The sequence below is a fragment of the Prunus dulcis genome, chromosome 1 (assembly GCF_902201215.1).
Source record: "Prunus dulcis chromosome 1, ALMONDv2, whole genome shotgun sequence".
NCBI classification, from domain to species: Eukaryota; Viridiplantae; Streptophyta; class Magnoliopsida; order Rosales; family Rosaceae; genus Prunus; species Prunus dulcis.
Window position 1 is genome coordinate 19,020,541 of NC_047650.1, and position 72,089 is coordinate 19,092,629.

The 72,089-nt window shown below is 36.9% G+C and overlaps 5 protein-coding genes across 9 annotated transcripts in view; 3 read left to right on the forward strand and 2 right to left on the reverse strand.

Moving 5' to 3' along the window:
• The first annotated feature begins 70 nt into the window (after positions 1 to 70).
• Positions 71 to 3,224, forward strand: LOC117632688 (adenylate kinase isoenzyme 6 homolog). 2 transcript variants are annotated; one of them, XM_034366617.1, is made up of 3 exons: positions 71 to 214; positions 2,237 to 2,650; positions 2,752 to 3,224. In XM_034366617.1, exons 2-3 carry the CDS (start codon positions 2,319 to 2,321, stop codon positions 2,936 to 2,938), a joined length of 519 nt encoding a protein of 172 aa, XP_034222508.1. In that variant the 5' UTR covers positions 71 to 214; positions 2,237 to 2,318; the 3' UTR covers positions 2,939 to 3,224. The 2 variants fall into 2 exon arrangements, with proteins under 2 accessions (XP_034222508.1, XP_034223157.1); XM_034367266.1 differs by having other exon boundaries at positions 2,291 to 2,650.
• Positions 3,225 to 12,454: 9,230 nt separating this feature from the next.
• LOC117614216 lies at positions 12,455 to 15,491 on the forward strand. Of its 2 annotated transcripts, none has more exons than XM_034342943.1 (4): positions 12,455 to 12,631; positions 12,890 to 13,198; positions 13,523 to 13,780; positions 15,100 to 15,491. In XM_034342943.1, the coding sequence occupies exons 2-4, from the start codon at positions 12,956 to 12,958 to the stop codon at positions 15,358 to 15,360; spliced, it is 762 nt and encodes a 253-aa protein (XP_034198834.1). In that variant the 5' UTR covers positions 12,455 to 12,631; positions 12,890 to 12,955; the 3' UTR covers positions 15,361 to 15,491. The 2 variants fall into 2 exon arrangements, with proteins under 2 accessions (XP_034198834.1, XP_034198833.1); XM_034342942.1 differs by having other exon boundaries at positions 12,915 to 13,198.
• A 15,964-nt stretch (positions 15,492 to 31,455) lies between these two features.
• Positions 31,456 to 36,491, reverse strand: LOC117616770 (trigger factor-like). Of its 2 annotated transcripts, XM_034346191.1 has the most exons (9): positions 36,333 to 36,491; positions 35,580 to 35,686; positions 34,780 to 34,823; positions 34,576 to 34,667; positions 34,173 to 34,281; positions 33,238 to 33,251; positions 32,474 to 32,575; positions 31,712 to 31,784; positions 31,456 to 31,604 (listed from the first exon to the last, which is right to left on the reverse strand). In XM_034346191.1, the coding sequence occupies exons 1-9, from the start codon at positions 36,378 to 36,380 to the stop codon at positions 31,573 to 31,575; spliced, it is 621 nt and encodes a 206-aa protein (XP_034202082.1). In that variant the 5' UTR covers positions 36,381 to 36,491; the 3' UTR covers positions 31,456 to 31,572. The 2 variants fall into 2 exon arrangements, with proteins under 2 accessions (XP_034202082.1, XP_034202074.1); XM_034346183.1 differs by having other exon boundaries at positions 31,499 to 31,784.
• A 9,527-nt stretch (positions 36,492 to 46,018) lies between these two features.
• On the forward strand, positions 46,019 to 46,852 carry LOC117615925 (protein FAR1-RELATED SEQUENCE 5-like). The gene has a single exon (XM_034345110.1). The coding sequence runs from the start codon at positions 46,019 to 46,021 to the stop codon at positions 46,850 to 46,852; it is 834 nt and encodes a 277-aa protein (XP_034201001.1).
• Positions 46,853 to 71,653: 24,801 nt separating this feature from the next.
• Positions 71,654 to 72,089, reverse strand: part of LOC117615915 (DNA polymerase I) — a 12,979-nt gene continuing 12,543 nt past the window's right edge. For both annotated transcript variants that reach the window (XM_034345093.1, XM_034345092.1), the window contains one exon: positions 71,654 to 71,991. In XM_034345093.1, coding sequence (XP_034200984.1) covers positions 71,872 to 71,991 — 120 coding nt within the window. In that variant the 3' untranslated portion in view covers positions 71,654 to 71,871. The remainder of the gene's footprint in view (positions 71,992 to 72,089) is intronic.

A 72,089-nucleotide genomic window follows, 5' to 3' on the forward strand; every position in this document is an offset into this window, starting at 1 on the left:
TGGTTTTTCTTGAAAATTATAGAAAAATCGGGGTTAAAATGTAAATTTGGAAAGTCGATTTAATGACCCAGCCTCTTCTTCTCGACAGACACGTCTGTAATCAAACGGCGGCAGCAAAACACAGGGAAGAAGGAAGAAGGAAGAAGTGGAAAGAAGAAGAAAGAAGAGCGAAGAAGAAGAAAAGGAGGAACCGTCTGCATCTGCTGCTCGCCAGGTTTTTATTTTAAATATTAATTTTTTCTCTTTTAATGTTTTAGCTGCATGAGTCCAATCAAATTCTGAAAGTCTTCAAAATCTATTGCTCGGTGATGAAAATGAAAACTGCACAACTATTATATACTGAATTTGATAAAAACAAAAAATTCCTTGAATGGTGTCCTCAGAAATGTCAATGGTTACAAAAGAATTTTAACCAAAAATAAACAGTTTAAGCACATCATTGCAATCTTGTTAGACATCTCATGAAATCACTAATTCTTTCTGAAACATTAGAAGAAATGACAATTAGACAAATGAAGAATACCATTGCTTACCATAGTTCTGGGGTACAATAGTGAACTTTTAGGTGGCTTTAATTAGGGAACCCTATCTAATGAAGAGTAGCAGACGTGGGTTAGGCAATTTGGCCAGGGCAATGGGCTCACCCCTTGCACCCAAGTTCAAATCCCCCTTCCCGTAGATTAGATTAATTAGACTATTGCTTGTATTAAAAATAAAAATAAAAAAATAAGGGAATATCTCATAGACTTCAATTTTCCCATGTGTCTGAAATGCAAATGTTGGACACAATCAATTCAGGGAGAAGCTTCTGTTGCCCAAAAGTTCCCAACACATGCACTGTAGAAGAACAAATCTGCATGAGATAAATTTTTTAGTCTACCTTCTGCTTGAAAGACACAATAAAAGACCAAGTCTGATATAAGCTATTATGTATTTTGTAATAATAATTGGTATTGTATTTTAGACAATAGCAGTCATTTTCTTATCTAGAAGAAAATGTCTGGTTTTCATCTGGATGCTTACTCGGTTTCCAACACTATAGGCCGGTAGATGCATTTGGATGAAATTTGGAGATTAACTTCCGGATAAGAGAATCATTGTGGATAATATATATTGTATGTTTTATAGGTTTTTTTTGTTTTTGTTTGCCAAAGTAATGTTTTATTATAGATTGAATCTGAAAACTCAACTTGTGAGTCGGTTATTTAATTTCGAACCTGATCAATCTAGAGATGAGTTCTCACCCACTGTAGTCCTTCATTGTTGTCCTAGTTTTGGCCCAAAAGCTCTTTCTTCCGGAGCGTCCTTTGTGCTCAGTTTTGAAGATAAACCCATAATAGGCCAATCATAGCTCAACCAGCACAACATTTACCTTGTGCTCGTCACTAAAGCTTTCCTCCTCTTCTTATTCTTCTTCCACTCTGTTCTTAGGGTTTAATCCTTGTTGTCCTTTCTCTTGTACCAAGTGATTTCAATTCTTTCAATTTCATAGTTTAATGTTTAATTTCTGCCTGAGGTACTACAATTATATACCACTAACTTATATTTTCTTATTGTGGGTTTGGTAATGTTTATTTCTGGGGCACCCAAATACAGGCACAGCTGCATAATAGACTCTGTGTGTTAAGAGCTTCCTAGTTTAGTTTATAATCTGCCCTATTTTTTTTTTTAAATTTTTGTTTAGGTTTTAAGTTCTTACTGATTTAGCTTCTTTTTTATTCACAAATGAGTTTGTTGAGTTGGTGTGTTGAGTTATTCAGAGTCACTGGTAAGCTAGCCATGTTACTGACTTGTTGGTCTGTTCTTTTTATTTTTACTTTGCTTCAAGCTCTGAATCCGAATGGAGTAATTTGGTTCTGTTGAGAAATGTTGGTATAATTTCTGGTTGAGTTGCTGGTTAGTTTAACATTGAATGAAATTTGGTTAATTAAGTTTTGTGTTGCTTAGATGCCGGTTAGTAAAGTGACTAGTCTGATAAGATTGCTTGTGGTGTTGGTTTGTTTGTAATCTGGTTGTGTTGTAGCTGTATGATTGAAAATCTGAATGTTCAGTTACAAATTGCATATAGCTCTTAGATTTGGTCAACTGAAAGTTGTGTTGCTGCAAAAAAAAAAAAAAATTTCTGGTTATTACATTTATCTGTAGAACTTAAGGTGTGAAAGTGTTATTGTTAATTATATATTCATTAAAGGTTAGTTAATGAATAAAGGTTTTTTTTTTTTTTTTCCTGGTACAGAAATAAAAATTTATATTTGTTTGGGACACGTGGCCCACCTTAAATTTCATCCAGGCTTTGCTCTGAAGCAGAATAGAGGGCCATGGTGAGGAAGAGGCCAAACATATTGGTGACAGGAACACCAGGAACGGGGAAGACAACAACTTCGTCCGCCTTAGCAGAGGCGACACAGCTCCGCCACATCAACGTGGGTGATTTGGTGAAGGCCAAGAATCTCCATGATGGCTGGGATGATGAGCTAGACTGTTACATCATCAACGAAGACCTGGTATGCGATGAGCTTGAGGATACAATGGAAGAAGGAGGTAACATAGTGGACTACCATGGTTGCGATTTCTTCCCTGAAAGATGGTTTGATCTTGTGGTTGTTCTCCAAACTGACAACACTGTCTTGTATGATCGCTTGACTCGAAGGTAATTTTTCTCAGCACTGCTTTTTCTCAAGTGTTGCTTCCTTGAGAGTCAAAAAATGAAAACCTATGTTTATGGGTTTGTGTGTTTTTTGAATGTGGCAGAGGGTATTCAGAGTCAAAGCTCTCCAACAATATTGAATGTGAAATATTTCAAACTCTGCTTGAGGAGGCAAAGGAGAGCTACCCGCAAGATATCGTTCTTCCCTTAAAGAGTGATAGCATTCAAGACATTTCGACTAATCTTTCTACTTTGACAGAATGGATCAGGAGGTGGCAACCATCAACTTAGTTTCCCATGATTCAGTTTTGCTTGTTGAAGGTGCTTGTTGGTTAAGTTGGGTCACGCTTTTGAGATGAATTTTTCATGTATCATTATAACATTTGTATTCACTCTCATCAGTTTTACCATTATGTGATTTGAATCTCTCTTGAATTGAAATTGTTCATTCAAGGGGATTTGATTAAATGAATTTGTATTGAGGGGCATTCATAATGACTATGCAGCATGCAAATTGGCGTGACTTTTAGTTTTGTTGGACTCTGGAGGAGAATGAAATCCATATATAATTGTCCTCGATGCTTTTTCATACTCTATTTATGAACAGGAAGTACCGTCTGCCAGATACATTGGAGAAACCACGTTAGCACACACGTTAGAATTCAGAGTATATGCCACTATATACTGTTTTACAAATCCATAATTCTAGCCAAATAAGCAATTAGTATGTCAATAATTTAGAATTTACAATATATACCACTATCATTTATATATATATATATATATATATATATATATATAACCATTATGTTATTCTGTTATTACATTACGTGGATATACATTTTTATGGGAAACAATATAGACATTGTTGTTGTCCAACAAGATACTGCAAAACCTAGTTAGAACCTTCAAACTAACAACTATTCTAGAGACTTTTGGCTCTAATACCAGGTACTGGCCCGGCCTCTTAAGAGCAAAAATTTTTTAATCAATTTTTAGCTTTTGTGTACGTGCGGAAGGTAGTGTAGAGATGTAGAGGATGAACAAAATAATTGTAAGAAACTCAAACATACAAAGCCAAAACCAAGGATAAGAATATAACGAAATTAAAAATGATATCATTAATATTTAGCAAACTTACATAGAAGCAGAAGTGCAGTAGTCCCTAACAGAAGCTTCGCAGAAGCAACACTTTTGAAAATAAAACACTCACATCACTCAAACACTCAAAAGTACAAAGTTTATTTCTTAGGCGAGACTTTTTCGATGATCTGCAACTGAGGAGAGGTCCTCCTTTTAAAGCCTCGGGGCTATTGACGTGTCATATAGAGACAAGAAGTCACAAAGCAGCCTACAGTAAAGCAGCATCTTCACTTTGATGATTCTTGCTGAACTTTCCCGCAAATAGCCAAAAAGAAAAAAGCAAACTTTTACAAAAGTGAAAGCAAAGTTAAAGCAGGAGCATCTTGCTTTAACCAGAGGAAAAGTAAAGCTAAAGCGACACAGGAAAGCATAAAATTACAACATTTACAAATTGTCTTCTTATCAGACAGAATATCACTGAGGCCCACCATAAAGATTCGGATGATAATTGTCTAGCATGTCTTCATTAGCAAAAGGGTCAACCTCATCTTCAAGCTGAGTGACAGATGCTGATGCCATGGATTCGTCATCCAGATCAAGAATCTCAAGGACTTTCTTTTTCAAGTCTTCTTTGGAAGATGATGAGCCTAGTTGGTCTATCAACAGTTGTAACCTTTGGGAGACACTTGAATTAGTAGAAGAAGTGGCCAAAAGTTGAGCAGCAGCAGGGTCGAAGGAAGGGATAAGCGTCGGGGTGATCTTAAGAGGAGCCAAGTGATCTCTAGTGAATTTATCCCACCATTTGATTAAGATACTTCGGACTAAATTCGGGATATAAGTCCATTCCTCATCAACATCCTCCAAAATAACATATTCCCATTTTAATATCCATGGTAGTTCATACATTATCATGAACCACATGAATAAGGTCCTTTGATCAGGATGGTTTTTATTCCATTTACAAAATTTCATTTGAAAAAATTCCTTAATTTTAGGAGGAAGGTATTCCAAAGTAGGACCCCAAATAAGAAAAAAGCTCTTGAACCAATTTGGGAGTTCTTTCAGAGTTCGAAGCTTAAACTAGATAAACTAAGTATGAGAATAGTTTTGATTTTGAAAACATAAAACATATTCCCATGCTTTTTTATAATCCCAGAAATTATAGGAATATGGCCTAATTTCACGATGGATAAATCTTTTGGCCCTTTCAGGGCTAGGACCCCACTCTTCCAGGGAAATAACATTTAGAATTTGGATTTAGAGAATTCTATTGTGTTGGTATTTTCACCTCTATGATGATGAACAATATTAAAAGACTTAGTTTCAATTAGAAGAGTTTCATAGAAAATATGAGGCTTATTCAAGGGAGGAAGATTATCCCTTAATCAGCCCGAAAATTTGGGTGTTTATCTAGATCATTCATTTCAATGATTGCTACAGACACATTCATATATTCACGGAATGGATTTTTAGCAATCTGCTTCTCCTTACCCTTATTATGTGGAGAAGAAGACATTAGTGGCTTTGGATCAAGAGGGGATGACTTAGTAAGAGCAGAGGAACTCTTATTGGGAGTCATCTGTCTGGAGTTTCTAGTTCGCACCCTGCAAAATTCCCGAGTTAAAAAGTCCTGGAGTGCGTTAGTTTCACCTTTTAATAAATTCAATATCAAAATCGAAAGCAAAAAGAATTCTTTGCCATCTTGCAAAAATCAGTTTTGATGCTAAATTTTTTACATATTTAAAACAAAATGTCTTTTGCAGCCTTGCAATCCACTCTTATCAAAAATCTTTTATTTAAAAGATCACTTTCGAATTTAGAAAAAGCATGAACAATGGCTAGCATTTCTTTCTTAGCAGTGGAATAATTCTTTTGAGCTGGTTTCCAAATTCCCCAGGTGAACCTAACTAGTTGTTCTGAGTTATCAACTTTCTGTTTTAGGATTCCCCCGTACCCAATTTATGAAGCATCAGTTTCTACGATTTTAAAGGCTTTTGGGTTGGCTAGAGCTAGACAAGGAAGTTCTTTGACCTTAACTTTTAGTCTCCTAACAGCTTTAGTGTGTTCATCAGACCAAGGAGTTGGGTTCTTTTTCAACCTTTGGTATAATAATTTTGAGTCTTGGGCTAAATCCTTATAAAAATATTTTGTGTAATTGAGACTTCCTAAGAACCTTTGTAATTGTTGCTTGTCCCTAATTTCATCAGGGAACTTATCAACAAAGGATATTGCTTGATTAATCGGAACTATTAGTCCCTTATTAATATTATGTCCCAAAAAGTGAACTTTTGAAGAAAATAATTTCATTTTCTTTGCTGATACTACTAATCCTGCATGCTTTACAACTTTCAAGAAAATATTTAGATGTTCAAAGTGTTGTTCTAAAGAATTAGAATAAACTAAAACATCATCAATATAAACAATAGTAAAAGCAGTGTAAGGATTAAATATATCATTCATAATGTTTTGAAATTCATAAGGGGCATTTTTCAATCCAAAAGGTAGAACATTCCATTCGTAATGTCCAAAGGGAACATTAAAGGTTGTTTTGTACCTATCCTTTTTGGCGATCTGCATTTGCCAATATCCTAATTTCATATCAAATTTAGAAAAAATGACTGCCTTATTTAGTCTATCCAAAGGATCCTTTTTATTAGAAATCAGATATTTGACCCATTTTAAGGCTTTATTTAGAGGTTTATAGTTTATCACCAATTTGGGTACTCCTCTTTCTAATTCAGATGTGTTTTCAACATAAAAGGCAGAACATATCCAAGGAGAAGAGATTTTCCTAATTAACCTTTTGTTCAATAAATCTTGTATTTCAGCTTTACAAATTTCCATTAACCTAGCATTCATTTGAATTGGCTTGACTTTGGTTGAGATTTTCTTTTCATCAAAATCAGGCTTATATGGCAATTCAACTATGTGCCTCTTTCTATTCCAAAAGGCGTTGGGTATTTCAGCACAAACTTGATTTTCGAACATCTTTTTAATTTCATCAATTCTTTCTTTTATCTCATTATTTTGCAGTTGCACCTCTATTCTTTTGTGCAGCATTTCTTCTATCAAATGATATAGATAGTATTCTTCCCTTTTTATTTTTTCTTGAATTTCATTAATATACTTATGTTTTTGTGGTTGAGAAAACCTAAAGATTATAGGTTAACCTTCTACCTCAGTTCTAATTACTTCTTCAGAAACAGAAAAAGGATAAAGCATATTAATGAATGGTGTGCCCAATATTAGAGACTGGTTTAAACCTTTCACCAGAACAAAAGGAGTTTCAAAATAAATACCCTGATTAAGTACAACAATGTTTGATAATTTGAATTGAATTTCCATTTTCTGGCTATTAACGGTTGTATGTAGAACCTGGGTAGTTTTTTGAAAATACCTAGTGGGTACTACTCCTTCATTTATACAGTTAAGACCGGCTCCTGTGTCTATCAGCCCTTCAACTGTAAACTTATTGGTTTTATTAATCACAATAGTTATCATCGCATACCATTTCTGAGCTATTACTCTATCTATGCTATTAAAGAATTTCATGGTACTAACCTGCTCTTCTTGTAGGGCTTCTCTTCTCACAGGTTCTATTTTCTCTTGAAATTCTCCCATCAGATTTTCAAACTCTAATTGCTCAGATTTTTCTTCTGTATCCTTTTCCAAAAAAGGGCGATAGAGTTCTAGAACTCTAACCCTAATTTTCAATTTCCGAAGTTCTTCTTTCACATTATGAACTTCGCACTGAAGGTCATTGAGAGTAGGTTCTTTCTTATGATTTTCATCATTCATTCTGTTTACTATAGTTTTAAAGCTATAGTTTTCAACTGGTTGTCTCACATTAGTTATAACTGGTTGTGGGTTACTTGGTCCTGCTTTAGCTACAGAGATATAACTTTCTAACACTTCTCTCTTTTTCTCTGGATCCTCTATCTTGACAATTAAGTCTATTATCAGACTTTCTTCTTTTGTTAAGACACATATTCTAAGATCATTGAATTGACAGGCGCACTCGTCTTCACTATCTGAGCTAGTTTCAGTATCAGATTCAAATAATTCTTCATTTTCAAGCTGAGCTAGTTTGTCATCACTGTCTTGCTCATAATCAGAGGAATTAAGCATTATTTGGCAAAGTTGTTGCTTAAGTTCTTCGCTAATGCTTAAGTTACTGATTTTATCTTTCATCTTACATTTGGATTTATAGTGTCCAACTTTTCTACACTTATAGCATGTTGAGACCGCACCTTTCTTTCCTTTACTAGCCCTTTTACTAGTTCTCCTGCGTATTTCCTTTTTCTAAAGGTTCTATACGGTTTCTTAGGCTCAAACTTAGACTCGTATTTCTCATATTTCCTAGTCTTACACCCCCCAAATTTTTTTCCCTTTTTATGTGGTTTATGTGAATATGATTTTACTGGTGCAATACTAAATTGTTCACAAAAGTCTCATAATTCTTTTCTTCTTTAGGTCTTTTGCTTATCAAGCTGTTTCTTTAATTTCATGTCTGTGCAAAGGGCTAATCCTTCTGCACAAATTTCAGAGGATAATTCCCCATAGGTATAAGACCCATAAGGAATGACACCACCATTTTTATCTTTAATTATATTCCTACCCTTTTCAGTGAATAGAATTGGTAATCCCGAAAGAAATTTCTCTTTCCAAAAATCAACATTACAGTCTTGTCTCGTAAATACCTTAGAGTAGAACACATCCTTATACCATCTAAAATGGGACAAGGTTGGACACTTAAGGTTCATTAAGAGTTCTCTAGACCTGTCGTGCTGCAACTCTGTAGTTCCTACAAAATATAGAGTGATTGTATGGATTAGTGAATTTACCGCATCTTCCTGGTAAACGTTTTCACTTGTGATCACTCCAATTACTGGATCCTGTACACTATGCTGGCCAATGGCCACTTGAGCATTTAAGATTTGAGTCCTTGCTAGGTCGCTTAGGTGGAAATCCCACCATCCTTTTAATTGACCGACAAAGCCTGCGATAATAGCTTTAGCCACCCTTCCATCTCCATTTCCTTTAATCTTAGAGGCTGTAGAACACATCATCATATGTTTCATGGTATTAATGATATGATATTCTGTTAGACCATCAATACTCCATTCCACTATGGAGCTTCTATCATACTGAGTGGAATTCCACATTTCATCTTCCTCAAACTAAATCTACTGGCGTGGGTCTAGGGTAGTAGTTTTTAGTCTTAGCAGTTTGAGTAAATCTCTTCTCAGTTGTTAACCTATTAATTTCATATTGTTCTTCTTTAAACATTGTTTCAAGGTTATCTATTTTCCCTTCGGTGAGAACCGACACTTGTTTATCCTACAGATTCAATCTTGTTAATTTCTTTGCTAGGACGTCAACATAGTTTTCATCTTCAGATAATGTCCTTCCCATCATAAAGTTTTTATTATCTAAGGTGGGAGGTGGTTTAAAGAATGCTCGACTCATTTCCTTATTCTTTTTGGTTTCTGAGGGACCTGGTTCAGATTTATGTTCCTTTTATGGAAACAGATGTTTCAATCGTGGTAACTTGCTTTCCTAGAGATTGCAATAACTTGTAGATATTCTGCTAAATGACTGCACCTATATCTTCTTTACTAGTTGTGCGAAAACTATTGGCACTATCTTCAAGGAAAGTCGTTTCTTTGTAGGGAGCTGCTATCACATCCTTTTGTTTAATCACCATCTTGGGTGGATATATGGCTTTGACTGACTTCCCATCTTTTGAAGTATAAGTCAAGAACGGGCTTCCTATCATTTATATATGACTCCTATATTTAGGAATGTTAGGCCATCTCCAGCCATGGGCTATATCCCAAATATAGCCCTAAATTAATGCAAAACTCATCTCCAGCCACGGGCTAAATAAAATTTTGGCTAAATTTGGAGGGCCACATTTAGCCCTTTAGCCCTCCAACCGGGCCAAATGTGGGCCAGCTTTGGCCTAGGCCAAATTTATAATGGGCCCCATACATGTGCTTTTCAACAACCAATCATTAAAGCACTCCCCACTCCCCTTTTTAAAAGCTGGATATATATATATACAGTCCCGATCTCTTGGACCACAGGAGTCCAAGAGATTGTGGTTACCCACCGTTGGATATTAATCCAATGGTTCAAAATGATATATATAAATGCAATATGACATAAATGATTATTACCTGATTCAAGTCATAAATGAGTGAACCGTTGAATTTACATCCAACGGTGAGTGACCATAAATTTCTTAGACTACAGGGGTCCAAGAGATCAGGACTGTATATATATATATATATATTTTAAAAAGCTTTTTCAATGTTTCTTGTTGGCAATGACCGTTGGAATCCATACCTATTCTTCCCCCCTCCTTCACCCCCCCCGCCCCCTTTCTTTTTTTCTTTTTTTTTTTAAAATAATAATAAATGTGGTAAGCTTTTGCCATATTTTCAAGTGTTGTTTAAAAAAAAAAGTCTTGTTCATAACCGTTGAGCTCAGACCCTTGAACCATTCTAGTTTTTTAATTTTTTTAATTGCCTCTGTTGGCTTTATTATTATTTCTTTTAAAAATTTAAAAACCTAAAATTTGTCTATAAATACCTCTCCCACTCATTTCAGAAATCTTGTTCTTATTACGTGTCATATATGGAATATTGTCTCTAAATAGTAGTTTAATTAAATTAAACAATATATAGTTGTGGAATATATGAGTGTTGTACTATAGTTTTTCTCAAAATAATAAAATATGAAGGATCCTAAAATATAGCCTTGCATGGCTAAAGATGCAAAAATTTAGCCCTACACTATTCTTTAAAAAAGTAATATTTAGGGGGGCTAAATTTTTAGTCATAGACTACATTTAGCCCTATGGCTGGAGATGGCCTTATATCTCTTAGCACACTGATCTAACCACGCAAAGAAAAAATAGTTGAATTTCTTTTCTTTCGTGAAAGTAGTGTGAGCTTTCCATATATAGTCTTGCTTATCCTTCTAAAAGGCTGTTTCAAACCAAATTCTTCTATCAGCATTTTCAATACTCAAATAATATCTTTTTATCTTTTCATGTTCGATTTCAAAAGATTTTATCATATTTATTTCAAATTCTACATTTGAAAATGTTGGTTTAGGTTGAGGCGGATTCCTTCTGAAACCTATGTCTGGAATGGTTTATTTGAACAAATAGGCTGGCCTCTGTATTTGTTCTTTAGTTCTCCTAAGTCCTGCTAGAACCATTCTTTCATGGTCTAGATCATAAGCTCTATCAGAGGAGGTACTCAATCTGTGTGGTTCTAGGTTAGATCTAGAGGGTGCCCGATCAATCCTAGTTTTTCTAGCATTGGAGAATTGTATCTCTACCTCTCCATCAGCGAATTGTGAGATTCGCTTAGGCTCTTGATTTTCAAGGGGCTTTTTTGGGACTACTTCATCCAAAATCCATTTTTTTGGTAGAGTTATATCACTCCACTTTATCATTTTTGGGATTGCTACGTTTGACTTTTCAAGGTTAGTTTGGCATAAGGTAGTTTCACCTTTACTGTGTAAATCTTTAGCTTTGGGACAAACAGTGTTCATAACCTTATATGAAACCCTGTAAATGATTGCTAGATTTTGGGATCCTGGGTCCATATCATAACCCTGAGTTTGAATATTCAACGTTAAAGCTTTTAAGCCATTTATATCAGAAAGTGCAACATAAAAGTTTGGAAAGCAGTTAAAATATATCAGGCCTTCCCCTAAGGTTGACTCGACTATTCCTAACCTAACAAAGAATCTGTGAACTTTCTATGTCTTCCATCTCTTACGCATAACAAGATTGAACTGGGCAATTCGGTAAGTGGTTTCACCGCTACTTGCACAAAGCCTATGTGCAAATAGTTATATTTTCTATCTAGATGCTGGTCGATTTGATGTTGAGTAAATAGCTAGAAACTATCATTTTTATCAATGAAAGATATCGTTTTTTCAACAGTTTTTATTGCATGATCAGATCTAAACTTGAAAGATCCTTTATAGTATATATCAGTGATGGGTACTCTGGGTATATCCCAGTTGCATAACTCATTTTCTACGTCCCGCATGGTTATTTCTTGTGAGTTTTTCACCCTTAGGGTTCTATGGCTAGAACTGCTACTAGAGCTTGCTTCTCCAGAAGAACGGGTTCTCCTAAAATAAAATAATTTGAGGGATCCCTCAATGAAAGGGGGCAATATAATACATACCTGCAGGTAATAGTTTTTTTCTTAGGTTTTCCAAAGCAATTTTTATGGAGTTTTATCTCAATATACTAAAGTGTGAGTATATCTGTTGTGGAGGTGTGCCTTTTTTTTCTTCCTATTTTTGTAACCTTTTAGATAGTTACTTTTTTACTTTAAATATGAGTTTAAAGATCCGTACCAAATGTATTATATGAGTTTAATTACCAAGACTAGAGGCAATTTATGGGTATAACTATGTGAACAAGAGCTGACTTTTGGGTTTAATTACCTACACAAGAGGTGTATGCATAGGTTCCAATTCTGTTAGGGTAAGAGGCAAGGAGCTTGTAACTCAAGTGATTAACAACATTTATCTATGTTCCTTTTATTTTATTTTTGTCATGAGATAGGCCTCATCAACTGTATAACTTTGGGCCTCATCATATGAAAGCCCTAAACCCTAAACCCCAGCCGAACCGACTTAAATTTTTTTTTTTTCACACTTTGCACTCTTCCGGAGTCCATATTAGAACCCAAGCAATTGTTCAGTTGTTCCTACTCAATTCAATCCTTGTTCCTCCTCTTCCAGTTTTTCTTGTTCGCTCTCCCTCTTTCACAGTGAAACATTTAATCCCGCACTTTCCAGTTGTCACCAAAATCCCAAAAACTCTTACTTTACTCGGTGGATTGCTCTCAAAGGGCCAAAAAGGTACCTCTTCTTTGTTCTTTCACATTTGAATTTGGTTGGTTTTCTTTTTCATTTCTTCTCTCCCAGCTTGAAGCTTTGTTTATTGCCTTTGTTATCTGGTTGTGTAAATAGTATAGGACAGTTGCAATGGTTATTTATTTGGTTGTGTAAATAATAATATTAGTAATGGTGTCTATTAAATTATATGGCTCTGTAATTCGTATATTTAGACCGATTTTAATGCATTTTGATGAATTTATTTACATGGGTGATATTCAGTGACATTTGGAAGATGATAATTTAGGATTTTGGAGCTTCATGTGAGATTTTACAGAGCAACGGAGGATGAGTACCTTTCAGATTACTTCCTCCCAACCTAGCATCTGTTTCAGAAACACGTCTCAAGCTCTTCGTCCATCTCCAAAGCTTCTTGTTCCAACTTGTTTGCAGCCAACCTATAATGCATCCATTCGGCAACAACGGATGCCGGTTTTGAAGGCTCAGCAATGCAGGGTTTTATCCAAGTACCATCAATCTGCACCTGTCTGCGTGTTAGGTGGCAAGGGAAAGAGTGAAAGTGGTGATGAGGTGAGAGGCCTTTGTTGGGCTATGGGAACTCAAAGAGTTTAAATTGAAGGTTTCAAGAAATCCCTACATGGTTGTATGTGTAATGACAACAAAAGAGTCCTACATTTTTCTCTCATGTTTTCCTTGTCATAATTGCAATCTTTCTTCCTGGCATGTGAGATGATGCTTTATATGCTTACGATTATTTATTATGTAATGAAGGGCATTGAGGGGATGAATATTTTGTTTATGAGATATATGTATGCTCATTAATTACTGCAAGTTTCTTTGTAATCATGCAATGCATGCCTTGTATATTATCACTACACTTCTTAATGCAACCAGGGTTCCCCTTGGAAAGCCCTTGAGAAAGCAATGGGTAATTTGAAGAAGGACCAGTCGATAGAGGATGTATTACGTCAGCAGATTGAAAAGAATGAATTTTATGAAGAGAGAGGAGGAGGTGGTGGTGGTGGTGGTGGCAGTGGCAGAGGCAGTGGCGGTGATGGTGCAGGTGGTTCTGGATCAGAGGATGAAGGCCTTGCTGGAATCATGGATGAAACACTGCAAGTGATTCTCGCAACCGTTGGATTTATTTTTCTGGTAATAATCCTAAATTCTCTTACAGAAGTGATTATCATGTCTTTTCTTGATCACTCCTTATTGTTATTGAGTCTTTGTATGAAAATTCTGTATCCACTATCTGTTAAGCGTGTTGTTTATTTGGAAGTGAGAGATGAAAGACAAGAAACACACAATGCACATAAGTGAAGCATCACAATTAACAATCAATGGCTCTTAGGTAAAGTATCACTTATTGCTACTTGCTTGCTGCTGCCGAAATGAATACTAGCCCTTTGGCTCGTGCTTTTGCACGTGGCCAGAGGCTTTTTCACTAAGCATCCGCTGAAAGTATCGAATCACCTTCAGCCTTTGAGCTTCGGTAAAATGGTGGGCCGTAGTTTGGATTTTGCTTCCAGGTTGTTTTGAAATTTAGTATGCATCTTAAGTCCCATCAGCTTTTTTATTGCACCTTGCTAGTGTAAATTGATCTTCCGCTCATCCATTCTCCATGAACTTTCTGGTAAAATGGGGATGCCAAAAATATGCTGGAAACAGCTGAAGAAATACAACGTGGAGTTGGTTGTCTTGCTTTCCAATTTATCTGTTTTATATTTTATGTTATTTTAATTGATTGTCCTGTTTTATTACCATTTTATTCTCATTAATAAATCATGTTCTTCTAACTGTTTTCTTTAGCAAAGTGTATTATTAGGATTTTCAAGAAGCAATGATGTTATTTAATATTCTAGTAAAACAGTTACCACCTCTGTTGTAGTTTCGTCAACTGTTTAGGTAATCTAAAGTGAGCTTGGATACTCCAGTTTCATGTAATGCCTTATTGTATGAGAGGTATAAGTTCTTTGGAGGAAGGGAATATGTGCTGTGATGGAAAAAATTTGGTGGTTGTGGACCGGAAAGGAATAGGAGAATTTTTTAGGGAGCTAAGGGTGAGGTGGATCACTTGTGGCATACGATTAGATGTTGGGCATCCATTGAGTGTCAGTGTCTTAAGAGTTCAAAAAGATTTATTTTCAGGCTTTATTATTATTATTATTATTTTATGATTGGAGTGCTGATGTGCAAGACCTTTTAATTTTTAGTGTTTTGCGGTAATAGGTTTGGTGATTGTTGGTTGTAGATCAGACAGCTAGGTAGCTCAGCAGACGGCTTGGCCCCTGTTTTACTTTTCATCTTTGTAGTAATAAAAGTCTCTCTCTTATGAAAAACAGCATGTTTAGTGGAATGAGAATTTGCCCCCACTCTTTCTTGCTGTAAAATATGTTTTTAGAGAATCTGGATGTGTAATGTACCCTACCCAATATCTTTTTACATTTCAAACTCAAATGCTTTTCTTGCAGTATTTTTACATCATCAGCGGTGAGGAGTGGACTCGGCTAGCAAAGGACTATATCAAGTTTCTCTTATCGGGGTCCAAGAGTATTCGTTTACAGCGTTCCATGTACAAATGGGGAAGGTTCTACAAGAATCTGACTGAGAAGAAGTATTATGATAAGTTCTGGTTGGAGAAGGCCATATTCACTACCCCAACTTGGTGGGATAGCCCCGAAAAGTACCGGCACATCGTTAGATCTAATTTAGAATCAAATTCAGATGAATAACCCAGCCCAGGTCACATTGCATAACCCTTCCCTCTACGTTGTTTGTGTTGATTTTGGAGGATGGTATAAGTCTTCAGTTTAGCACCTATATTTTATTGTTTATTTTTTACAGTTGGGATTAAAGGATCAAATTCTTGTTTTTACAACAAAAAGGGCCCCCCTCGATGGGATCTCTGCAATTCTATCATAACAGGAATAGCAATTACAATAAAATCATGAGCAAGTTGTTTTTGTTTATTATTTTTTTATACAAGGGATATTGTGGGAAGGAGTCGTCGAACTTAGGACCTAGGATGTAGTGGTAAATGTTCACGAGCAAGTTTTTATTAGGTGCCATTTGAACCCCAAAATCAGTTGTATCTATCAAACATTTCTTGGGAAATTGCCAGTATTTTGACTTCAATTTTTTTTATGTTTGTTAGTTTCATTCCAAACTTAGCTTCGCATACTTTATTTGTCATCTCAACAAGCACGTAAAGTAGTCATCTCAACAAGCACATTCACGTACTGGTGCAATAGCAACTTTTACAATTGAGCAAGACGTGATCCAACTTCTTGGTCATAATAAATGTGTCACTATATGTCAAGTTGCCATTTGAAATCAGATGCTCAACAAATTTTATTTTCTTTAACGTCACAACTGAGAAGGGTTAAACTTTAATTTAGTTAGCAATAGGGTAGTGGTCTCATATTTAATATTGGTGGTGGATTAAATTATGCCCCCCCATGCATTAGAAGTCAATTGCTTGAGTTTTGTAAACATAGAAAGACTTTAAGAAGGTTTTTCTTAAGTTCTGGTTTTGTAAAAGGAAATTTAGTGAAAATCCTTAAAAAAAACAGGCAGCTTTCAAAAACACCCAATTTTTTTTTTCCCAAATGATGACAAAACCATTATCTTTAGCATCAAAGACATGCAAATTCTAGAGCTCTTTCCTCCACCGAAAACCACCATCAGCATGTGAAGAAACCAGACATGTATGTGAAGATTTTGTCTTCAAGCAACCAGACCATGTGAAGGCTTTGTCACTTTGCATCTGCCCAACAGTTATTACTGCGCAACGACAGTATCAGATATAGTGTTTTTGTTTCTTTGTACATATTTTTGAGCGCATTTTGTCTTAAAAGGCAGAAGAATCGTTTGTTTGCCATCAGTTGGCATGTGATGTATGTATGAAACTTCATAGAGAGATAGAGATGGTATCAGATAGAGAGGCTTCTCCTCTCATCCTTAGCCATCCTTAGCAAAAGAATAGAAGTTGGTGAAAATGGTGTATATGGTTTGTAACTCCGAAGAGAGAAGTACAACAACATTAGAGAAGAAAAAATCTTAGTACTTCCTTCTTCAGTTTTTAATCAATGAACTCCCTTTGTTCATATACTTTCTCTTATTTTCTTACTACTCTCTTATTCCGACCACCGTTAATACCGGGTCATAACAGTTCTAGCAACAAAAGCAATTAAGTAAGTCTTTTTCTCTTTTATTTTTGGTTTTCTTAGCAGACTTCTTGTCCAAAATAGGGAAATACTTTTCATAATTATGTTATTATCTTACTAAACTGACGATCGATACTTTGTTTGAGCACTTGGTCAGGTTTTGTATTTGCCATAACAATAATTGGATGTCTGTCAAGGAACCTCTGAGTTCGGCTCCATAGCCTTTTTAGTTTGCATCTTTGCAGTTCCATGTCCTAGGAAAGGTGTCTGGTTGTTATTTTAGCATTTAGAAACCTTGACCGAGACCCCGAGAAAAATAATGGTATCAAAACTTTAGTTTAGCACCCTAATAATATGATTATAACAGTAAAGTACCTTGAGGACATAAGTCAATCAACACAACTGATAAAAACCAACCTTTTATAACCTGTTAAAATTTTGATAATTACTAGAATCACTAGTTAAGAACAGTAAACCCTTTGCATGTTTGGCCCTTGGTGGACACCTATTAGAATAAAAGAAAGGTTACAAGAATTAAAGAGGCATAAAGTTGAATACCAAATAGAAATTAGAAATCTAGAAGAATTGATAAAATCACCAGAAGTAGGTAATTATCCTAGAAGAAAGTTAGAAGTACAAAATAGCATAATAAGAAACCAGCATCATTTACAAGTTTGTAAAGAATCCACAGAAGCATTTCAAGAGCATTTAGGCATCTTAAAAGAAAAAGGTAGACTTAGATAAACTGTAATTATATGATAGAGTATCTTAATTTAGTAATCAGTGAACAACAAAAGAAAAAATTAACCTTAGATAATAATACATTAGTTTGTTATTTCCCACAAAAAGAATACAAACATCTATTACATAGCAGTAACAGTCCATTAGAAAATAGTATTGTTGATATTTTAATTAGTCAAGCAGAAAGTGTAAAATTTGAACATAACAAACATAATAGAATAATTCAACAGTTATTAGAATATTTTTAGAAAAACTCCTTAAAAACAATTAGACAAAACTTAGACTATATAACATCTCAATTAGAAGATAATAATCAAAATATTCAAAGAGTTCCTAGTAAGAAAGAAATCAAAGACCTCATAGATCTTATAGATAGCAAGCCAAAACAAATAGAACTCCAATTACTAGAAATCATTGTGCAATTAAAAATAGAAGTGCAAAAAATTCAATTAGCACAAAAAACATTAACTGAACAAATAGAAAAGGTACATGATAGACTTTTAATTTAATGAAATATTCTAAAATTAATAATAAATATATCAAGGCACCAGAAGAAGTTGGTAAACTAGATAATGAACTAGTAGGTCTTACAAAATTTACAACATCTGTAGTAAGTAGTAATATCCTTATAAGACAAAATAATTTAATAATCCAATTAATCTTAAATATAACTGAAAAAGTAGATCAATTAGAAGAACAAATAACATAAATCAATCAAGTAGTGCACAATACCACTTCCACACTATCCAAAGATTTAGTTGATAAATTAGAAAATTTAACCTTAGGAAATAATTCTCATAAAAGAAAAAGTAGAATAAATCCATTTCATAATAGTAAATGAAACTCTTTAGAAGAAAAGGAAATGAAATAGTTATAACAGAAGATATATACCCTAGTGAACAAGAAGTACAAGAATTTCTTAGAAAAGATTTTGAAAAATCTCAGAAAAATAATTATAATTTATATCAATTAAGAATATTTGAAAATACACACAATATTGTAAGTAGCTTTAGTCAACATGAAGTTAGTTGTATAGATAAAGAAGTAATTCCTAATTTACTTAGTAACACAACAACAGAACATCTTAAAAAATCACACTATCAACAAATTCATATAGGAACAATTATGATAGGAATAGCTGGACTCACTAGAGCACAAGTAGGAACTAAATCATTAGTGTACATATATGATGACAGATGAGATAACCATCAGCAAGTAGCTATAGCCATAGCAGAAGTAGATCTTAGCACAAACCTAGCAGTCATATGATATATTCCTAATTATGTCATGAATATTAGAGAATTTAGTAAACATATTAAAATTAGTATAAGAACAAAAAGTTATAATATGAAATGAGAATACAAAAATTTAAGTATTAGTCTTATGTATGTAGGAAAATTTTCAGATAATTATATTATAAATTTAATGTACAATTTCAAAATTTAGTACAAACTTTTGGCAGTAAACATGTTAATATGATAGAGGCAAAACCAGTAGATAATAGCTTTTTAGAAGGAACATAATGAATTTTACCTAATTTACAAAAAATAGACAACCTGATAAAGCACAATTTTTTGAAAATCGCATAGGTGAAGCAATAGTAAGATTCACTAATTATAAATAAATAAATGATATAGAAGATTTGGAAAGTGAAGTAGAAGAAGAAATACACATGGCATTTGATAATTTAGAAATCAATATGATTGATCACAATTTTGATAATATAGTTGATAAACTCATAGATGACATTTATAATTTAAATGAAGAAGAATATATAGAAAAATATAAGACTTATGATTTAGGATTACATAGATTATCAGATAAAGAAATGAAAGATTTAATTTTAAATATAGGATTAGAACATATTTTAGGAGAAAAAGACTATCAAAATATGTTAATTGAAGGAGAATGCATGCCTGCAGAAGATCAGTATAGTTCAACTGGACCATTTGTAGCACCTGCAAGTAGAACACACTACCAAAATCTTAGGCAAACTAATGAACTATATAGAGAAAATAATGAAGAAACATTTAGGAATGCTTTTCAACAAGAAACATTTGGAACAAGAAAAAAAATAGAGGAATTGAACAAATTAGTTTGGCAGGAAACATATTAAACTTAGATCATGTAGACCCACAAGATTAGGAAAAGACTATAGAAATATGGGAAAAATGATGTGTACATGCAACATTAATGTTAGATTTTAGTAATAATAAAGATATGTTAGATTACTTTGAACATACTTTAGATGGAATGGTTTTTTATTACTTCCAAGCATGGAAAACTAAAAATCCAAGAGAACATGAAGCAGCAAAAGAAATGTTTAATATAGATGCATTTGTTAAATTAATTAAATATGAATTTTTAGATCATAATAGATTAGATGGTAGAAATGAATAAGAACAAATTAGAGCCATAAGAAATTTATACAAATTTGAGATTTACAATATATTCGTGAATATACTTCAAACTTTTTCAAGTATTTCAGAAGAACTGTCATAATTGATGATCTTAATTTATTAGATGCTTATATGACAAAAATTAAAGGCCCAATAGGAGAAAGAATTTGGAATGAAAGGCAAAAACACCCTAGGAAACTAGATGTATCCATAGGAGCAAGAATACAATATGTATATGATATATTACGATTAGAATGTAGTCAAATAAAAACAAAAATACAAATTAGAAAACAGTTTTACATGAGCTATAAAAATATAGATTTACCTAAACAATATGGATGTCATAGAAAATTTAAGCAGAAAAAGCCATATAAAAAGAGTTATAAAAAATATAGACCTTATAAACAACAATATAACATTTTTAGAATTCAACCTTAAAAAACTTTTGGAAGAAGAAAATATATCCACAAACAATTTAGGAAAAGAACAAATAAACCATGAATTAGAAAATATAAAGTACCTAATAAAAGTACATGTAAATGTGATCTTTGTTGTGAAGTAGGACATATTAGACCCAAGTGTCCCAAATTAGGAAAGCAACCTAGAGAAAAACTACAATTAATTGAACAATTTCAACTAGAAGATTATGAAGACTTAGAATCAATTTATAGTCTTGATGATGATTTAAGTGATAATGAAAGTATTTATAGTGTTAATGCCTTAGACTCAGAATCAGTATCAGATTACTTTAGTAATTCTGATAGTGAATTAGATGAATATATGTGTATGTTTGAAGAACAAAAAGAGCATGAGGAATTTAAATATGTTAATTTAGGATAGCCTCAAGAATGTAATCAATGTAAGAAAATAGTGGTAGAAAAATATTACACTAAAATAATAGTTTATTATACACTTTGTTTTAATAATAGATCAATATAAATAAATACAATTGAGGTAATAGATAACAATAATCAAAAGAATAATTGCCCTAGTATAGAGAAACAAAAGACTAGTTCATTAATGACAATTAATTGTGAGTTGGAATTGTTAAAAGAAAATAAAATTCAAACAACAGTTATGATAGATATAGGAAGCACAAAAAATGTAATAAAGGAAGAGTTAGTGCCAGAACAATTTACGCAAAAATTAGCTAGACCAGTAAGAATTATACATTTTGATACAAGGTCTGTATACTTAACACATTGTATTAATAATATACCAATTAAGATAGAAAGACAACAGTTTAATTTCCCATTAACCTTTATATCCCCAGTAGGATCATATCATTTTATCTTAGGATTAAATTTCTTAAAAAGTTTACAAGGAGGATTTTTATATACACCTCCAGATATTACATTTTTTAAGAAAGGTATAACCACAACAGATCAAAGTAATATATCAGAGTCTTACAGTAGTATTAACATAGAAGAACAAAATTTTAAATACTATAATATGGAAGAATTAGAAGAAATAAATGAACAAAAAATATATGAACAAAATAATCTAGGGTATGATGATATAATATTTGACCATGAGTATCCAATGATAGGAGAAATAGATCCTTTAGAGATTATGCAAATAGATAGACTAAAAAATTTAGAAGAATTGTTACAATTAGCTGAACAAACTAAAATTTTAGGAGATGATCCCCAACTACATTGGAATAAGAATAAGATATTAGCAAAATTAGACATTATTAATCCAGACTTAACAATTGGAAAAATAGATATGCCTTGTAATTTGTTAGATAAGCAAGAATTTGAACAATAAATAAAAGAAGTTTTAAACTTAAAAGTAATTAGACCTTCAAATTCTAGGCATAGATCAGCAGACTTCGTAGTTAGAAAACACTCAGAACTTAAAAGAGTTAAAGCTAGAATAGTGTATAATTATAGAAGATTAAATGATAATACTTATGAAGATGGTTATAAACTACCAAATAAAGATGAACTTATGAATAAAATTCAAGAAAGTAAGTATTTTAGTAAATTTGATTGTAAATCAGGATTTTGGCAAATTAGATTAGCAGAAGAATCAATCCAATAGACAGCATTTACTTGTCCAGAAGGACATTTTGAATGGCTTGTAATGCCATTTGGGCTAAGGAATGCACCATCGATCTTTCAAAGAAAGATGGACCAAATTTTTAAGAAGTATGATAATTTTTATATTGTATATGTAGATGATATCTTTGTTCATAGTAAAAATAAAAATGAACATAGAAAACATTTAGAAATTATTTTGAAAGAATTTATTGATAATGGTATAGTCATAAGTAGGAACAAAGTAGAGCTTGAAAACAAGATATAGAATTCTTAGGTATGTATATTAAGTCAGTAACTATACAATTACAAGAGCATATAACTAAAAAAATGTTAGAATTTCCAGATAAACTAGAGGATAAAAAGCAATTACAAGCATTTTTAGGTTTACTAAATTATGCTAGAAGTTTTATCCCTAATTTATGAAGAAAAATCATAGCATTGCATAGTAAAACTAGTAAAACAGGTCAAAAATATTTTAATAGTGAAGACATTAAATTAGTTCAAAGCATCAAACAAGATATAACTTAAACCTTTAGCATTACCATTATATAATAATTACAAAATAGTTGAGACAGATGCATCATCAATATGATGGGCATGAATTTTATATCAAAAGAAACACAAGAACCAAAATCTGAAGAAAAAGTTTGTACATATGCATCAGGAAAATTTAGTGATATATAGGCTAGACTTCCAACTACTGACTTAGAAATTTTAGGAGTCATTAACTCCCTTGAAGCATTTTCATTGTTTTTACATAATGAGATATTTACCATTAGAACAGATTGTCAGAATATTGTTTCACATTATAATAAAATTACTATTAATAAGCAAACACCCCGAAGATGGGCCGATTTTGTTGATTCTATTACAGGAAATGGATTTAGACCAATATTTGAGCATATTAAAGATATGGACAATACTTTAGCAAACATTTTATCTCGTATTATTCATTAACAAGTATGCAATATTTTGGACCATCATCATCTGGCAGCAAAAATTGTGGTATACCATCACAAGGTGGTAATTCATTAAGCATGATTAGTCAAGCGAGACCAATAGTGAATACTTATTTTTATAATGGAATTCTAGTACAAGAAGTTAGAAATCCTGCTTTAAAATATCGTACAAGCATCATTAGCAGATAAACAAAAAGTTATTTTAGACAACTTTTGGAACATTAGAACTAATACTGAAAGCATGAGAAGAGGGCATGAAAAACTTATTAAAGCCCTTGAACAAGAGTTTTTAGCATATAATTATGATTATAAAAGAGCAAAACAACAACTTTCTTTTTTCCAGGAAAAACATGAAGAGGGAAAGGAGTATGATACAATAGTAAGAAATTTTAGAATCATTAATTTAAGATGTCAAAACTTAAGTATGATTTTACAAGAAAAAGAGGCTAATGAGCTTAACTTACCTGAGCGTAATAAAGAATTTTCCCTAGAGCAAAAAATTAAAAATCTATATTTCCTTCAAACTCTAGCTAGAGAAAGGTATAGATTTTTACTAAAAGATGTTAAGAGTCATATGATTAGATTAGAGTATGAACAATGAACAAAATACATCTCTTCAGTTATACATTCAGGCTTTTCTTTTTAATTTAAAGAATAGTCCACATCATGGTATAAAAATTATTATCAAAAGCTGTTCTCATTATATTATTTACTTAGCTAATATTAACATGGTTGAATATAGAGAACTGCATTTAGAGCGTAAATAGAAAACTATCATAGTTACTCCAGCATTTTTAGCAGAGTATGGTTATTTAGGTCAACTTTATATTGAAAATAGTGATAATTTAGATTCATTTTCTCAAAATTAAAAGAAGTCATAAGTTTTTATATTCCTCTATGGAAGAGCATAAAATTAGATTTCACTAGCATATCCCTAGAGTGGTTTAAGGATAGTATTTACCTAGACATAGCACAACATAGTATTATTATTTCTTACAATGAACTGCTTAGTCCGGCAGAATGAACAAAGACAGAGATCCCTACCAAGCAAGCCATTCAAAACACAGAGGAGCCATAATAGTTAAGCAACAATTATTCAATGATGATCGTCTGAACCTCTTTCATCAATCCAACTTTATCTAGATTTATTCAGAGACTATATCCAGGAGACTAGATGACACATATGAATTCAAAATAAGCACAACAGGAGCAAACATTTTTTTATATGAAATCTATAACAAGATCGCATAACAAATTGCAGCAGAAGACAACGACAACGCATACTGGAATAGCTTAGGAGAAGAAGAGCTACACAATATAAATAACATGTTAGAAGCATAAACTCCATGTAAAGCCCTCATGATAAAAAAACATTAGCATCATCATCTTATGTGAAGAACCCATCTCAAGCAAAAAGATGCAACATTCGTCCAAAGCAAGAGAATCCAAACTCTTTGGCTCCATATGGCATCATATGAAAAGAAGAAATAGAAAAACTCCTTAGGCAATATAAAAATAAGTAAGGGCATTCTTGTTCAAACACTTTAATTTTTTAATTCTTTATAAATACTTCACCCATTTTGGGTTTATTTATAAGTTCCCATTTTGTAAACAAGAGGCTTTCATGAAGCATGCGGCTTATCAAATAGGAAAGCTTCACCTGAAAGAAGAAATGGAGATTGCCATTCATGAAGAGAGTAGCTCTACCTCCATTTACAAGGTTCCTTACACAATGCGCCAAGTGAGAAGGAAGGCTTATGAACCCTGCATTGTCTCCATTGGTCCTTACCATCATGGATTGCCAAGGTTACAAGAAATGGAGAAACTGAAGCGAATCTACTTTCAGTGCCTCTTTAAACCAAACCTGGAAGAATTAGACCGTGTGAAGAAGGAACTGCAGAAGTTGCGGGAGGCGCCTCGGAGCTGCTACTAAGAAGAATCCAAGCTATGCAGTGAGGAATTTGTCAAGATGATGCTTCTTGATTGCTTCGTCGTAGAGTTGCTCAGAGACTCAATGCAGCAAGATTTTGAACACACACCCTCCACCATTAAAAGGTGGATGTTGCCAACTCTCCGTTAGGATTTAATCAAGCTTGAAAACCAGCTCCCGCTCTTTTTTTTTTTACAAAAGTTATTTCAGCTGACAAGAAGCTCTTCTTGCTCTACCGAGCAACATGCATCTTTTGAATTGGAAGCGCTTGCCTTTAGCTTCTTCAACCCACTGCTCCAAGGACATCTACATCAAATGAAGGGAAGCACTTGTTGAAATGTAAGTGGTGAGCTGATAAGAAGGTAATTAGGCCTCTAAGCTAAATGGTGTATTCACTTGGTCACTAAGTTAGACAAGTGTTAGGCATTAGTCATGTTAAGTGGTTATAGACACGTGTAAAAATCCTAGAGAGCAGTTTTGGATGTAAGGCTGTGATTCTCAGTGATGTAAGAGAATCTAGCTATTCTTTCTAACGGTTATAGCTCACATTGAGCTTGCTCTATTTTGGACAGAGCATGCAATAGAAAAATACACACTCGTTTTGATTCAGTCTAGCTCTCTACTCTCTCTGCGTTTTTCTTCCTCCTTCAATCTATTCAAAACTCTAATATTGCCTCAGAGCCAGGTTGGGTCTTTTGATTTGGGCATAATCTGTGAGGTCACTGAGCTCAATCGAAGCTCAGCTAAGCATCTGAGAAGAGAAATTGTTTGATTCAGACCAAAAGATGGCTAGATCTGGAAGTTCAGAAGTAAGAACTCCAATCTTCTCCGGTGAGAACTACGAGTTCTGGAGTATTAAGATGGTGACGATCTTCAAATCTCTTGGGCTATGGAGTCTAGTAGAAAAGGGGATTTCAACCCCTGATTCGAAGAAGAAGACGACGAAAGTTGAAGAATCATCGGAAGAAGAAGCTGATGCAGAGATGTTTGCTGTGCTCATGAAGGACGCAAAGGCTCTGGGCATTATACAAAACGCAGTTTCTGACCAGATCTTCCCTCGGATTGCAAATGCCGACTCATCTCAAATGGCATGGAATCTACTCTACAGTGAGTACCACGGTGGTGATCAGGTCAGATCTGTAAAACTTCAGAATCTCAGACGGGAATTTGAGTATATGAGAATGCGTGAAGGTGAACAACTAACTGCATATCTTACTCGATTAAATGAATTGATAAATCAAATGAAAACGTTTGGAGAAGTGTTATCAAATGAGAGGCTGGTTCAAAATGTGTTAATCAGTCTTAGTAGAGTGTATGATCCCATCTGTTTGGTGATTGAAAATACAAAGAGTTTGGAGACTATTGAATTGCAGGAGGTTATTGCAATATTGAAGAGTCAAGAGCAACGTTTTGACATGCATAATGTGGACATAGCTGAGAAGGCATTTGGCTCTTTCTCAGTCGATACAAAAGGGCAGAACAAGAATAGTACTCAAACTGGTTCTACTAAGTCTCAGAAGAATTGGAAGTCTAACAACAAACCATGGGAGTCTAGACAGAAGCCACAGCAAGCTGGTGCTGCACAAACCTCAAATGGATCACAATATGTGCATCAAGATGGAGTGAAGCCTCAATGCAAAGTATGCTCTAAATTTCATTTTGGAGAATGTAGATATAAGGGCCAATCTAAGTGCTATAAGTGTGATAGATTTGGACATTGGGCTAGGGACTGTACTGCAAACAAAGGAGTGCAGAAAGCAAATAATGCAAGCCAAGTAGAAGTAACAGGGAATCTGTTTTTTGCAAACTGTGCAATTTCAGAGAAGAGTGCAAATGGAGAATGGTATGTAGACAGTGGTTGCAGTAACCATATGACTGGGAACAAGGCGCTGTTAATTGACATAAATTCAAGTGTCACAGGCAAGGTGCAAATGCCAACAGGGGAGCTTGTAAGTATAGCTGGCATGGGTACTTTAGTGCTTGACACAAGCTCTGGTACAAAGTATATCAGAGAAGTCATGTATCTACCTGGTTTGAAGGAAAATCTGTTGAGTGTAGGCCAAATGGATGAACATGGTTATCATTTGGTATTTGGAAGCAGCATGTGCAGTATCTATGATGGTTCTTCTCTCGAGAATCTCATCATGAAGGTGGAAATGAGGAAAAATAGGTGTTATCCATTGTCATTGCCCTCAAATGACTATGTTGCACTAAGAGCTGGTATATCCAATTCTACCTGGATTTGGCATAAAAGAATGGGCCATTTGCATCTGAAAGGTCTACATCAGCTTAAGGAGAAAGAGATGGTACATGGTTTGCCATACTTGGAGGATGTAAATGAAGTGTGTGGAGGCTGTCAACTGGGAAAGCAACACAGAGAGTGGTTCCCTAAGGATCAAGCATGGAGAGCAAGTACACCCCTTGAGCTTATACACATGGATTTGTGTGGACCAATGCAAAATGAGTCTCTAGCAGGTAATAAATATTTTATGCTGCTCATAGACGATTTTACAAGGATGATTTGGGTCTACTTCTTAAGATACAAGTCGGATGCACTACAACTGTTTTCAAAAATTCAAGTCTATGGTGGAGTTGCAGAGTGGATACAAAGTGAAATGTGTTCGAAGTGATAGAGGGGGTGAGTTCACATCTAGTGAATTCAATAAACTATGTGAAGATGCAGGAATTCAAAGACAGTTCTCCATGGCTTACACACCCCAGCAGAATGGAGTGGTAGAAAGGAAGAATAGGACAGTGGTAGAGATGGCTAAGGCTATGTTACATGAGAAGGAGTTGCCTTATTACTTATGGGCAGAAGCTGTACACACTGCGGTGTACATTTTAAACAGGTGTCCTACTAAGGCTCTTAGAAACAAGACCCCTTTTGAAGCGTATAGCACAAGAAAACCAGGTGTTGCTCATTTGAAGGTATTTGGCAGTGTGTGCTTTGTGCATAAACCAAAAGAAAGTAGAGAGAAATTGGATGCCAAAAGCACAAGGGGAGTGTTTGTTGGATATGCAACATGTGAGAAGGGTTATAGAGTGTTTGATCCTGTCACTAGAAAACTACTACTGTCAAGAGACATTGTATTTGATGAAGGAGCAATATGGAATTGGAAGGAAGCAACTGAAAATTCTGTGGTGATGGTGAATGATGAAGAGCAGCCTAGGAATTCTCAAGTGGAATTGTTTGAAACACCTGTAGGAAATCGAAATTCTGGTTTCATATCTATAGACTCAGTCTCCTATGAAGAATCAAGCAAGGCAAGCAGTAGATTGGAAGACACTCAGAACTTCGATCATACTCCATTGAAATGGAGGAAGTTGGATGATATCTTAGCACAATGCAATCTGTGCACAATGGAGCCTGAGAAGTTTGAAGAAGCTGTGAAGGATGAGTCATGGATGAAGGCAATGAAAGATGAGTTGAACATGATAGAAAAGAATGATACATGGGAACTTGTTGACAGATCTATGGATAAACCAGTGATTGGAGTTAAATGGGTGTTTAAAACTAAGCTAAATCTGGACGGTTCAGTGCAGAAGAATAAGGCAAGACTGGTGGCTAAGGGATACTCACAAAAACCAGGGGTGGACTACAATGAAACATTCGCACCAGTGGCTAGATTAGACACAATCCGGACTCTGATTGCACTTGCAGCTCAGAAGGGTTGGCAGCTGTATCAATTAGATGTTAAGTCAGCTTTTCTAAATGGCATCTTAGAGGAGGAAGTGTATGTAGATCAACTGGAGGGATTTGTAGTGAAGGGTTGTGAAAGCAAGGTTTACAAGCTGCACAAAGCTCTATATGGCTTGAAATAGGCGCCAAGAGCTTGGTATAGTGAAATTGATGGTTATTTTGCTGAGTGTGGTTTCACAAAGAGCCAAAGTGAGGCTACTCTTTATGTCAAAGCAAGAGGTGAAGCAAGCATCTTGATAGTATCCATTTATGTAGATGATATAGTCTACACTGGAAATGATCAAGAAATGATAGAAGACTTCAAGAAGGACATGAAGGAGAAATATGAAATGACTGATCTGGGGCTCTTGCATCATTTCTTGGGAATGGGTGTAATTCAAACACCAACAAGCATATTCATTCATCAGAAGAAATATGCAACAACTCTGTTAAGCAGATTTGGTTTGAATGAGTGTAAGCCGGTATCTATTCCACTAGTTACCTCAGAGAAACTAAGTAAGGATGATGGAAGTGGATTGGCAAGTGAAGAGCAATACAGAAGGATTGTTGGAAGTCTGCTATACCTCACAGCTACTAGACCTGACATTATGTTTGCAGCTAGTTTGCTTGCAAGGTTCATGCATTGTCCCACTAGCAAACATCTTGGAACAGCAAAACGTGTTCTTAGATATGTAAAAGGAACTCTAGATTATGGTCTGGAGTATGTGAAAGGAAAAGAGGCAGTCCTAATTGGCTATTGTGACAGTGATTGGAGTGGTTCTGTGGATGATAGTGAGAGCACCTCTGGATATGCTTTTTCTTTTGGTAGTGGAGTGTTTGCTTGGGCCTCAGTCAAGCAAAATTGTGTTGCACTCTCTACTGCTGAAGCAGAATACATCAGTGCCTCTGAAGCAACAACACAAGCTATTTGGTTGAGATTTGTCTTAGAAGATTTTGGAGAACTTCAAACCGAAGCTACACCTCTACATTGTGACAACATTTCAGCTATTGCCATTACAAGGAATCCTGTGTTTCATCAGAAAACCAAGCATATCGATCGAAGGTATCATTTTATTAAAGATGCTTTGCAAGAAGGAACTGTGGATCTGATTTATTGTCCGACAAATGAGCAGTTGGCAGATATCTTTACAAAGGCTGTGGCTAAGGATAGTTTCTGCTATCTTAGAGAGAAACTCGGTGTGAAATCAGCTCTCAATTTAAAGGGGAGTGTTGAAATGTAAGTGGTGAGCTGATAAGAATGTAATTAGGCCTCTAAGCTAAATGGTGTATTCACTTGGTCACTAAGATAGACAAGTGTTAGGCGTTAGTCATGTTAAGTGGTTATAGCCACGTGTAAAAATCCTAGAGAGCAGTTTTGGATGTAAGGCTGTGATTCTCAATGATGTAAGAGAATCTAGCTATTCTTTCTAACGGTTATAGCTCACACTGAGCTTGCTCTGTTTTGGACAGAGCATGCAATAGAAAAATACACACTCGTTTTGATTCAGTCTAGCTCTCTACTCTCTCTGCGTTTTTCTTCCTCCTTCAATCTATTCAAAACTCTAACAGCACTTTCTTGATCTTTTTCAACACAGTATCCGTCCTGATCATGAAAATTGCTTCTCTACTCTTCCATGGCAAGAGCCACGAGGTAAGCAAACCCAGCTGGTCCTGTCCATACAAGAACTAAAGCAGGCTGGTGTCAAGCTCAAGGCCGATACAAATTGTCAACCATTAGATATAAGTTTCAGTAGCACATTGAGGGGGAAGGTTCTGACAATCCCTCCAATACACATAGATGATCACAGAGGCACTTCGTTTCGCACTCTGCTAGCACTCAACATGTCACCAGCATTGCCACGAAGATGTTACAAGCTATTTGTCTTTCTAGACGATCTGATTAACTCATCCAAGGATGTAGGGCTTCTCTACTACCACAGGGTCCTCCAGCATTCTCTAGGGAGCAACAGAATGGTGGCTAAACTTGTCAACAAGAAGCAAGGAAGTTGGGCTGGACGCGTCCCTGTCATACTTGTACAGGGTGGTTGGCGATGCCAACTGTTAATATGCTTAAAAACATGCAAGATTAAGAGCAGTTTTGGTGCACCACTATTTAAGCAGCTGGGTGGTGGGCGTTTCATCTCTGGGAGCAATCTTAGCTCTTTACCTCGTCCTCATTCAGACCGGCTGTGGAGTTGCCGGTGCCAGAAGGGATCTGGGACACGAGTTCAGTTTCATATCATTTCTGAAGTATTCTTTGTTTATAACGTACATGCATGTGGAAAAGATTCTAGGCTCCAGTAAGGCCATGGGGAGTGAGGCCCTCCATGATATGGACTGCTCCCATGGCTTGAAAGAAATGATAGAATTTATGTTTTAAGTTAGCATTACCACATCAATATGTGTCTAATCATTGATGTGTCCGAGAAGGCTACACCACCAGTCTGAATGCTCTCAAATTTGGATAGTCGACATTCATGAAAATCGTTATAAGACCAACGCGGATATGCAAACTTTCATTCAAATCTATAAAAATTAGTAATTGTTGATCGTCATTGAAAAATAATGATCAACGTTCCGTCCTATAAGAAGAAAAACTCCATCAAAGAATTCCCAACTCCGGAGTAAAAGAAAAGGAGTAGGATCTGCTAATGTTGTGAACTTCCCCCTACATGGGAAATTAGACTTTTCCGAAAACAATTTTGGTCATTGGATATGGTAGATCAAATGTACCCACCTCCAATAAATTTGTGCCAAATCCATAACCAACACACGTTTTCCGTTAAGTTCGCTAATTGTCTTGATGTTAATAAATCTCAAAACTCATCAACCTCCTCGCCTTTCATTTTGGCTCAACACGTTTGTTGTAGATAGCAAATTTGTGGGTTTTTCAATATAAGCATGAGCATTGCATTTTAACGTTGAATATTATGTCTTTCTAAACAGACATACAAGTATTAAGACACTAAATTGGCAAATCAAATGCAAGTTGCTCTATCATAGGTTTTCCGGTCTGATCCCCTTGTCAGTTTAGGCATGGATATGTAATAACTTTGCCTGAGATTTAAACAAAGTATGTAAAAAAATTGAATGGAAAAGGAAAAATACATATTGTCTCGTTCACTAGGGAAGATGAATGACAGCATCAAAGCTGAAATCTTCACCTGGTTCAAAAGCAACTTCAAGATCTTCAAAGCTTTGCTCCACTCTCAAGTCCTTTCTAACTTTTAAACCTTCCTGCACCAATTAAAAAGTAAAAACAATACAACCTCAGGGCTTATCAAGATCCATTTTATTGGGGGAAAAACAAAAACATGCAGATCACGTACATGCCTTGAGAATAAAAGAATGAGACGAACAAATTTCCAAGGAGCAGCATTTTGAGATGCTTATTAAGAATACTTTCATACATTTATAAATAAGAAAACGTCAACCTTTTCATACAAAGGTACCTTCTTTCAACTAAGGTAACTAACTACTCAAAAACTATAATGCCCATCAAACAAAGGAAATAGGGATCGTCACTGAAATATGGTGCACAAAATTTCAATCCGATAAATTACTTATAAAGTGAGGTTTTAGTAAGTAAAACAAAGTAATGGATTATATAAAAAATTATAAACAAAGTGTCAAAACTATAGTTTTGCAGTTATTTTGAAAGAGCACACTTTGTGGTACAACTATAACCAGAAGATTCAACTCTATGCATACTAAATATGATGTCATGCACTGGTCAAATTGCAAAGACGTTTGGAGTTTCTGTTAGGCTGATAGTAATTGATCTTTGATACAAAGAACAGGACAAATTTAGTAAACATTAATCATTTTAAACAAGTATGCTTATTCATAGTTAACCTAACAACAAAATGCAAGCATGAAGCATTTAGAAGGAAAAATAAATAAATATCAGAATACCGAACAACTACCTTCTCTACATATTCAGCTATCGCAGAATTGATCACTTTCTTGATTACTTGCTTATAAACTTTAGAAGGTCCAAGGACTTCTAGCAAAATGTCTCTAGGTATCTGATAGACAGAAAATAAGACAAATTAAAAAAAAAATGTATCTACGTTCACAATTAACAAGATACAGAATTTATTGTGTGCCAGTGTACTCTCTCTCTCTCTCTCTCTGTGTGAAGGGCGCCAGTAGCTTTTCGTGTAGGTGTGTAATCAACAAAACAAAATCAAGTTGCTGATGCATATGAAATGGTCACATCCGCAGAGGGGAGACAACAGTCAGAGTTACATTTGCAGGGTTAATAACTTCCAAACAAAGAAAAGCACGTCTGGGATGGACAAGGTTAAAAACAAGTTCTTTTGGCAGACCAATTGGCCTTGATAGTGAAAGGAACTAATCTGTGCATGTGTTTGCATGTATGATATGTGGTAAATCCACCCAGCATGCTGAAGTTTTGCAGCTAAAGCCCTGAGAACATGGCTCAAGATAAGAAAATGAGATTGTATATGAAGACGCATATATACAATTTACGGAAGTAAGATAGAAATTGCAGGCGGGTGTCCCTCCCAGAAAAATCTCAAAGCCCTTTGAGCTAGGAGGTGCAAGCAATCATGTGGCAAAAAAAAAAAACTTTTGTTACGCTTGAAGTAACATTTTCCATTTAGAGATTAATCATATCCAACTCAGCATATCAACTCCATAACCATGCTTCGAGTTAAAAACTTACATTGGGTGTTTTCCCTGGTAATTGAGATTTGATTTGTCAGCGACATATAGCCAGGGGAAGAAATAAAGAAAGATAAGTTAGGAATGTGTAGAAGTAACAATGTACACAAGAGGTAATTCAGTCTAGAAGTCAAATTAGTTAGCTGTATTAAAGAAAAGCAAAAAGGAAGAACCTAGAAACTTTATTGTTGCTCTTCTTTTGTCTTGCTATATCTCGTTTCTGAGTTCAGTGTTTCTATAGCAGTTCTATTATATAAATTGATATCAAATTCGATAGAAAATCATGTCTTTAGTAATTCATTGCAAGAACCTTCATTACAAAATTTCAAAGTTACAACACAACAAAACATTTGTTCTCAATCTGATATTGTAATTTCCATACATACCTTTTAATATATGTGCTAAATTTTCTTTGTACTGCTAATAGAAGGATTACATAAATGATCCCCAGCATATCAACTTTATCATTCAGGGTGGCAACTGGAGTAACAAATTAATAGAATGGTTGAGGACTGGAAGAGGTCAGCAGTGTATTATAATTTTAATCCATAGAAGATGTTTATGAAATTTTCATTTGGTAACTATTATACCAGTTACACCCCTACCCTCACAAGATTGAACTACCGTACCATGTTTGTTAACAGTCAGAATGGAAATGTACGGCAGTGAGAGCAAAGATCCAACATCCTCATCGCCTATGGAAATTTGTTACAACAGAGCATGCACTCAATATATGCAAAGTCAAAATTTGAACTGGAGGCAAATACAGATCTCTTTAGGTTATGCAGAGATATTATTATTATCCATACTACCAAACCATAGCATACATCAGTCTAAAATATGATGAAAGCCACTCAATTGACTATGATGTCATCTGAAGAATGAAGATGACCCAAAAGTAATCTATTTGAACATAATAGACTTTTAAAATCTTACCTCCTTTCACTCTTCGAAATCCAGGTATTGGTTGGGCTGCAGTAACCATTTTGTCAAAAACATCGTCAAAAATTGCTCGAGTTTTAGCACCCGATACCTCTACGTTTATCTGATGAAAAAAAGCGTGAATGTATGTGGTCAAAATTGATGACAGGATAAAACAATTGCGACCATCTACCATAGAATTTTGTTTGTCATCAAACAAGAAGAGAGAGCAAAGGTCATCATGATCACTGTTTATGCCATTAAATATCTTTGCATTATCATATTTTTCACTTCGACGGTCCACTGCAGAATGTAAATTTTTTTTAAAGGGCACTGCAGAATGTCATGTTCTTACTAACCTTCCAGAAAATATTAAATATTAAAGCTTCCCAAAATATTTTTGTTTTTTTAAAAATACCTTTAGTTCACCGGCATCACTGGTACCTGAAGTAGTAACTGTAACAGGAACATCTTCAAACCCAGAAGAAGATACTCCAATGTCTTCTGTGCCTATGTTCAATAAAACCAAGAGTTTACAAAATACTTAGCAATTGAATAAGAAAGTAATAGCACAGGTTTGATTAGAAGTTAGAACTTGACAGAAAATACTTAACAACTGCACCTGATAACACAGCACAAATTGCAGGAACATACTTATTACTTTCCCTGTAAAATGAAATGGAAATTCAAAAAATCAAATATGGAATCAAGATCAATCAAGTTCACTCATTTATAAAACACTGTTACTCTTAGTCTGCCCCTAGAACCTAATCAAGCAAAAGAGATAGAAAGTACCCAGAAAAGCAAAAAAGCCTGAGCACAATGATTATAACAGCATATTATGTTAAACAAAAATCATAAGAAACTATACTATATGTAAGAGGCCCCTCCTTGTGCCCTTTTCATATTAATATTAAAGAATATGGGTAAATAGTAATTAGCCATTAGTTTTAAATTACCCACCTTCTCTCTCCACTCTTCTGCAAATTGAAATAACTACCTTCTCACTTCGCACATGCATAGCATGTGACTTTATATTACTAAAGACGGATAGATTAGGGTGAAACAAAGCAGCTAGAACTGAAAGATTAGTTAAGTCAATAGTAATCATACCAAAAGTAGGTTAACTCTTAACAATCAGAAGAATGCAAGGGTATATTGCAATTTAACTCTCCATTATTGAACAAGAATCTCAAAAGAAAAAGATGGCCCATTGATATTAAACCGAGTCTACTCAAGTGAAATAAAACAAAATGAGTCTATCACATTTTGCATTTTTGTTGAAAATATATAAATAAACTAGACAGGGATCTCCAATTGTTCTAACATTGCACTACAACATTGGTGAATACATGCAAACTGTGATGAGCCTTCAGATTTGCACTCAAAACTAAAGGGGTAAATAGTGAATATATTGATTACCTTCTGCAAAGTGCTAGAGCAGAATACGTGATTTGATGGGAGGATTTTGTTCTCCTGCAAGTAAGGCTTGGAATAGAGGCACTGATCCTCCGATTGTTACTAATTATCTGTACAAAACTTAGGTCAGTTCAAGGCTACATTTGTTTTGCCGGATAACATTTTCAGTGTAAAAAGTGACTTATAATTCTCCGGGTGTTCATTCCAAAATGTATATACTTACTCTCAGTTCCAGCAATCAAATGGGTTATTGTAGTAAACTATGAAACCACTAATAAAAATCAGAAGAGAATTGGTACAAGACATGAAGAAAGACCCAAGAAAAAGGTTTAGTAAAGCTAAAATTTGCTGTAGAGCAGAGCAAAAACCCTTTTTCTTTTCCTTTTAACATCACTGACAGAAACAACAATACACATTATTACACAAATAATTGGCTTTTGGGTTCGATAGGATCTGAACAGGATTACACCCAAGAACAGAGTTCTAAGGAAATCCAAACAACATACTATTAACACATCCAGAAAACCATGACGAAAAAAAAGTAAAAACCAACCCACTCACAAAAGTACACAGACAATTTCATAGTTCATGGGAACTAGAGTTACAAAAACAAAAAACAAAAAAGCCCACCAGCCAACAGTTGGGTACTGATGATATCTGAATTTTTCTTGTGCAATATTGAATCGACAATGTCATATATAATTGATATGTAGAACAAGAAAGAAAAAAAGAGAGGACGGGTTAGGGTTATGTTACCTTAGGATTTAAACCCGAGAAGAGGGAACAATTAACGGCTATTTCCATTATCTTCTTCGGTTCGAGATAGACGCCCAACAGCCGAAGCACGAAACGAGAAAAGGACCCTGAGTCTCAGCAGTGCGGGAGCCGAACTGCTGTCTCCAAGTTTACTGTCCGTGTGTGTTCCCCATCTAACTGTCTGCCACTTGTCCACCCACTTAACTCCAACAATAACACTGTTAACTCCCGATAAAATAAAAATTAAAGATAAAACAAAACAACAACAGCGGCTTTCAAACTTTAAGGTTAAGAGCACTTCCACTCATTTATCATGATAAAAGGTAAGGGCAAGATAAGAGCCGTTTCTATTCATGTGAATAGTAACGGCCCTTGCAAAAGACTTGTTGTGTTTCCACTCATTGTCATGGCAAAAGGCAAATACTATTTACTTTAACTTTTATTTATTATTATTATTATATATATATATTTTATACTTAAACAATTAATTTGAAGAAGATTTTCGAATAATATTTCTTGTTGCCACGTGTTATTTATTATAAAATTCATATCTCATAATTCAAATGAATTTTTTGGATGATAAGATTTTTACTTGCCACGTGTCCATATTTATTATTGAATTCACCTCTCAAATTTCAGATAATATTTTTGAATAAGATTCTCGTTGCCACGTGTCGATATTTATTATAAAATACAAATCTCAAATTTCAGATAAGATTTTCACCATATAAAATTGTGCAACGTGTCCTCTCTATCTTCTAAATCCCTTTTAAAACCAGGGGCTCAACTCAGACCTCTCACATCATATCCTCTCTATCATTTTATTTCTCAGATTTAAGATTTCATAGTCCACTCTCAATGTCGAACATGAGGAGATGCTTGGAGAGGGAAGAGCGAGAAATTAAAGAAAACATGCGCAGAAGAGCTGAAAAAGAAAGGGAGGAGGAAGAAGATGATGAATAAGTTGCCATGGCAGTGGGTATGCTCGATCTATCAAGGCAAGGCTGCCAATGTGGTTCACAAGTCGGCCATGGCCCAAATGTGAACAAACATAGGCTTTCTCGGAGTAAGAATCTTTTGGAAGATTACTATATCTCAAATTCGTTGTACTCTACTGTTGATTTTTTAGGGCGATATAAAATGCAGCCCCATTTGTTTAATAAAGTCATGCATGATGTTTGCAATTACGACACATACTTCGTTCAGAAGTGTGATGCAACTAGGGTTTTGGAGCTTCTTCAAGAGCAAAAGCTTTCAGCTTCTTTACATATGCTGGCGTTTGGTGCATCTGCAGACTAGGTGGATGAGATTGCTAGGATGGGGAAGTCCACTATCTTAAAAAGCTTGGTTAGATTCTGTGATGCAATCAAAACTCTCTACACGAGGGATTACCTCCGCAAACCTACGCCTAGGGACCTCCAAAGGCTTCTACAAAAAGCAGAAGCTCGAGTTTTTCCAAGCATGATTGGAAGCATCGACTGTATGCACTGGCAATGGAAGAATCACCCAATTTCTTGCCAAGGAGATTATGGGAATAAGAAAGGGAAAAAAAGTATCATTCTGGAAGCCGTTGCTTCATTCTTTACATGGGTTTTGACATGCCTTTTCAAAGTTGCAAAATCTTAAAACGACCTCAATGTGCTCGGTCAATCCCTAGTGTTCAAAGATGTGTTAATGCTTTCATCACCTCCGTTGCCCTTCTGAATTGAGGAACTGTGATTGCCTTTGCAACTGCCTAGAAGGCATCCTTCAACATTTTTTCCTTATACATGGTGTTGAAGTTAGCCACTACTTCAAAAGCTTCCAACAAAACGTTCTGCTTATGACTTATGAAAGTGAACCCAAAGTGGTTCTCCAAAACCATATATACATGAATCTTTATTTTCTACCTTAACTTGAGCATATGCAATAACCCAGGTCATATTATTGACATACAAACCAATAGCTGATAGCAATTGCCCTCCTTAAGGATTCTTCAAATGACACCCATCCAATTCTATAAGTGGTCTGCATCCTGCCTTGAATCCCTTCTTCACTAAACCCAAACAAATGTACATTCTTTGGAACACTGGTTGTTGTAACTCTTCACTGTGATCACACTTGATTTGCACTGTTGTTCCAGGGTTTATCTTTCTCAGTTCTGCTACATAATCCGATAGCCTAGCATATTGTTCCTTAATTATACCTTTAAGTAGTTTCAGGATTTTATTCTTTGCCCTCATTGCCTTTATATATTGGAGATCCCACTTTTGATAATTTTTTATATTGTTGCCCTGAGAGAAACCACAGGAACTATGGGGTTTGTCTTCACCTCATCTATAAATGTTTTAGCCAGCCAAGAAGACTTCACCCCTTTATTTTCCCAAGCCCTACTACAAGTATGCGTTGAATTGAGTCTCTTCATTTGTAGTGTGTCTTCATATTGGATCTTGGAGGCATAAATCTCAAATGGGCAGCTCTTTGCAGCGCAAGTTGTCTTATCCTAAACTTCTTAGACTTCATCCAACAAACTTCCCATCCTCCTTTGATTGAAGTGATCGTCAAAGCATTTCTGAAAATAATACTATTTGGAAATTTCATCCTAATATTGAACTCTATATCCACCATGTCTGTTGCACATTAAATTTTGGGAATGCATGTTCGGTGTTATCTTCATCGGAGTCATGAGGAAGTATAAGCTCCAATTGTTCGGAATCAATGACAGCAAACGTGTCTTCATTATCTTCAAAACCATATATATTCATCAATTCAGGCTTTGCACATGGTTCTTGACTTGGTCCAGCCCACTCACCATCTATATCAACCTCAACCTGAAAGCAAAGATCATCTTCATTATCATCAATTCCATACTCATCATCCACAAAATCAGAGTCGCTCTCATCATCACCCTCTGAAGAAGTATCATGAATAGGCTGTTGTTGAACTCATACTTTCTTATTTCTAAAAGATCTTCTTAATGCCATATTTTCCTTCCCTTTGGAACCACTTGGCTGAACTTCTTCCATGACTTCATTTTCAATCAAGCCATCAAGATCTTCCATGACTTCATCTTTTCCATCCTTGTCATTGGAACGACTTTCTTTTCCATCCTTGTCATTGGAACGACTTTCTTTTCTTGTGGTTGTTTCCACCTCGTTTTCAGCATCATCATCTAAAGACTCAATGAACACAAAAGATATTGACTTAGAATGTACTTTATGCCTTCCATCATGCATCACTAGTGCTTTATCATAGTCTAGAAGCTCTTCAATGACCACTGCAAGGAAATCCAACTCCAAGAGCAGTCAGAAGCCTACTCTAATTGGGAATTCGATATGCAAAAGAAGTCCAACTCACAGAAGAAAGCCCAGACACAGTTGGAGAGCCCGAAAAATAATTTCATCTCCTACATGCTACACAAGCGCCGTGCAGAAGCTGGGGGACATTTGTGAAAGCAAATATTTTCATTTCCAATCACAGCGCGCCACTTGGAAAAGAAGATTATCCCTTAAATTAATTAATTTAACCAATTTATTTGGACAATTAATTAATAGGGATAATATCTTAATTAATAGGACATTATCTTTATTTAATAAGATAATATCATTAATTCAGATCTTATCCTAATAAAGAGATATAATCAAGTCCAACTCAATCCCTACGAATTTGGGTAAAGAATAAACACCTCTTAATAAGAGTTTATTCTCTACGAAACTCTAGCCCCGAGGCTCCTATAAATAGATGACTTCATTCATCATTCAAGGTACTTCAAAAAAACAGACTCCTAATACCCGCGAAAAATACCCGAAGCTCTCTCCCTCTCCACTCTCCACTCTCCACTCTCCACTCTCCATATTTTCTCCACACGGCTCTGACCACTCGGTTCACACCATACATACATCTCCGTACCCTTTTGTTAGCTATTGTTTTCCCACAAACACTCAACTAACTTAGGGATTGGAGAGCCTTTGCCCAACACCCCGTGAGTGTGGTCTATTTACTCCCAGTCTTCTTTTACAGGAATCGAGGAAGAGAGAGAAGGAAGATTGAAGGTTGAAGGATCTAGAAGCGAATATTCTCCTGCGAGATTATTTGCACAAACAATGAGTTTGTTGTCAGATGCAAAGTTGCTCAACTTCAGTGAAGAAACGAGAAGAAGAAATTTGGGTTCAATATGCAAATTCGCTCAATTTTTTGATCAAAATATCCTTTTGCATTTCAAAATTGATTAATTAATTTTTTGTTAATTTTGATTTGTAATTTTTTTATTTCGGCCCATTTAAATGCAGCCACGTGTACGTCTTATTTTTTGGAACATCGAAAGCATCATACTCATGGGACCCACATATGACATCGAAAGCAACGCCGGAACTCAATTGGAACATATTGCAAAGATGAGGGTATGAAATCTTTAAAATTGAGAGTAGAGGGAGATGCCTTAACAGTAAGAGTTCATGGTACTAAATTGAAATTAACCCTAACAAAAAAAAACCTAAAAAGTAAACTTCTATAGAAGTCTTGGAAAAATCGGTCCAATTTGAACCGGACCGGTTGTGTTATTTTACTTATTTATTTATATACAAACAAGGGCGAATGCACAATGGGACAATTGGGGTTATGCAACCTTATGGCTGCTGGAAAAAATGGATGTGAGGTCCTCAAGCAACCCTAAGATGCACACAAGTTGCTCGACGAAAGGCATGCGCCTTATTATTATTATTTTTATAAATGCCTGGTCAACACGACGTTGTTTTGGTCCACGCGCATTCAAATTTTTTTTAATGACCTAGCATCAAAACGACGTCGTTTTGAGCCAAGTGTTTTTACCCAAATTAGATTCAAACTCTCCCTCTCTCAAACCTTAAGCCCCAACCCATCAATCCCCACCACCACTCTGTCGGCGCTAACCTCACCTCTTGTCGCTGCTTTCCTGAATATCAAGTGAATCCAATGTAATTTTTTTATTTTATGAAATTGATAGAAATGTGTAGTGGTTTTTTTATGGATTAGAATTAATTGATTGATATTTGAATTGGATTAGAGTTTATAATTGATTGACATTATTATGGTGTATTTTTTTATATTGATTTCATTATGTTGATAATGTGCTCGGAAATTATTAGTAGTGGGTTTTTGATATTTTCATATTAATGTGATAATTTGGATAAAAATTATTGATTGGTTGAATTAATTGATGTGTAGAAACATGGAACGATACTTTAGGAGTGTTGAGGCCCAAAAAAAAAATCCACACTTCAGCCCAAATAAATGCTCAGCCCAATGCAATACCTTACCCAGAAGAAACCCATTTGGGCACGCGAAAGCCATATGCGCTTGTACACATACCACGCCAAGCAAATAAACAACGCGCCATGCTACAAGCTTAAGTGGGCCCAAGCCACGCAAGATGCCCGGGGCTTGCTTGAGTGGGTTGTGGTAGGGATGGTAATAGGTCGTCATGAGGCCCATTGATGGGACGAGAAATGGAGGTTCCGGGTTGCTTGGGAGCCTCGGAACCCAAGCCCATTTCTTAAGCCCAAATATATGGGTGAGCAAAAAGGGAAAATAACCCAACCAAAATAACTCAACCAAAATTAGCCCAATCAAAGAATAGCCCAACCAAGAAGCCCATCATTCAACAAAATAGCCCATTTACTTAGTGAACCTTGGCCCATACAATTGCCATAGATGAACCACAAGCTCCAGCACCTAGCTGGAATAGAAGCCACGAAAAGGAAGTTTGAAAGTTCATTGAATAAGGCTGCAGGGAAGTGCCAGCACATGGGAATGGATCAAGTTCCAAGACAAAACACCAGAGAAACCAAGGGATGTTAACATGCAAGCTCCCAGGAAGAGAGACACTCTTTAAACCAACATACACATCCCAACTCATTCCCTATCAAAACTGGTTATAGGAAAGAGTGAGAAAGAAAGGAAGAAAATGGCTGGAAGTAGAAATCTTCTCCTGAAGCAGCCGCAGGAAAGGAGGCCTTGAGCTCCAAAATCCCTGATTTTGTGCAAATAGATAGAGAAAAATCTCACTAAAACAGGAAAAGTCAAGAGAGGAAAGGAAAAGGGAAGGAAAACCTTGCTAAGATGGGGAAGAGACCATTAGGGTTTCTTGGGGAATGAGGGTTTCCCGCAGCTATAAAAGGAGGTCCCCTCCACCTAGCAAAAACCAACCCAGGCTGAGAGAGCAAGCTTCCTCTCTTACTAGCAAAAATCCAGTAGCCCTATTCACTCTTCTTCTTCGTTCTTCTCTGTTAACAGACTATTTTCAGAGTCTGTCAAGCTGCCGGAAGAAGTAATGCCCTTCTTTTACCCCTTCTCAGCCAAGATCATCATGCAAACCTTGTCTCCCTCATCTTAAACACTCCCATTTCTCCATCGGAAGTCTTATTTTCCTCTTTGGTGCTCAACTCATGCTGACCTTGCTCCCATGCCACAAGCTCCTCATGCTAAGCTAGAATTTTATCTGTAAGCAAGCATAAAACACCTGTAAGCGGCCATCATTTTCGTTGGTGAAGGTAACCAGAACACTTCCTAAGGCTTTACTGCCCTTTCGAAGTGCTTTTGGGGCTTAATTTTCGAACTCAGGCACAAGGGGCAATTTCAGTAATTTCCCTTTTACGGCAGCCCAGCCCATTTGCTGCTGCCGGAAGAAAAAGACCCCCACAAGGAGAAAATTGTCTACGGTTAGTTTGTATTGTTAGGTTTGCCATGAATTATGAATGGAGTATCTTTTTGTTTTTTAGTGTTGTTTTCTTCTTAAAAAAATTTCAGATTTTTACACTGTAACCCTATGAGGTCACAATCAGAGTAAGCGGCATTATGTGGGTGTTTTTGGAGAAATTATAGAATAGTACGGTATTACCACGTTAGTTGGTAATACTTCCACTTAAATATTGCCATGTACCCTTTTAAAAATTTAAATTTAAATGTTTTTCCAGCTAGACATTAGGTCTCAATTTTACCTTTTAGAACAAAATATTAAGAAGAAAAAAAACCAAAAACGATGACTGCAACCAAGGCTTACAGTGAGTCTACCCGTTGTTGCCACCTCTCCCCCTCTTTTCCTTCATCCAACTATGTTTCTCTCTCTCTCTCTCTCTCTCTCTCTCTCTCAGAATCAATTTATTTAATAGTTTGCTTTTATCATCGCATTCCATGGGGCCAACCTTATCTCTGTATATCAAGAATTTCTAGGGCTTCTTAATTAAGTTTTCTTGATAGATCGTTTTGGATGTGTTTCTCGGATCTTCTTAAAATTGAATAAAGAGAACTTAGGATATGGAGGTTTTGAGGGAGATGATGGCAACCTAGATGAGGAGATTGAAGGATTTGGGGCCTTTGTTGGGGGGAGGGGGGAGGGAAGGGAATACAAACAGAGAGAGAGAGAGGGAGAAGTGGAGTGGGACTACAAAGTGGATAGAGGTGGGAGGGTAGGGCACGACGAAGGGAGACTGTGAACTGGATAGAAGTGGTTGTGGTATAATATTTTTTAAACATTTTATTTTTATTTTGAAGGGTAAAATAGAGACCCGATTTCTAGCTGGAAGAACATTTAAATTTTCTTTAGAAAAATACACATGTCAATATTTGAGTGGAAGTATTATCAGCTAACGTAGTGATACCATACCATTATATAATTTCTCATATTTTTGGTTGTGCGAATTGTCACAAATTTTCATTCCATCTTCAACGGTTCACTTTCTGTATTCTTGGAATTTCATTATTTGACATATATTGCCTCGTCTGATATTTCAGTCTCATATATCTGACATTGTTGTTAAAAGAATTTTTCAACACAAGTAAAGCATTCAAAGCAGCGAGGTTCTGAAATTTCTTAGGCGGAGGCTTGAGTTTGGTCTACGTCAGTCACAATGATAGCCATTGAAGAGACACATTGAAGTACAAAGTATATTTTGTTGGAGAACAATTAGGATAAAACCAAATAACGTAACAAAAACAATACGAAATATATTCTATATAAATAATCAAATCAATACATCAATAGAATAAAATACAAAATACTGACTTGGATGGATGATAGAGTCCTACAGAGTTACAGTGTCCTTTATGCAGTATTTCTCATCTACCGTTGTGTTTGTAGTTTGATAGGAGTCTGCCTAGGATTAAACTATCACAAATCAAAGCCAAGCCACTGCTGTGGCTTTGATTTCTATCGAACAATGATATGCTTTCTCTCAGGAAGTGTTTATATGTGGAGAATCATAATGCAATTCCAAAATTCTATGTTTTTCTAGTTTGGACGAATTGTTAATATACAGAGGTCTGATACCTCTTCATCCAACAGTTGCAATAACTGTTTAAATATATTTGAATTTCAAATATAAAAAAGAAATATTAATTTAATCAACAAGGCCAAGGCCCATCTTTTGACAGTATATATATATATATATATATATATATATATATATATATATATATATATATATATATATATATATATAGAGGGCGGATCCATGACACTATATTTTTGACACAAGTTTTGACACAATTTTTGGGCCATTAGATTACTCCACTTTCAATGGTTGAGATTAAATATTACATGGCAAGTAGTTTTAATTTTTTTAAATAGACAATCATTAATTTTATTCTCTCTCATAAAAATAAAAGGAAAATTTTCTCTCTCCAACCTTTTTGCTGGAAGATGTAATCTCTCCTGCCTCTTTAATCTCAAATATTTATTAGGATCTAATAAATAGAGAATCTTACCAAAAACTAAATACCCAAACCCCACATTCGCATGCCTCTCTCTCTCTCTCTCTCTCTCTCTCTCTCTCTCTCTCTCTCTCACATCTTTAATCTCAAATATTTATTAAGGTCTAATAAGGACTCTTTTCAGTTTATCCTTCTTCATCCTTCTTCATGCACAGCATATACGCAGCCATGAATTCATCTTCAGTATATCCTTCTTCATGCACAGCATATACGCAGCCATGAATTCATCTTCAGTATAGTTCTTTTATATCAAAGCAATTTCTCATATCTGAATACAATATTGCCTCATCAAAATGTTGGAGCGCACACAAGATATTTCCTCCAACTCTCAGTGCATATCTTTGGTATGTTACCTTCATCAGAGATTTTTTTTATCTTTTTGTTTTTTTATCTTTGTTGTAGCTCTTCCTGTAGACAATTAGGATTGCAGAATTTTTTATTTTTTTATAAATACGATGTTATATGAAAGTTTATACGATGTTAGGATTGCTGAATTACTGGGCCATTAAGAATTCTTATGTTAAAAAATAATTCATAGTGCCATTAATGATTGTCTTTTAACAATATAAGAATTATGGTTGAAAGTTTAGAAATAAACAGTATTTGATGAACAAGTATTATGGCAGGGATTCTGGTATAGAACTCGATCTTCCTCCAAGACAAGAAGGCGTTTAGATGAGGTAACGAGTAGACAATTTGTTTGTGCACATGAGGGAAAATACGTGCCTAAAAATACATCACAGAAGGCTTCAGAAGAGAATGATGAGAAAGACATAAGTGAGATTGAGAATATGAAGAGAACGGGTAAAAATTGTTCTACAGTGAAATGTGGATGCAAAGCAAGTATGAGAATTAAGCTTGATAGATAGTCAAACAAATGGAAAGTTTCAAGTTTCCAAGACTCTCACAATCACAGGCCAGTTACACCGGAAAGAAGAATGAAAATGAAGTTAAATAGGGTTATGCCGAAAGCAGCTAAAATTCTGACTGAAACATTTCATGAAGAAAATTTGCCAATTGCAAAAGTTCCTTCAATCCTTGGTGGCCCCCATATTGGTTTTAACAATAGAGATTGTTATAACCACTTGAGAAATGTCCGGCATAGACAACTGGATGGAGGTGATGCACAGTTAGTCCTTACTTACTTTAGGAAGAAGCAAACTGAGAATCCTCAATTTTTTTATGCCATTCAATGTGATGAAAACAGAAGGGCAGCTAATTTCTTTTGGGTGGATGCTCGATCACACATGGTGTACAACTACTTTGGAGATGTAGTCACATTTGACACAACCTATAGGACAAACAGGTATGATATGCCATTTGCACCATTCACAGGAGTAAACCACCATTTGCAATCAATACAATTTGGATGTGCACTTTTACAAGATGAGACAGAGGTGACATTTTTGTGGTTGTTTGAGACATGGCTTGAAGCAATGGGAGGACGTCATCCAGTTTCCATTATTACTGATCAAGACTTGGCAATGAAAGGAGCAATTGCCAAGATTTTTCCTAACACTCGCCATCGGTTATGCCTCTGGCATATTAAAAAGAAGTTTGCAGAAAAATTGTCACATGTGTACTTCAAGAAGTCCAAATTCAAAAGTCAAATGAAGAAATGTATTCGGTCAACATACAAGATAGAGGAATTTGAAGAAAAGTGGAAGGAATTGATGAAAGAATGTGAATTGGCTAATGATGACTGGTTGAATAGTTTATATGATATACGTTCTTCTTGGGTTCCTGTTTATAATCGTGGCATATTTTTTTGCGGGAATGAACACTACTGGACGTAGTGAGGGTATTAATTCTTTTTTTGATGGATTCGTCACACCGACAACAAATCTTAGATAGTTTGTTGTCAAATATGAGCAAGCACTAAAGAGGATCATGGATAGAGAAAGTGATGAAGACTTTGAATCATAACACAAGTATCGCATTGTGAATGAAGGAGAATTCCTTTTGAAACATGCAGCGAACTTTTACACTAGAAATGTTTTCAACAAGTTTAAGGATGAATGGAGTAAAGTTACTCTCTAAAAAGTTGAAGAAATTCCATGTGACGACGAATATCATGCATACCTAGTGAAAACAAAACTTGGAGAGCATGAAGAGTTTGTGGTGAAGTTAAATGTGGGGTTTGGGTATTTAGTTTTGAGTGCTGCTAAATGAACCCTAAAATTAACTGAGTACACCCTACTACCAAACTATTTATTGAATTACTAATTTACCCTAATATAAAATGACAAAAAATTAACGATGGAGAGGATTAATATGTTAGGATCAGCACCAATGAGGTGACTAGTAGTTTATTTACGCATCATTCTGTCTTCAATAACAATTCCATGCATGGAGTTTTAAGAGTGGAAATTCATGTCCCATGGACAATGGAGCTCGAAGGGTTCATCCCACGATGGAAACAACAATTTCACAAGAACTATCCAAACATCACTGGTGTTGAATTGGATTATTTTGGACTGTGAGCTTATGATGTTGTTTTGCCTTAGCCATAGCAATTGAAAAAAATTAGGTACACAAGCTTTGAACTACAAAAGAGGAATGCTACTTGTTCCTTCGACTCGACCGATCTTCATACCTTCATGGTTTATCAACATGGTCCAGAACTTTCCTATGCCTTATCTCTCACCAGATTCGAAGGCATTGTATAAATGGTAGAGGAGCAAGAACAATTGGAATGGATTTGGTGTTGTGCGATATATTTGGTAGTTAAATAGTGTGTACTAAGTTAATTTTACATTTTAATTAAAAAAATTAGGGTGTACTTAGATTAAGGGTGTACTCAATTAATTTTAGGGTTCGTTTAGCAGCACTCTTAGTTTTTGGTGAGATTCTTTATTTATTAGACCATAATAAATATTTGAGATTAAAGAGGCAGGAGAGAGAAAAATTTCCTTTTATTTTTATAAGAGAGAATAAAATTAATGATTATCTATTTAAAAAAATTAAAACTACTTACCATGTAATATTTAATCTCAACCATTGAAAGTGGAGTAATCTAATGGCCCAAAAATTGTGTCAAAACTTGTGTCAAAAACGTAGTGTCACGGATCCGCCCCCATATATATATATATATATAGAGAGAGAGAGAGAGAGAGAGAGAGAGCGAGAGAGAGAGCGAGAGAGAGAGCTTCCATTGAGGGATCCCTCAAATAAGCTTATTTGAGGGACACCCCTTATAGGCCCCTCTCTAGATTGTATTTCACTAATCCAAACCATCTATTTTGTAGATACTCATTCAAAGATCATTTCTACAAAAAATTACTTGAATCCGATATCATTTGATCACTTATTTGAGTTATTGAAATTTTAGTACTTTTTTAAAGCACTGTGTTCATTGATTTTGTAAGACACAATTGGATATCGAAACAGTAGTTTTCGATTTGTCTAATTTTTTGTAAGGATGATCTATGAATGAAGACCTAAAAAATAGATGTTTGGATCATTTGAAAAAAAATTGTAAAGTACCCTAAAGAGTGTCCCTCAAATAATTATTTGAGGGATCTCTCAATAGAAGGGGACTGTATATATATATATTTATTTATTTATTTATTTGAAACCCAAACAAAGATGATAACTTTACCTCCACTAGGCCCATATCCTATTTAGGAATTCTAAAGTGTTGGTGATTATAAACCATGACAGGAAACCACTCCCTTCCAACGTGGGACTAAGGCAAACTGTATTTTCCTATACAAACTCTAACATCTTCCAAACTAGGGAACACACAGATCATCTAAAGAAACTAAAATAAGATAAAACTATAAACAGATAGCTCCTCAACAGATTAATGTTGCGTCTACGTAAATACAAGTTGTCACATGTAGTAATAATCTTGGAAGTTCAAGTATCGTATCCTCAAGGCAAATGTCTGCACACAAAGAAATAATTAAACGTACCAAAATAAAAGTGACAAGAAAAATGGAAAATTAATTTGATTTGGGTGTTGTAGAGATTAAGTTTAAAAATGAAATATCAATAATGGAAATGCTAAGGCATCAAGTTTCAATTCTTTACAAAATATGTTTCATGCTCTGTAATCCAAATTATTACTCGATTAAAATTATTATTGAGAAATTTTAACCGAAAGATAAAGAAATTAAAACCAATTTAATTTTTCAATGTTATATTTTATTAATGATTTTTCAGAAAATGGAATTTCTTAATATCTAATCTTTTAATTTAAAAGCATACCGAGATATTTTTCTTGGGTCGTTCTCTCGTTTATACAAGGAGAGTCTTGATGGCTAGGGTTTCTTCCTTGTCCCCCACCAGAAGAGTATCGGTCCTCTACATTTTCTTGAAATAGTCTCTCCTAGTGCTCTCGGGATTGGTATCGGGTATCTGGATCTCGGCCTGTCCTCCTCTGATTTGGTTTTTATCGTTTCGATTTGGTGATGGTTCTCGATTTTGTATCGTGTCTAGCACGTTTTGTATTGAGACTTGGGATTTTTGGTTTTTGGCAACGTCTCTCTCCATGGTACAGTTTTTTTGCTCTCCATCTTTCTCCAAATCAGATGCATACTGTTTTTTTGATTTTCTGTCCTGCTTTGATAACAACTACTGCAGATTGTTCAAATCCTCTACAAATAACAACTACTGCATATTGTTCAAATCCTCTACAAAACCTCCAGAGAAGTAGAGTAACTTAGACTAGCAAAACTGAGTTAATGTGGTCTCTCTAGATATCATTCCATGATCCTTGCAAACCACCCTCTTACACATGACTAGCTTGTGCGTGCCATGACGTGTTGTAGTTTACTGGCCGTGCGTTGGAACTTCCACCGACCTTTTACTGCGTGCACTTGATCTACAGAAAACACATCCCCTATCCATAGAGAAGGCCGCAGTAAACTCTCCAAGTTACTCAATAAGGATTGTAGAACCACTAGCAGGCCAACCATTATATATGCCATCAAAAATTAAACTGTTGCATACCTTCCAGATCCTCCACCAACCACCTACACCTGTAACACTGGAGATATTCTACCAATGTCACGAAACTTTTTACACTCCTGATGACAAAATAATTCCCCCTTCAGTCCACACACTCGCAATTGTAATGGCTGCCAAACTAGAAAAGTGTAGCAAAATAAGAGGCTTCTTAACTTGAGAAAAGTGTAGCAAGTCTTGTTCGCCCGTTTTGATTTAGTCTTGCGATGGTAAGGTAAAGTTCCCCATTGGCTTGAAAACCATTTGAAAACCACTGCTAGCAGTTTAAAACCCTAGCAGACTGTAAAATAGATAACTTGCACCTCAAGTTATTGATGAGGACTTTCACAATTTTTCACAGTAGGAAACTGGTAGTTCTGGCCAGAATAGATGAAAAAAGACCAAAACTTTTTAAACCGAACTGCCTACTACAAGATTCAAAAGATAAATGCCAAACTCCGAAGAAGACAACAGAATATTGTACTTCGATTTCTGCCTGTCTAGCTGCCTCTGAACCGGACTAGACTGGACTGGATGTATTTGAGCTAAAAATCGATACCAACGTTTGAGTTTGGCAGAGCTTCAATTTATTTCGAGCCATGGAAGGGCTGTTGAACGGTAGAATTGAGGCCTCCTTAATCTGCAGGGGGCAAAAATTGTTGGATTGATGATCACTGAGCTGGAGTTGCACTATAGTGCTAGTTCTGCTTGATCAAGGCTTTCTGTAAATTTGTTGAGGTTTTCATATTGTAAAAACCTGGATTCTGCTTGACTTGGCTTGTGCTGAACCAAATTTGTAACGAGAGAAATCTCGCTTTGTAAAACTGTTTCTTTGAACTGAATTGAAATCAGAGATTTGAATTCTAGCTAGTTTGTCCCTTGCGGATCAAAGAGTTTTGGTTGCTTTAGTGCCTGAGAGCTTTTGAGATCAATTGATCTTTTTGAGCTTGTCAGTTATGACTTTGAGAGTTTTTTGTTTTGATTGATTTTTTGGCTGTCCTTTGATCTATTCACGCCCTCTCATATTTATAGGAAATGCTGGAGTGGGGTTTTTTTTATTTTCAAATAATAGGCAGCAAATCTTTTTAAAAGATCTTTCTTTTAAATGCCCCAAAAAAAAAAGAAGGAAGTTATTTTTCTGGTAGAGAAGAACCATCAATAGTCAATTCCCATGGTGGTCTTTTCCTTGCTTTCTCTGAAAGAAAAACCAACTCTTCTTGTTTTCTATTTGTTCCTTGTAAAAACACAATCAACTATGATGGTCAGTTTGCTTTTCCTGGTGAGCAATCTCCTTGCTCCCTACTTATCTCTTGGGAAGGTCACCTGCTTTGGTGCAAAGTTTCTCTGTATATAAAAGGGGATTTGATCTTTCCCTGGCTGCAGAAAATGGAGAAATCCTCCTGTAAGACCTGCCTTGTCACACCCCGGACCGGCTCCGCCGTAGCAGGATATTGTCCGCTTTGGGCCTGGCTACATTCTCACCAGCCCGCACGGTTTTGTTTCTGGGAGCTCACGAAGCAACTTCCCAGGGTGGTCACCCATCCTGGGATTGCTCCAGCCTCCAACTCGCTTAACTTCGGAGTTCCTACGAACCCGAAGCCAGTGAGCTCCCAAAAGGCCTCCACTATAGGATGCTAGGTGTGCCATATAAGGCACATCACCCCCTCTCCGTTTGGTCGATGTGGGATCTCACAATCCACCCCCCTTAAGGGATCCGACGCGTCCTCGCACTGCAGTGGCTCGATTCACACCGGGCCAGGGATATGTTTGGGCTGGCCACATTCTCACCCCCGACGGTTTTGTTTCTGGGATTTTAACTCCCTAAGGTGGTCACCATCCGGATTGCTCCAGCCTCCAACTGTGATTCGGAGAGTTTGGGAACCCTGCCAGTTCCCAAAAGGCCTCCCGCTATGAGGATGCGAGGTGTGCCATATAAGGCACATCACCCCCTCTCCGTTTGGTCGATGTGGGATCTCACATGCCTTCATTAACTCCCTATCACGTCCTCTGTGATAGTTGAAAATTTTGCCTTTTTCCAAGGTCAGAAAGTCACGTGGGATTTCTTGAGAGAAACCTATTTTTAGAAAGATCTACTAACTTTCTTTTTCCTTGGGTAGAGTGAGATTTTTCTTAAAATGCCCAATAATGGTTCCTTTATATTTTTAGACTAGGGTTGTATTCACAATCTGCCGAAAAGGCTTGGGCTTAATTTAGCTTTCTTGGTTTGATTTCTAATTCCCCTAGATAAAAAGCCTGACATGTTTCGTTCATGGGCTTTTAACCAAAAAATGGGCTGCCATGCATAATTTTGGCCAAAACAATGCCCCCTAAGTCTGAATCATTTAAAACGGTTCCAAACTTAATGATTGGCCAATAGATGACACGCGCCATTCCTTGCCGTTGCTCTAGCGCACATCTGTCTATTCAACTAGACTTTGTGGGGAAGTGGGTATTTGTAATGGCTCTTTAGAATATTTTTTAGAACCCTGTTCCTGGTCATCCAAAAACCTAACTCTGTTTCAGCTTCCATTTCCCTTCGAAATCCTCTGTTCTTTCGCTCATTCTTCAATTCTCCCCTGTTTTTGTTTGAACTTGAAGATGTCTTCCCCAAAAATTCGTGCCAAGGCCTCTTCTTCCATTGTTCCTCCTGCCTATATGTCTAGAGTAGGCATTGATCAACACACGATTGAAGTTTGCAGCAAGCACCACCCATTTACCCAGATGAATTTGGATGAAAATATTCTCAGCAAGCTCCATTTGTTTACTCCAAATGTGCATTTGCTTGGGTTCAACTTCATGTTGTGCTTTCGGAGCAGGCTGAATGCCTCGACAAGGTTTTTGATGTGGTCTGCTTGATGAGGAGCTTTTACTAGTATGTTGTCTACATAGACCTCTATAGTTTTGTCGATTTTCTCCTTGAAAATTTTGTTCACTAGCCCTTGGTAGGTTGCTACGACATTCTTCCGCCCAAATGGCATGATTTTGTAGCAATACGTCCTCCTTTCGATGATGAAGGAGGTCTTTGCTTTGTCGTCCTCGTGCATCAGGAATTGATTATAACCAGAGTTGGCGTCCATAAAGCTGAGCAGTTGATTACCAAAAGTTGAATCGACGAGTTGATATATTCTTGGCAGTGGAAAGTTGTCCTTAGGGCATGCCTTGTTGAGGTCGGTGTAGTCGATGTAAACTCTCCACAGGCTTTTATTTTTCTTTGCTATTGGGACAACATTCGCCAACCATTCTGCGTAAGAGACTTCTTCTATGAAACCGGTAGCTAGGAGCTTGTCAATCCCGGCTTCAATGATGGCAACTCGCTCGGAAGAGAAGTTGCGTCTCTTTTACGATACTGGCTTGACAGCTAGGTTGATGTGGAGTCGATGGCAGATGATCTAGGGATTGATGCCTGGCATGTCAGATGGTGACCATGCAAATATGTCATTGTTGTTTTGGAAGAAGGCTGCAAGCTCTGCCTTTTCCCCTTGGCTTAGGCGCGAGCCAATTTGCACTTTTCTCTCTGGATTATCAGGATCCAAGTGTACTAGCTCGACGTCCTCTTCGAGTTTCCATCCTTTTTCATGAGAGACCTCCGAACGGATTCCCTCGGCTTGGTCATAATGCTTTGATTACTATAAATGGGTAGCTATTCCCTTTCCTTTCTGACCCGCTCAATTGCTAGGAGCGAGATCTGGTTGTTCTACTCTTTTCAAATATTCCTAATTCACAGGGAGGAGCTGTGTTTAGTAGCTTTTCTTCAGCCCTTGAGCCAAACATTTCCAAGCCATTGCTTGGTCGTTGTCGATCTGGCCTACACAGCCCCAAGGGATTGGGTAGCGGATTTTCTGATGTGTGGGGGAGATGATGGCGTTGATCTTTCCAATCCATGGTCTGTCCAGAATGCCGTTGTAGGTTGAGAGTTCATGAACAACCATGAATGTTTTTGCAAGTTGATCCCACAGTAACCGTTGTTGTGCCATGGAAGCCAATCAGTGACCTGATTGATTGGTTGATCTTTGTTTCTAAGCCCATCTGCTGGATGACTACTAGTTGCATGATATTGGCTGCGCTGCCCTCGTCTGCATGGATTCGGTTGACCAGGGCCTGAGAGATTTGAATGCTAATGACAAGCGCTTCGTTGTGTGGCATATCGAGGCCTACTAGATCTTTCTTTCAAAAGCCAATCACGAGATCATGTTCTACTGGTGGAAGGCCGATCGAGATTTGGGAGATCGTAGTGGCTTGTTTGATCTTCGTCTTCTTTTCTTTGCTGGTCAACCTAGAGTCCTTGGAGTCGGCTAGGGTTGTGTTAACCCTTATGACCTTCTAGGGTGGCTCCTTGGTGATATCGCAGTCCTCAATCTTCTTGATGGCTTTCTCTCACAAGTTCTTTGAAGTGCGCTTTCCAAGCAAAGCAATTATTCATAGTGTGCCATGCGTCCCATGAAAGGCACAATATTTTCTGGTACCCCTCTTGTCCGGATCTCCTTTCAAGGGCGGCGGTCTTCTTAACCAAGGTTTGTCCTTCACTTGGGCTAAGATTTGGTGTATGGGGATGGAGAACTTGGTGTAGTTCTCTTCTGCTGTAGCGTCTCCTTGTGGATATGACCTACATTTGTCCTTGTTCCTGTTGCTAATCATGTCGCTTCTTTGGCTTGTCTGCTTGGTTGGCTGATCTTCCTGCTTGGTAGACTTTTTCATGGCGATTCGATCATCATCCCAGAGTACTTAGCATTCCGCAGTCACGAAGACCTCTACCAGAGTCTGGCTATGAGTGATAGTTAGCTCGCAGTATAAGTCGTGCTCAGCTGGAAGACCTTTTTTGAAAGCATAAGACGTGATTCGGTCGTCGCATCCTACAATGTTAGCCTTTTCTGCTTTGAATCTCTTGATGTAATCTCAAAGGGATTCATCGGACTTCTTGCGCAGGTCTACAGGTTGTACAAAAGTGTACAATTCGGCAGTGGAAGGCATAGAATTTGCTTGGTCCACCTCCCTGCGTAGGGCATCTTTGAAATTTCCGCCAATCTTTAAGTTTCGAAATTGGTCGTTTACGAGCTTCTCGATGTCGTCGGCGTGCATGGCTTGCTGATCACGTTGGTGACCTTCGTGATTTAGGCAGTGATGTTTGGCTTTCTTGTTGACTAGCAGAGGTCGACCTACTGGGTTGCCCTGCCTGTATGGTAGATTAGTAGATTGAGCTTGCAAGGATTCCTCCACGAGTTGTCAGTGCCCCGCCTGTCTATCTCTATCTGACTAGTCAAAGATCTCTCAAAATGCTCCAAGGTCAGGGCCTTGATTCAAGTTGATCTCCAGGTAGACAGGTGTGGGTTGGTCCTATTGGAATATGGGCTAGGGCTCTGTTAGATTCGCACACGGGATTTGTTCAAAAATGGCCCCGTCACTTGGTCCTTGCAGTGGCAAGGTGGTGGAGGCCATGGGCCCATGGCTTGGTGTGGCAATTCCAGCTGCTATTTGGTGGTTCACGTAAGTGATTCACAGCTACAAGGAGCTGGCCTCATGGTTTGCTGGCTGTCCGGTTGCTACAGCAGCTGTTTGGAGAGGTTATGAGGCCTCCGAAGGTGGTTGGATGGCATGGGCAGCCAAGGGGGGCTGCTGGAAAGAGTTGGCAGCCGTGGGAGGCTGCTGCAAAATGCTGGTAGCAGCTGCACCTCGTGGTGACAGCGAGGTTTCTGCCGTTCCGTAGTGCGTCGTCATGGTGGTTTTGCTCCTGAGATGTTTGCTTACAGCCATGGTTGTTTGGAAGGCTTCGATGAATTGGAAAATAGGAGGAACAGATTCCTTGAGCATGCGTTGGGTATTATTTCGCACTCTCAATGGAAGCACCAATTTGTGAGAGCGATTTTCGTCCCACAAGAATATTCGATTAATAGATTCCCCTTTCTTCATATTTTTCTTTAAATCCTCAAAAAGTCTATTACAAAAGTGTTTCCCCCCAATAATAGCTCTAGGTGTTCCAAATCTTGTGAAAATGTTCTATGCTTGTCATGCTCCACACACCATAATTATTCAAGGATGACTTTCAGTTATTTTATATCGGTTTCTTAGTATTTGCACAATTATATTTTTGTATCTTTATTCGGTTATACCAGTTCTTTGATTTCTCCAGGCAGTGATATCTTTATATATTTGAGCGATTATGTAAGTTTATTCATCAGCATACTGATTCATGCTTATAGAATTTCTTATATTGAGATATAGTTAAATTATCGTTATATATATATCCTTAGTTATTTCAAAACGGGGGTATTATATTCTGGCTTGTTTTTAAGAATTTCATTTTGTCCACTCACAGTTTAAAACTTGTTTTTTCGCCCCCAGGTCGTAGAAGTGCACATGATCCACCACCGGGCCACTCTTATCCTCCGCGCTTCAAAGTCAGGTAGAGTTTGTAGAAAAATCCTTGAAAGCCCGTGAACTTTGGAAAATTGCTCTGATGTCGAGCTTTAGTGGAAAAACTGAAACTGGCAAATATGGTTTATCCTATTCTGGCAGTTGGTGTGGATTAGTTGAATGTTTAACAGGTGAAAAGTTTTGGGATTGGTCAAAATACAGGGGAGACTCTGCCGAATTTTCGGCAGAAGTCTAAGGGAATTTTAAAGAAAAGTTGAAGCAAGAAGGGTAAAAAGGTCATTTGTGCCCGACATTCGCCAGGTGTCGGACACGCACAGGACTTGGCCCAAATTCCAAAGTGGAAATTGAGTCGGGTCCTGTCACAACCACTATGGCATAGGTAGTTTTCCTCCTAAAAACTGCCATGCCATTATCCCACTAAGAAACCCCCGAACTCTTATTCTTAAGGCGTCCTTTTTCCTAGTGGCGCCATGTGTTAATGTCAAGGCCATGTCATTCCATCATGCCATGTTGTATGCCTACAAAGGTGCAAGGTAACCGCCCACTCCTTCCACTGACATTGCCTTCGCCACATGATGCATCCCGGGCATGCCACTGCACCACTACCATGCATAACCTCCTAGACATGCCTTTTAATCTCGCTACACATATGCTGGAATTTCTCCTCACAACTGCCCATGTAATTGCCCACACAAACTGCCAGCAACCGTCACACATCAGGCCAGCAAACTGCCCACACGATCTGCCAGCAACTGCCCACGATCTGCCAACATCCGCTGCCAGCTTGCACTGCGCGCTGCCTGCGTGCTGCCTATGTGCGCTGCACACTGCTACGCTGCGCACTTGTCCCACATGCAGTGTCGAGGCTTCCAAGGTAGACTTGTACATTTGTTCCACAACCGCTGCCAACCCTTTTCCATAGTTGTTGCGACACTTGGCCATGGCACTTGCACAATGCCTTGGCACTTGTGAGGGTCTTACAAACCACCACCACTAGAAGAGACCGAAACCCTCGTCGGTGCCCTCCCTAATTACTCCCGCACTTGTTTCTCAAACTACCACGAAGTTATATTCCTCTCCCAGCTAGTATCCTCTTCACTACCTTCTTTCCATTATACCAACTAATTTGTCTGCCTATTATTCTTACTCCATCCTTGTGTTCTATGAACCAAAATCTTTTCAACCTCCTTGTCAAATTGTTTCTGAACCACAAGAGGTGCTTGCAAAGCTCGATCTCGCAAAGGATCCTCAGAATCTTCAAAGAATGGTTTAAGAAAATTGACATGGAAGGTTGAATGTACTTTCAACCAATCTTGCAGATTCAATCAATAAGCAACATTCCCCACACATTTGATCACCTCAAAGGGTCCATCATACTTTGGAATGAGTCCCCTATGGACTACTTTGCTACTTATCTTTTTCCAAAATTGAAGAGTAAGTTTAAGCAATACCTTATCCTCAACTTTGATTTCCAATGCCCTTCTCCCTTTTTCCTCATACTTCTTCATCCTTCTCCTAGCTTTTGTCAAATTGTCACGAACTTCTTCCAACAACTCTTGTTTGGAACGAGCGAATCTGTATGTTGCGGGGCATTTCCCTCTAGCCTGTTGCACTGCAACTTCCTGAGGTGATCGAGGCTGTTGACCCATTGCCAACTGAAAAGGACTCAAACCTATCATCGAGGACTAATGTAGGTGATAGCAAAACTGAGCAGACTCCAATAACTCCACCCAATTCTTTCGACTTTTCTGTGACATAATGTCTAAGGTACTCTTCCAACAACTAATTAATTCTCTTCATTTGGCCATCAGTTTGAGGATGATTAGCTGTGGAAAACTTTAACCCAGACCCCATCATGTAAAACAAACTTGCCAAAACCTGCCTATGAACCAAGCATCCCGAGCACTAACGATATCCTGAGAGAATCCAAAGTACTGCACCACATGCTTGAAAAACAACCTTGCTGTCACATCCGCAGGAGAAACGTGCAGTGTGGCTATGAAAACCACATACTTTGAAAACCTATCAGCCACAACAAGGATAGACCACATACCTTCCACCTTTGGTAGGTTGGCGATGAAATCCATCAACACCGATTGCCATGGTCTGTCCAGTATAGAAAGTGGTTGTAGCAGTCCTGCCTCTTTCTTCCATTCAAACTTGTCTTGTTGACACACCAAGCAAGTCTTCACATAGGCTTCGATGTCATTCTCCAACATTGGCCAGTAATAGGACCTTGAAACCAACGTCGTCATTCTATCCACACCAAGATGTCCAGCCCATTGCGAATCATGCATTTCCCGCAACAATTCCTTTCGTAGGCCACCCCTACTAGGAACATACACTCTACCTCCCTTGGCATAGAGTAGATCATCCTCTAACCAATATCTTACAAGTCTCTCCTTGACTTGCTGTTGGAGTTTGATGTTGGCTAAGCCCTTCTTAGACTGATCTCTAATCCAGTCTAAGAAATCTGATTGTACCAACGTAAGTGCAGCCACAAATTCCTGGACTTCTTTGTGACTCAATGCATCCGCCACTTGATTCTGCTTCCCTGGCTTATGCACCTAAGCAAAATCAAACTCGGACAAAAACTCTTGCCAGCATGCTTGCTTCGAAGTTAACTTCTTTTAGGTCTTGAAGTATGTGTTCACCACATTATCTATCACCACCGTGAACTAAGTACCCAACAAGTAATGTCTCCAAATCTCCAAGCAATGTACAACTGCCACCATCTCCTTCTCATTGGTCGAGTACTGCTGCTCACAATTCTTGAGCTTACAGCTTTAAAAAGCAACGGGGTGTCCTTCTTAGACCAGTACCCCTTCGATGGCTCTATCCTAGGCATCATTGTGCACTTTGAAGGGCATCTCAAAGTCAAGTAGCTTGAGCACGGGCTCGGAAGCTACAACTTTCTTGATATTCTCAAATGCCTCGTCACATTTTTCCATCCAGCACCATGGCCGATCCTTCCTCAACAAACATGTCAAAGCATTCACCTTCTTGGAATAACCTTCAATAAACTTGCAGTAATAGTTAGCTAACCCAAGGATAGATCTCAACTCTAGCACTTTGGTAGGTGTGGGCCAATCAAGAATGACTTGAACCTTCTTTCCATCCATGCGTATCTTGCCTTTGCTCACCAAATGACCCAAGAACATGATCTCTTGGCAACAGAATTCGCATTTCTCCTTCTTGACATAGAGTTGGTATTCTCTAAGTCTTGAGAAAACTACTATGAGGGGTTCCAAGTAGGGGTGGCAATTTGGGACATGACCCGTTACACTACTTGAAACCCACATGAGAATTTAGAGGGTTCAACCCGCACGATTAAAATTTAGGTCTTTTTTGTGTCAACTCGGTAGGTTACAGGTCAACCTGCCAACCAGCTAAAATACCTATGTAACCCCTTTAACAAAACGACAACCCGCTAAAATACCTACGTAACTCGTCAACCCTCTAAAATACCCATGTAACCCACCAACCCAGTAACCCGTTCATTTGTTTATTCTTCATTTTTCTTATTTTTTAAAAATATTTTTTAGTTGCTACCACTTAGCGGCTCAACCCGACACAAACCAAAACTCGCACGAGAACTTAACGGGTCAACCTGTGCATGACACGTTTATTAAAAGGGTCGGGTTTGGGTTAAGCATTTTTGACACCTATATAATCTTGACACGACACGAACCCAACACGACACGACCCATTGCCTGCCCTAGTTCCAAGTGACTCTTTAATGAATCACTATACACGACAATATCATTCAGATAAACCACAACAATGAGTCCAAGTACTTATAAAGGACATCGTACATTAAATTGCAAAAACTAGCCAGGGCATTAATAAGCCCAAACGACATAACAAGAAACTCATATGAACCATATGTAGTTACACAAGCAGTTTTTTATTCATCCCAATGCGCACCTGCTAATAACCCGAGCGTAAATCTAGTTTGGTGAAGTATGTAGCCTTCGACAACCTATCAAACAAGTCAGCCACATGAGGAATAGGATACTTGTTCCTCAAAGTTACCTTATTTAGTGCACGATAGTCCACACATATCCTTAGAGTTTCTTCGGCCTTCCTTTGGAACAACACTGGAGCACCGTATGGGGCCTTTAACGATTGAATTAGTCCGGCTTCCAACAACTCATTCAATTTATTTCTGAGTTCCGCCAACTCGGATGGTGCCATTCGATAAGGAGCCTGTGCAGGGGCTCTTGAACCAGGAATCAACTCTATCTTGTGATCAGTTGCTCGTCGGGGAAGGAGTTGCTTGGGTAATTCTAAAGCAATAATGACCTCGAACTCATCTAGCACCTCATTCACACAATCAGGGACTTCCACAATCTTGTCTGGCTTGATCTCCACCAATGCCGCAAGAAAAGTCTCCTCATTCTTCCTCAAACCCGACTTCAGTTACATAGTAGAAAGCAAACTCAGCTTCTTCTTTGCGACCACTTTTTCCCTTTCCAAGATCCACACTCGAAATAAAGCATGGACTTCTTTCATCTGCAGGCATCATCCCATTTCAAATAAAGGATAACAACGGCTTTCTCTTTCAATAGGAAATCCGCTCCTAGGTTGAAATTAAAATCGTCCAAGGGAATAGCAACAAAACTACATCTGCCCTCCCAAAGTCCCACCTTAAGAGACATCATGGCAGCCCGAGGAACCGACATCGCTTCTGAATTCACTGTTTTGATTTGACACGAACTCTGAGCAAGATCCAAGCCAAATTTCTTCACTTCTCTCTTAGCAAGGTAATTATTAGTAGCACCCGAGGTCTCAATACCATTTATCTTCACAGCTACATACATCAAGCCCTCTTGAAATGTAGGCTATTTTTCCACCGTGATGATCGTATTGATCAACTGTAAAGGCTTCAATTGAGGCATTACCTCATCCACCTCATCATCACCACCATTGGGATGATCTGCTACCAAAGCACTTAGCTTTTCTTTCTTCAGCTCGATGGGGATAGCGTCAAAGAAAACAGCCATCTGAAATCAAATTGCTTGTTGTATCATCACATACTCACTATAAAGAACTGAACTCCTTCACATACTCACGAATAGTGCCTGTGTGTTTCAACTTTTTGAGAGTCTCCTTAGCAACCCACCTTGTGTTGTTACGAAGGAATTGACTCAATTCCTTACTCAAGGTTGTCCATGCCTCTATCTTTGGTTGCCCAGCACTTACATCATCTGACACCCTCAGACGCCATCATAGTTTGGCATCTCCAGTCAAGAACATACAAGTTTTCATCACCTTCTCTTCCTCTGATATGCAGGCAGCTTTGAAGTACTGTTCCATATCCCATAGGAAGTTCTCTAGATCTTTAGCATTTCGGTTCCCACTGCATTGCTTCAGATCCGGCACCTTCACTTTGGACAAAGGACTCCTCTCCTCTTCAGATGCAAGAGCTTCTTCAAAAGTGAGACATCTTCCTCCACAGCCCGGATATTAGACTTGAAGACATCCACCAAGGACTCCATGTCTATCATAGTTACGGTGAACTTAGCTTCTGTTGTGGCCATGAAGTCCTCTAGACTTTCCGTAGGGCAGAAAGACATTGGGCACTCTCCGCACATTGGGCAGCAAGACATACAGAATCCTCCACCAAGGGTGTACCAACAAACTCTTCAAGACGGGTAACACGGTCCTTCACCGTATCACTTCCACCAACCATTCCAAAACTAGCGACAACTAAGCGCAACTAGGCTCTTTGATACCAGCTATTAAAGGGGTAAATTTTTGCCCAAATTTCAACCCTTGTAATGGCACTATGCACCAAGAACAGTCTCAGCCACAATACAATTTATAGGGCAACACCCCTAACCTTTCTTTACGCAAGACAAGGATACATTGTGCTTAAGACACTTAGTAGATCAGCACATGCACTCTGCTGTCTTACTTTCCTTTTGTGTCGTCGTCCCATCTACAATGCCTACTCTAAGGCCTATTTATAGACTATCACAGTTGGCAACCCCAACTGCTTAAGTGATGTGTCTGCCATGCACACAACCACCCTGGCGTAGGTAGTTTTCCTCCTAAAAACCGCCATGCCATTATCCCACCAAGAAACCCACAAACTCCTATTCTTAAGGCTTTTTTTTTGCTCGTGGCGCCATCTATCAATGTATAGGCCATGTCATGCCATCATGCCATGTTGTATGCCTACAAAGGTGCAAGGTAACTGCCCACTCTTCCACTGACATTGCCTTCGCCACATGATGCATCCCATGCGTGCCACTTCGCTACTACCATGCATAACCGCCAAGACATCCCATGCATGGTGCCTATGTGCATTACCTGCGTGCTGCATGCGCACTGAGCCATGTGCTTGCCTATGCTGCTTATGCTTCCTATAAGTGATGCGCACTTGTCCCACATGCACTTCTTGTGTTGCCTGTGTGCGCTGCGCATTGCTGTTCTATGCATTTGTCCTACACGCGGTGTTAAAGCTTCCAAGGTAAACTTGTACATTTCTTCGACAACCACTGCCAACCCTTTTCCACCGCTGTTGCAACACTTGGCCATGGCAATTGTAAGGGTCTTACAGTAGTCATCGGATGATAGCCACCGTGGATTTAATAGGACTTTATCTGATTATAAGTTGTATCTCTTAGTGATGTAGTCTACTATGATGTCTTCTGTAGCACAAACTAGACAAACAAGATTTCGCGACACTTGTGTAGAAGCAAAGAAATTCTTTAGCAGAGGTGAACTGGAATCAGGGGTGGAAGAAAAAATAAAGGTCTGTGAAGGGCTCCTTCACTTAAATATAGACGTTCAACCTATTGATGTCAAAGAGGACAGGAGCAAGTCCGTATTGTTTGACGCATGTATTCTGGCCGAAGAGTTGGCCAAAATGGAGGAAAATAAATGGGAACTCATCAGTAAAGTGTGGGTGGCCCAATTGCTGGGTAAAGGTGGAGAGCTTGTCACTTGTGTTTCAATATTGATGGCTCATTTTGGCGTCGGGGAGCAATTCCAAATAAACGAAGGCCATGCAAGAGAAAAACTCATTGTGAAAAAGTAAATGGATGTGTGGAATTAAGAAATGGTGGATTCCAAACAATCTTACCATATAAGTCCTTTTCATCATGCTGGACTGGACATTTGTTTGCACGCTTTCTTGCAGTGTACTCCTCTCTTTTTTTTCTTTTTTTCTTGTTTTCTTGTTTTCCTCTTTCTTCAGTAGTATATGTGTTGTGTCAAAATGAGCCAACACATATACTAGTGAAGAAAACGAAGTCAAAAATTACAAGTCCATAATTATCCATGAGCTTACAGAGAACTATTTAACAATGCAAAAGCATTTCGTTAATAGCAACACATATTTCCAATTTCAGAAATAAAATAGTTTCATGAAATTGATTTAAAGTTTTTGAAACTTAATAGTGGGAGTATAGTGGAATTATTAATATGTTTAAATGGACAATATGTTGTCAAATTGATTAAATTGTTTAAATATGATTAAAAGAAGAGACCCAAAACTCACTTAATCAATTGATAACATTAAGTCCATAAATGAAAGGCATTCTTGATTTCCTTTTTGTGGCCTTCCACCATGGTAGATTCTAAACAGACATGACCCTTGCAATAAAGGCTTACACTTAGATATGGGGGCCCAAAGCACAGTACTCAAGTTTAGGAGGAATCCCTTTCCTGCATTTGAAGTTGCAAAGATAGGGACAAGCATGGCCAACACTCTAATATGATGAGGTTTGTGTTTTGTTCCTATACTAAGCAAGCATGGTGGGGTAAGACTTAACTTGTACAATGGGATTTCACGATAACATTTGGGAGTTCATGCTTGCTAGGGGCCAAATGAAATAGGTAATCATTGAAGGAAACATTTTGCATCTTATGTCTTTTTCTTGGAAATTAATTTAGCCACAACATATAACATATAAACATTCATAATGGCGGATATTATGCTTATTCTAGTTAGCTAAACATTTTTCATTTTTACCCAAGAATCTTATGATCTAGTCTCTTTGAGCACAAAATAGAGAAGAGAAGAAAGGTTAAGCTTTTACCGTTGTAGAATTTTCTTGGAGAACCAAGAATGATCACCTTGTTGGAAAGACCTTCTCTTAGAATGTAGATTCCTCAACCAAGAGGCTCCAAAGTAGAAGTCCTCTACCTCACCACACCAAAATGGACAAAAGATGGAGAGAAGATGAACCAAGAGGCCTTAGATGCTAGACAACCTCTTAGTTGGTCCGATTTTTGGCTAAGAAGATGAGAGGGAGGATGTCTCACCTACACATCAACACTTCATGGTTTGGAGGCCAAAAACCCTAACTTGAAAAATGTCAAAGTGTGTGGCTTTATAGCCAACAAAAGACGATGAGAAATTCCTAATAGCACTACAAGAAAAAAGATCAGTGGTGACCAATTTCCTTGTGACCACATTAATAATACTACATGGTCAGTGAATTGATTAAGACATTTTTATTTATTTTTAATGACTAAATTTTTTGACCAGTATTTAAAGTAGTCACTAAAAACAACTTAAATAATAAAGTTAGTGAGCAACACATATGCAAAGCTAGCCTTATGTTATTTAATACATCAGTGACCAATTAATTTTTTTAAACTTTATTTTTTGTTTTCAAAATGTGCATGTTCTGAGCGAGAAGAGCGAAAGCATCTAAAAGAAAAAGAAAAAGACGAGCAAGCTCAGAGCGATACCAAAGAGACCAGAGAGACAATACCATCTTCTTCGACGAGCGAGACTAGAGAGAGTTTAGAGCGAGACCAACAATACCGTCTTCTTTGATGAGCGTTGTCCTCTTTGTCTCTGTTGTTTCGATTTCTAAGTTTTCTCCCAATATCATGTGAGCTTTCTATTTCTCTTTGCTTTCAATGTTAGTTTTGATTTCATTTGAGTTTGATTTGAGTATGATTGTGACTCTTAGTCTGATACTCTATTCCCTAATTCCCTAGTTCTCTAGGTTTCATTTAATAAATAAAGGCTTTAAGCAAAACTTTGTGTCCTTAAATCAGCTAGGTTTTGTTAGAAATATACCCTTAAAGCCAACTAACTATGTAATAGTTAGAGTTAAGGACATCTTTGATTAAAGACATATTATGTTATCAATGGCAAGAAATGTTGTTTTATACATTAAATCATCCTATATTATCTTTCAATATGTAGAACAACCATAGTCCAAGGAATACACAAGTGGATATGAGAGCTATGTAATGAGATTGCATACATGGAGACTTCCCAGCATCCCTAAATCCTGAATATGTTCCTAGTCATAGGAATATTGATTAGGCGTCAATATTCGGCAAAGACTAGTACACACACTATTGTCTCTATATGTAGGGAATGGCAAGGTCTCAAGTAAGTGTAGAGACACATCGATATGTGTGTAGGTGCTTGTAGAAGAACAAGTACACTGAACGCAATCCAACACATGAGTTACAGCATGGAAGTCTTTACTCACATGTCAAGCAGGTACTTATAATCTGCAATGGTGCAAACTAATCCTTAGACCTGAGGCATCATAGATGTTTTGTGGCTATATTTTTAATCATTGAGGGCACTATACGGTCATGTTGAATTAGGCATAGCTTAAAGGTGCTCATTAGGCGCCACCTTTTTAGGAACAAGGATAGGGCCCAGGCCCCACCTTTTTAGGAAAGATGTCCAGCCCCAATACTTTCTTGTAGAACTAGGTTTTTAGGTTTCCTAATCTGAAATTAATCCCCCTTTTTCCTGCTAGAATTTAGGTAGAATAGGATTAGGATAAGGTAAAATAAAATAAAATCAATTAGGGTTTTTTTTCTTCCCAGAAGCTAATTCTTGAATTAATTTCCCCATCTTTTTAGCACATTCCTAGCCTCTTTTGAACTTCAAAAACGTCCATCCATCTTGCCTCATGCATATGCTATCCATTCCAAGTCCAAAACTGCTCTAAAATGCTCCAAAATGCCCTTTCTTGCCAATCTTGCCATCTGGACCTACAATAGTACAAAAATAAGCTAAATCACTCTAATAAATGGGAATTAACTAAGTAAATGCAAAGAAATAAGACAGCAAAGTCGCATAAATATGCTCCTATCAATCTTCACCTAATAGGGATCAACTGAAAATCAATACCAGTGTTGAGATTGGCAGAGCTTTAATTAGATTTAGCCATGGAGAGGCCTATCGAGTGGGCAGAACTGAGAACTCTTTGATCTGGACTGGATTGGAAGTGGCTGGATTGGCAATTGCTGACCTGGAATCGTACTTCAATACTTGTTTTACTCGGCTAGGGGTCACCTGAGGCTATTCTGGTGATTCCGTGACATCAAGATGTCTCTGAAAATTTGTTGAGTTTTTCATATTATGAAAAACTTGAACTCCACTTGATTCACCTACTCTGAACCAAATTTGTAACGAGAGAAATTTTGTTTCCTTTGTGAACTGCTTCTTTGAACTGAATTGAAGTCTTAAATCTGAGTTCTGCTTGTTTTGTTAGAAGCTGGATGGCTTTTACAAACCAGATAGCTTGATTGTTTCTGAGTTTGGAGACTTTTGGGATCATCTGATCTTGCTTGATATTTTTTGTCTGTATGACTGAGAGTTTTTGTCTTGATTCAATTTTTTGCAGTCCTTGATCTGATTCACATCCTCCTATATTTATAGGAAATTTCATGAGTAATGATTCCTTAAAGGGTAGTAGTTATTCTGACAAGAAAAGCCCACGTCAAGAGTCAGTTTTGTGATGATCAGTTTTGACTTTCTTGACAACCAACTCTCCTACCTATTGTTTGTCCCTTGCAAACTGAATTTGTACTAACGAGACCTTCATGAGTATAGGGAGTGGTTTTTGATTTCACCTTTCTAGCAACTCCCCTAGATATCCTCTGTCTGTTTCCTGTTGACATCTTGTCATTGGAATCACGTGGGTAATGAGGAGAAAGACTCCTTCCCTTTATCTGCTTATTTGATTTTGAATTGATAATCAACGGTGATGATCAAACCTTGAACCCTTAGGAAAATAATCTAGAAGCTGGGTATGAATTAAACCAACTAAATTTGGCTTTTTTTCAGAATAAATCACCATTTAATGGCAATTAACCTTTATCCTGTGAAGATTAATTTTGTAATTGGTTTCATTCCATTTTTCTTCTTTTGAAATGGCTTGGGCCTTTGAAATGTCCTGGGCTGGCTCCCAATTTTGGTAAAATAGAGCCGAAACCAATGCCTTTAATCTAGCTCAATAGCCAGATGGGCTAGCGCGAAGAAATTAGGCCCAAACACATTTATATAATTAAAATTAGATACATGCAATTCAATAAAATATATATATATATATATAAAGTAAATGGAAAGAATTCAAAATCTAGGTTATGACTCATAGGAGAACTTCTTTGCCAGGTCCCATGGTACGATGGCAGTCGCTGTTGTCGGGCTATTACAAACTTAATGTTGGTGATGTGATGGAGTTACAAGATGGTGCCAGAGGGGTTGGTGTGGTTGTTTGTGACTCTTGTGGTGACTTAAGCGGTGCAGTCAGGGGTGGAGCCACACTGGGACCAATGTGGTCCCGAGACCCCACTCAAGTTTTTTATGTATATTATTTCAAATACTTTACGTTTTTGAAATATACTCATATGTGTTGTGGCAGACCTAGTAAGGCACAAGGAGGTGTTTCAAATTGCCCCTTTACTCAACTGGTGGTGGTGCACCCCAGGTGTACATATTACCTTATTTTCAGCATTTAAGTAAAATGTCTTTGTCCTTTTATTTTCATTTATTTTTATATTAATCCATTTACTTAGGTTTACAATGTAAATAAGGAAGTACTTCCTATTTGGATTCAAATAAAAATACTAGAAAATCATATTCCCACCAAATCAAAATATGAAAAATTAGTTTTAGTGTAAAATACGATTTATGCTAAAAATGATCACTCGGTAAGTCAATATATACTTCATACTAAAATCCCATAAAATCAAGTTTTCTTATTTGATGTGTAAGGAATAAAAGCTGCCAAAAATTATATTGAGAACAATTATGATTGCAACCAATAAGCAATCTAATTCTTGACATATGTGATATAAATATATATAAATTTTTCATATGTATTGTAAGTTTGAATTTTTTGTTCTTTATAATTTGTAAGAGGCTCTCACACACATGAAATTCTAGCTTCGTCACTAGGTGTAGTGGCTATGAGGGCCCTTGGTCTAGTGTCCGTGTTGGCTACCAAACTGTACACCACGAAGACTGGTTTGTCCTTTGCCCTTGATGCATCGTTCGAGTCGCTGCTTCTTGTGTCGAATAGCATCCAAGCAGTCAAGCTAGTGAACTCAAATGATGAGTGTTTTGTGGAAGAGGGTGGATTAGTTGATGAGATTCGAAGATAGCTGCACTCGACACCACAAGTGGTGGTCTCACATATCTCTCAAAAATGAAAATATGGTGGCTCATCAGCTGGCCAAGTTTAGTCTCCGTGATCGAGGCCTTGGTTTTTGGTTGGATGTTGGACCCCCATGGCTAATGGATTATGCGCAGGGTGTGATAGTCCAGTTGTGTGATTTTCTTGTTTGTTTGATTGCTTTATAGGCATGTGTGGCACTTTTTCTCATCTAAAGTTTTGTCTCATTGGGTTTTCTTTAGAAAGGTTTTAACAAGGCCACTCTAATGCATAACCAAGGTCTAAAATATCGGTGATATCGGAAATATCGGTATTCCAAAAATACGGAAATTTCGATGGAAATATCGGGATATTATCGATATCGATAAAAATTGAATAAAAACCACGGAAATTGTAAGAAAAACTTGGAAATTTTTATTGAAACTTTGGAGGATGCTTATTTAGTCAATTATCTATTAGTTTATTACAAAAAATTGGAAGGAAATGCATTGTATGATGGATTTAACTAATTTAAGTTGATTATATAGCGAGCTGACAAACACTGTGAGTGTAGAAAATATGTAGTAATTAATGAAAGAAGATTAAACACACCACAATCATTTATATATAATGATTTACTACAATATTTTACATTTTATACATTGCATGGTAAGATACATAAGTGATTTAGTACCACATAGAGTTCCTATGAGGTTCAAATTTTTCACATCTCTATGTGTAGAGTAAGTGTATTGTGAAGAGTAGTCATCAAATGATAAATCCCCAAAATAGTTTTGCATGTAATTGTTAACATTCCACCCATATGGATCCGAGATTGGTTGACGCTGTCCATGAGCAAAATCATTTGAAGATTGAGCCTTGGATTCTTTCCATGAGCTGCTCGATTCCTTCCCAAAAGGAATGGGATATGAAGGGTAGGGAAATGATTGGTTATGAGTATAATCATAGTTACTACTTCCCACTCCAACAGAGTCCGAAGTATAGATAACGAATCATCTTCTTGACTTGACAAAATCGCCTTGCCTCTTTCTCTATGAGTAAACAGTGCAGAATGGCCCCCATTTTTATACAAATTAAGAAGAAATTGATTTCAAGAGTCTCATTTTTATACGTCCCAAAAAAAAAAAATTATGATATACATGTGTGAACTTTGTCAAAGTAAGAAATGTAAGGTCCATCATTCCTTACCTGTCCATGTCTCAATATTCAGAAGAAAAAAGAACTTACCACTTGGACGCCACAATACAAAGCAAACCAAGGATGACTAATTTTACAAGAGAAAACACCTTGAATCCCCTTCGTGTTTTTTTCCTTTTTTTTTTCATTACATCGATATTTTCGATATTTTAGCGATATTATAGTGATATTGTAACAAAATATTGCTGAAGTGTGAGCAAAATTATGGACGTCGATATTTTCTAATATTATCGTCGATATTCTCAATATTTATACGATATGTGCATGAATACATTTCGAAATATCCGTGATTCGAAAAAATGATAATATCCTCAATATTTCATCGATATTATCGATATTTTAGACTATGTGCATAACTAAAACTTGTATTGGTTTGTTTGGATTAATGGAATTCTGATTTTTTTTCCCCGAAAAAAAAAAGTAGTACCAACAGAAGGAGCAAAACATAATAAAGCTAGACCCTTCTCTACTAACAGTTTCAAGGATGAAATTCGTTTGAGCACAAATATTACTATGGATAAATTGTAGCAATGGTCCCTGAACTAATACCAAACTTTACTTTTCGTCCCGCATAATGCTAAATTGTTACGATTCTACTTTAATTATGCATCTACTTTCAGAAATTGTCCTTTCCGTCATCTCAAGGAGGAGATTTTCCCCCCATCCACCCAAATTTCTCCCCAGCCCCCCCCCCCCCCACCCCCCCACGTAAGAGACACCAAGTCCCAAATGACCCAAAACCCATCACCACCACAAACCCACAAGCACAAGAAGAAGAAGATAATTCAAACAGTCCAAGTGGGGCTGCAAGGCTCTTGGTTTGTTCACGGAGAGAGAGAGAGAGAGAGAGAGAGAGAGAGAGAGAGAATGGGGTGCCAAGAGTTGCAGACCCAAGTCCAAGCCACAATCCCAACAATCCAAACCACAAACCCACCTGAAGAATTTTGCCAGGGAAATTCTTATTGTATGCTGTCATAAAAAATAAAAACTAGAGAAAAATTAACTTTGGTGTCAACTGTTTTGTGAAATTGGAGGCATAATTAAAGTATCACGGTAACAATTTAGCAATATGAAATACGAAAGTAAAGTTCAGTCTTAGTCCAAGGACATTGCTACAATTTGGCCTATTACTAACAAGTATTGAATCTCCTACTCTTGAGGACGATGAAGTCTCATAATCTTGGCGCCCTTGAAGTTGACCCAGTTAAGGCCAAGGTCCTTTATGTACCTCAGATGAGGTCATTGTTAGCCAGTCATTCAAAGTCAATTACAAGTGTAATTCAAAATTTATCACCTTGTAGATTAGGCCAAACACACGAGTTGAGCAGCAAGGTCCAAGTAAGGGAGCCCCACAAATACCGAGTTTTGGTATAATTGGAGTGTAATGTATATGTGGTTATGTAAAATTGCTGAATGATAAGGGAAGGCAAAAATAAGAAATTTAAAACGAAAACTGAAAACACTTTCAAGCTATTTTCAAAACTAAGGGTTATTTAAGAAACTAGTGTTTACTTTCTCGAAAATAGAAAACGAAAAATTTGTTACCTCAGTTTTCAAAAACAGTGAAAATGAAAACTGAAAATTGAAAATGTAATGGTTATCAAATGGATCTTAAGTGAGTCAAAAGAGAATTGGGGGGTTTTTGGGGGCGTGAAAGAAAATTGAAGCATTATGGGCCCCAAGTAATTTCAAAACCTTTTTCTTCTATTTAAATTAAGTAGAAGAACTAGGAACTATATATACACATGATAAGATTCACACAAAACATAAAGCTGCTAAGAGAAATGATGGCCAGTGTTGAACCTATAGGCCATACGAAGTTGATGCATTTCCGGTGCTTTTGACTTTTGCAACCAGCATAGGCTTCCGACTACTATGACCCATTGAAAACCTATAAAACTTGATTATGGTTTTCCTAGTTTGTTCCATAAGTAAAATGCTCTCCTGATGATTGGATCAGCTGAAAATCCTTCCGCATATGCACTTATAGCCGTTAAGAGGCTCGTGAATTTCTCCCCATTGTCCTGTAACCACCCAAAATTCTGAATCAATACTCATGAACAAGCACAAACATAATTAGTTTATCGTGTCAGTTGTAAGAAGATTTAGTTTTGTATACTAA

Bases quoted from the DNA above. Each gene is read 5' to 3' on its own strand.
- LOC117616770 (XM_034346183.1), bottom strand. From the start codon at position 36,380: ATGGAAATAGCCGTTAATTGTTCCCTCTTCTCGGGTTTAAATCCTAAG. The intron at 34,824-35,579 runs GTAATCAATATA...TTCATTTTACAG, and splicing joins GCTCTAGCACTTTGCAGAAG to GGAAAGTAATAAGTATGTTC. The intron at 34,668-34,779 runs GTGCAGTTGTTA...TATTGAACATAG, and splicing joins AATTTGTGCTGTGTTATCAG to GCACAGAAGACATTGGAGTA.
- LOC117614216 (XM_034342943.1), top strand. From the start codon at position 12,956: ATGAGTACCTTTCAGATTACTTCCTCCCAACCTAGCATCTGTTTCAGA. The intron at 13,199-13,522 runs GTGAGAGGCCTT...TAATGCAACCAG, and splicing joins AGAGTGAAAGTGGTGATGAG to GGTTCCCCTTGGAAAGCCCT. The intron at 13,781-15,099 runs GTAATAATCCTA...CTTTTCTTGCAG, and splicing joins CCGTTGGATTTATTTTTCTG to TATTTTTACATCATCAGCGG.
- LOC117632688 (XM_034366617.1), top strand. From the start codon at position 2,319: ATGGTGAGGAAGAGGCCAAACATATTGGTGACAGGAACACCAGGAACG. The intron at 2,651-2,751 runs GTAATTTTTCTC...TGAATGTGGCAG, and splicing joins TATGATCGCTTGACTCGAAG to AGGGTATTCAGAGTCAAAGC.
- LOC117615925 (XM_034345110.1), top strand. From the start codon at position 46,019: ATGCCGAAAGCAGCTAAAATTCTGACTGAAACATTTCATGAAGAAAAT.